Source organism: Mus caroli, unplaced genomic scaffold (assembly GCF_978045245.1).
Source record: "Mus caroli unplaced genomic scaffold, Mus_caroli_1 scaffold_7, whole genome shotgun sequence".
In the NCBI taxonomy this organism is placed as follows: Eukaryota; Metazoa; Chordata; class Mammalia; order Rodentia; family Muridae; genus Mus; species Mus caroli.
This window is the reverse complement of record NW_028227262.1, coordinates 58,916,457-58,988,545: the sequence shown is the minus strand read 5'-3', so window position 1 is coordinate 58,988,545 and position 72,089 is coordinate 58,916,457. Positions and strand designations below refer to the sequence as shown.

The 72,089-nt window shown below is 41.7% G+C and overlaps 1 protein-coding gene and 1 pseudogene across 2 annotated transcripts; one reads left to right on the top strand and one right to left on the bottom strand.

The window, feature by feature from the left end:
• The first annotated feature begins 24,696 nt into the window (after positions 1-24,696).
• LOC147003899 (igE-binding protein pseudogene) lies at positions 24,697-26,055 on the top strand (annotated as a pseudogene).
• A 25,550-nt stretch (positions 26,056-51,605) lies between these two features.
• LOC147003898 (vomeronasal type-1 receptor 43-like) lies at positions 51,606-61,083 on the bottom strand. 2 transcript variants are annotated; one of them, XM_085840339.1, is made up of 3 exons: positions 58,075-61,083; positions 52,864-57,206; positions 51,606-51,743 (listed from the first exon to the last, which is right to left on the bottom strand). In XM_085840339.1, the coding sequence occupies exon 2, from the start codon at positions 56,278-56,280 to the stop codon at positions 55,291-55,293; it is 990 nt and encodes a 329-aa protein (XP_085696465.1). In that variant the 5' UTR covers positions 56,281-57,206; positions 58,075-61,083; the 3' UTR covers positions 51,606-51,743; positions 52,864-55,290. The 2 variants fall into 2 exon arrangements, with proteins under 2 accessions (XP_085696465.1, XP_085696466.1); XM_085840340.1 differs by lacking the exon at positions 58,075-61,083 and having other exon boundaries at positions 52,864-57,282.
• Positions 61,084-72,089: the final 11,006 nt, after the last annotated feature.

Here is a 72,089-nt window from a genome sequence, read left to right as displayed (position 1 = left end):
GAGTGTTCTGACCACTGAAACTCAGGAGAGAGCTAGTCTACCATGTCTGCTGATAGAGGCTAACAGAATGATGAGAGGAATAAGCTCTAACCAGAGACAACTATAACAACTAACTCCAGATATTACCAGAGGGAGAAAGGTAAACATAAGAATCTTACTAACAGAAACCAAGACCACTCACCATCATCAGAACCCAGCACTCCCACTTGGCCCAGTCCAGGGCATGGCAACACACCTGAAAAGCTAGACCTGGATTTAAAAGCATATCTCATGATGATGGTAGAGGACATCAAGAAGGAGTTTAATAACTCACTTAAAGAAATACAAGAGAACACTGCTAAACACGTAGAAGACATTAAAGAGGAAGCACAAAAATCCCTTAAAGAATTGCATGAAAACACAACCAAACAGGTGATGGAGTTGAATAAGACCATACAAGACCTAAAAAAGGAAGTAGACACAATAAAGAAAACCCAAAGTGAGGCCATGCTGGAGATAGAAACCCTAGGAAAGAAATCTGGAACCATAGAAGCGAGCATCAGCAACAGAATACAATAGATGGAAGAGAGAATCTCAGGTGCAGAAGATTCCATAGAGAACATCGACACAACAATCAAAGCAAATGGAAAATGCAAAAAGATCCTAACTCAAAACATCCAGGAAATCCAGGACACAAAGAGAAGACCAAACCTACAGATAATAGGAGTAGATGAGAATGAAGATTTTCAACTCAAAGGACCGGCAAATATCTTCAACAAAATTATAGAAGAAAACTTCCCAAACCTAAAGAAAGAGATGCCCATGAACATAAAAGAAGCCTACAGAACTCCAAATAGACTGGAAGAGAAAAGAAATTCTTCCCGACACATAATAATCAAAACAAATCCACTAAATAAAGATAGAATATTAAAAGCAGTAAGGGGAAAATGTCAAGTAAAATGTAAAAGCAGACCTATCAGAATTTCACCAGACTTTTCACCAGAGATTATGAAAGCCAGAAGATCCTGGACAGATGTTATACAGACACTAAGAGAACACAAATGCCAGCCCAGGCTTCTATACTCAGCCAAACTTTCAACTACCATAGATGGAGAAACCAAAATATTCCATGACAAAACCAAATTCACACATTATCTTTCCATGAATCCAGCCCTTCAAAGGAAAATAAGAGAAAAAAAAATACAAGAACAGAAACCACGTCCTAGAAAAAGCAAAAAAGGAATCCTTCAACAAACCTAAAAGAAGACAGCCTCAAGAACAGAATGCCAACTCTAACAACAAAAATAATAGGAAGCAACAATCACTATTCCTTAATATCTCTTAATATCAATGGACTCAATTCCCCAATAAAAAGAGATAGACTAACAGACTGGCTACACAAACAGGACCCAACATTTTGCTGCTTACAGGAAACCCATCTCAGGGAAAAAGACAGACACTTCCTCAGAATGAAAGGCTGGAAAACTATTTTCCAAGCAAATTGTGTAAAGAAACAAGTTGGAATAGACATTCTAATATCTAATAAAAAAGACTTCCAAACTAAAGTTATCGAAAAAGACAAGGAGAGACACTACATACTCATCAAAGGTAAAATCTTCCAAGAGGAACTCTCAATTCTGCATATCTATGTTCCAAATGCAAAGGCAGCCATATTCCTTAAAGAAACTTTAGTAAAGCTCAAAGCACATATTGCACCTCACACAATTATACGGGAAGACATCAACATACCAATTTCATCAATGGACAGATCATGGAAACAGAAACTAAACAGGAACACAATGAAACTAACAGAAGTTATGAAACAAATGGATGTAACAGATATCTACAGAACATTTTATCATAAAACAAAAGGATAAAACCTTCTCAGCACCTCATGGTACCTTCTCTAAAATTGACCATATAATTGGTAACAAAACAGGTCTCAACAGATACAAAAATATTGAAATTATACCATGCATCCTATCAGGTCACCATAGACTAAGGCTGATCTTCAATAACAACATAAATAATAGAAATCCAACATTCACGTGGAAACTGAACAATACTCTACTCAATTATACCTTGGTCAAGGAAGGAGGAATAAGAAAGAAATGAAAGTTTTTTAGAGTATAATGAAAATGAAGCCACAACATATCCAAACTCATGGGACACAATGAAAGCATTTCTACGGGAAAAACTCATAGTTCTGACTGCCTCCAAGAAGAAACTAGAGTGAGCACACACTCGCAGCTTGACAAAACACCTAGAAGCTCTAGAACAAAAGGAAGCAAATTCACTCAAGAGGAGTAGACAGCAGGAAATAATCAAGCTCAGGGGCAAAATCAACCAAGTGGAAACAAGAAGAATTATTCAAAGAATCAACCAAATGAAGATCTGGTTATTTGAGAAAATCAACAAGATAGATAAACCCTTAGCCAGAGTCACTAGAGGTCACAGGGGCAGTATTCTAATTAACAAAATCAGAAAGGAAAAGGGAGACATAAGAACAGATTCTGAAGAAATCCAAAACACCATCAGCTCCTTCTACAAAAGGCTAAACTCAACAAAACTGAAAAACCTGCATGAAATGGAAAAATTTCTAGACAGGTACCACTTGCCAAAGTTAAAACAGGATCAAGTTAATGATCTAAACAGTCCTACATCTCCTAAGCAGTATATAAGAAGTCATTTATAGTCTCCCAACCAAAAAAGGCCCAGGACCACATGGGTTTAGTGCAGAGTTCTATCAGACCTTCAAAGAATATCTAATTCCAGTTCTTCATGAACTATTCCACAAATAGATGCAGAAGGTACTCTACAAAGATTCATTCTATGAAGCCGCAATTACTCTGATACCTAAACCACAGAAAGACACAACAAAGATAGAGAACTTCAGAACAATTTCCCTTGAGATTATTGATGTAAAAATACTCAATAAAATCTCGCTAAACAATTCCAAGAACACATCAAAACAATCATCCATCCTGACCAAGTAGCTTTCATTCTAAGGATGCAGGGATGGACTAATATATGGAAATCCATCAAAGAAATCTAATATATAAACAAATTCAAAGACAAAAACCTCATGATGATCTCGTCACATGGGGAGAAAGCATTTGAAAAAATCCAACACCCATTCATTATAGAAGTATTGAAAAGATCAGGAATTTGAGGCCCATGATAAAAGCAATCTACACCAAACCAGTAGCAAACATCAAAGTACGTGGTGAGAAGCTGGAAGCAATCCCACTAAAATCAGGGACTAGACAAGGCTGCCCACTTTCTCCCTACCTATTCAACATAGTACTTGAAGTCCTAGCCAGAGCAATTAGACAACAAAAGGAGATCAAGGGGATACAAATTGGAAAAGAAAAAGTCAAAATACCACTATTTGCAGATGATATGATAGTATATATAAATGACCCTAAAAATTCAACCAGAGAACTCCTAAATCTGATAAACAGCTTCAGTTAAGTATCCAGATGTAAAATTAACTCAAACAAGTCAATGGCCTTTCTCTACACAAAGGATTAAACAGGCTGAGAAAGTAATTAGGGAAACAACATTCTTCACAATAGTCACAAATAATATAAAATAACTTAATGTGACTCTAACTAAGGAAGTGAATGATCTGTATGATAAGAACTTCATGTGTCTGGAGAAAGAAATTAAAGAAGGTCTCAGAAGATGGAAACATTTCCCATGATCATAGATTGACAGGATCAATATAGTAAAAATGGCTATCTTGCAAAAAGCAATCTACAGATTCAATGCAATCCCCATCAAAATTCCAACTCAATTCTTCAACAAATTAGAAAGGGTAATCTGCAAATTCATATGGAATGAGAAAAAAACCTAAGATAGCAAAAACTCTTTTCAGGGATAAAAGAACATCTAGTGGAATCACCATGCCTGACCTAAAGCTGTACTACACAGCAATTGTGTAAAAACTATATGGTACTGGTGTAGTGACAGACAAGTAGACCAACGGAATAGAATTGAAGACCCAGAAATGAACCCATACACCTATAGTCACTTGATCTTTGACAAGGGAGCTAAAACCATCCAGTGGAAAAAAGACAGCATTTTCAACAAATTGTGCTGACACAACTGGCAGTTATCATGTAGAAGAATGCAAATTGATCCATTCCTATCTCCTTGTACTAAGCTCAAATCTAAGTGGATCAAGGAACTCCACATAAAGCCAGAGACAGTAAAATTTATAGAGTAGAAAGTGGGGAAAAGCCTTGAAGATATGGGCACAGGGGAAAAATTCCTGAAGGAACAGCAATGGCCTGTGCTGTAATATCGAGAATCAACGAATGGTACCTCATAAAATTGCAAAGTTTCTGTAAGGCAAAAGACACCATCAGTATGACAAAAAAGGCCACCAACAGATTGGGAAAGAATCTTTACCAATCCTAAATCAGATAGGGGAATAATATCCACTATATATAAAGAACCCAAGAAGGTGGACTCCAGAAAATCAAATAGCCCCATTAAAAATGGGGCTCAGACCTAAGCAAAGAATTCTCACTGAGGAATACTGAATGGCTGAGACGCACCTGAAAAAATGTTAAGTATCCTTAATCGTCAGGGAAATGCAACTCAAAACAACCCTGATATTCCACCACATACCAGTCAGAATCGCTAAGATCAAAAATTCAGGTGACAGCAGATGCTGGCAAGGATGTTGGAAAGAGCAACACTCCTCCCTTTTTGGTGGGATGGCAAGCTTGTACAACCACTCAGGAAATCAGTCTGGCGGATCCTCAGAAAATTGGACATAGTACTACCGGAGGATCCCTCAATACCTCTCCTGGGCATATATCCAGAAGATGGTTCAACTGGTAAGAAGGACACATGCTCCACTATGTTCATAGCATCCTTATTTATAAGAACCAGAAGCTGAAAAGAACCCAGATTTCCCTCAACAGAGGAATGGATACAGAAAATGTGGTACATTTACACAATGGAGTACTACTCAGCAATTAAAAATAATTAATTTATGAAATTCCTAGGCAAATGGATGGACCTGGAGAGCATCATATTGAGTGAGATAACCCAATCACAAAATAACTCACATGTTATGTACTCACTGATAAGTGGATATTAGCCCAGAAATGTAGAATACCCAAGATAGAAGATACAATTTGCAAAACACATGAAACTCAAGAAGAACAAAGACCAAAGTGTGGACACTCTGCCCCTTCTTAGAATTGGGAACAAAACACCCATGGAAGGAGTTACAGAGACAAAGTTTTGAGCTGGGATGAAAGGATTGACCATCTAGAGACTACCATACCCGGGGATCCATCCCATAATCAACCTCTAAACACTGACAACATTGCATACACTAGCAAGATTTTGCTGAAAGGACCCAGATATAGCTGTCTCTTGTGAGGTTATGCCAGGACCTAGCAAACACAAGTGGATGCTCACAGTCAGCTCTTGGATGGATCACAGGGCCCCCAATGGAGAAGGTAGAGAAAGTACCCAAGGAGCTAAAGGGGTCTGCAACCCTATAGGTGGAACAACAATATGAAATAACCAGTACCCCCAGAGCTCGTGCCTCTATCTGCATATGTATCAGAAGCTGGCCTACTCGGCCATCATTGCAAAGAGAGGCCCATTGGTCTTGCAAACTTTATATGCCTCAGTACAGGGGAATGCCAGGGCCAAGAAGTGGGAGTTTGTGAATAGGGGAGTGTGCGGGGTTATGGGGTCATTTGGGATAGCATTGGAAATGTAAATGAAGAAAATACCTAATTCAAAAATATTAAGAAAAGAACCTTCATGATCAAAGAACATACATGGTATATATTCACTGATAAGTGGATATTAGCCCAGAAACGTAGAATACCAAAGATATAAGTTATAATTTGCAAAACATTTGAAACTCAAGAAGAATGAAGACCAAAGTGTGTACACTTTACCCCTTCTTAGAATTGGGTACAAAACACCCATGGAAGGAGTTACAGAGACAAAGTTTGGAGCTGAGACAAAAGGATGGACCATCTAGACACTGCCATATCTAGGGTTCCATCCCATAATCAGCCTCCAAATGCTGACCCCATTGCATACACTAGCAAGATTTTGCTGATAGGACTCTGATATAGCTGTCTCTATTGAGACTATGCCGAGGCCTAGCTAACACATAAGTGGATGCTCACAGTCAGCTATTGGATGGAACACAGGATCCCCAATGGAGGAGCTAGAGAAAATACCCAAGGAGCTAAAGGGACCTGCAACCCTATAGGTGGAACAACATTATGAACTATCCAGTACCCCAGAGCTCTTGACTCTAGCTGCATATGTATCAAAAGATGGCCTAGTCGGACATCACTGGAAAGAGAGGCCCATTGTACTTGCAAACTTTATATGCCCCAGTACAGGAGAATGCCAGGGCCAAAAAGTGGGATTGGTTGGGTAGAAGAGTGGGGGGAGATTATGGGGGGCTATGGGGATAGCATTAGAAATGTAAATGAGGAAAATATCTAAAAATTAATAAATAGATAAATAAATAGATAAATAAATAGATAAATAAATAAATAAATAAATAAATAAATAAATAAATAAATAAATAAAAGAGCAGACATGGTATACGCTCACTGATAAGTGTATATTAGCCCAGAAGTTTGGAATACCCAAGATACAATTCACAGACCACATGAAAATCAGGAAGAAAAGAGACAATAAATGTGGATACTTCAGTCCTTCTTAGAAGGGGGAGCAAAATACCCATGATAGTAGATAGAGAGACAAAGTGTGGAGTAGAACCTGGAGGAAAGGTCATCCAGATTTTGTCCAACATGGGGATCCATTCCATATACAGTCACCAAACCTAGACACTATTGTGGATTCCAAAAAATGATTGCTAACAGGAGCCTGTTATACTTGTCTCCTGTGAGGCTCTGACAGTGCCTGACAAATATAGAGGAGGATGCTCATCCCATCCACTGAACTGAATACACGGTCCTCAATGGAGGAGCAAGAGGAAGGACCAGTGGAACTGAAGAAACAATATGAACAAAACCAGTACCCTTAGATCTCCCAGTGACAACACCAACAAGCAAAGAGTACACATGAAGGGACCCATGGCTCCAGCCACATATGTATCAGAGGAGGGTCTTGTGAGACATCAATGGGAGGAGAGGCCCTAGGACCAATGAATGCTCAATGACCAGTGTAGGGGGATGCCAGGACAGGGAAGCAGGAGTGGGTGGGTTAGTGAGGAGGGCAAGGCAGGTGGGATAGGGGGTTTTCAGAGAGGTAAAGAGGAAAGGGGATAATATTTGAAATGTAAATATAGAAAATACCTAATAAAGATGGTTGTGGTATTGCAACAGACATAGACTGGTTGTCAATGGGATCAAATTTAAGATGCAAAAATAAACCCACAGACCTGTGGACAATTGTGTTTTGATAAATAACCAAAACTATACAATGGGAAAAAATTATCTTCTAAAATGGTGCTAGTGTAACTGGATATCTACATGTAGAAGAATGAAAATAGATCCATATTTATCACCCTGAACAATACTCAAGTCCAAGTGGATCAAATACTTCATGTAAAACTAGATAAAGTAATCTAATACATCAGAATGTGGGAGATATCCTTGAACTCATCATCACCTGGCATATAGCAAGAAGATGTGCCAACCGGTAAGAAAGACACATGCTCCGCTATGTTCATAGCAGCCTTATTTATAATAGCCAGAAGCTGGAAAGCACCCAGATGTCCCTCAACAGAGGAATGGATACAGAAAATGTGGTACATTTACACAATGGAGTACTACTCAGCTATTAAAAACAATGAATTCATGAAATTCTTAGGCAAATGGTTGGATCTGGAGGATATCATCCCGAGTTAGGTAACACAATCACAAAAGAACATACATGATATACACTCACTGATAAGTGCATAACAGACCAGAAACCTAGAATACCCAAAATACAATTTGCAAAACATGGGAAACTCAAGAAGAAGGAAAACCAAAGTGTGGATATGAAGGTTCCTTCTTAGAAAGGGGAACAAAATATCCATGGAAGGAGTTACAGAGACAAAGTTCGAAGCTGAGACAGAAGGAAGAACCATCCAGAGACTGCTCCACCCTGGGGACCCTTTCCATAAACAACCACCAAACACAGACACTATTGCACATGCCTGCAAGAATTTGCTGATAGGACCATGATATAGTTATCTCTCGTGAGGCTATGCCAGTGCCTTGAAAATATAGAAGTGGATGCTCACAGTAATCTATTTGATGGAACACAGGGCACCCAATGAAGGAGATAGAGAAAGTACCCAAGTAGCTAAACGGGTATGCAACCCTATAAAAGGACAACAATATGAACTAACCAGTACCCCACAGAGCTTGTGTTTCTAGTTGCATATGTAGCGAAGATAGCCTAGCCGGCCATTAATGGGAGAAGAGACCCTTGGTCTTGTGAAGATTATCTGCCGCAGTACAGGGGAATGCCAAAGCCAGGAAGTGGGAGTGGGTGGATTGGGGAGCAGGAAGGGGGAGGTTATAGGGGACTTTCAGAGAGGAAACTAGGAAAGTGGATAGCATTTGCAATGTAAATGAAGAAAATATCTAATAATAAAAAAGAAGGGGTAGTGTCATCTACCAAACCCCTCTAGTTGATGATCTATGGGTCATCATTGTCAATGATTTGGGTAACTCTGGAATGACACAAAGTACCAAGTCAGGGATTCCTTGATTCAGGTTCTACAGGGTATTTTAATTTTTTTTCTTGCACTGAGCAGCCACAGCCTTCACAATCAACATTAATTGAAGACTTCACAAGTTCATCCTTGTCATTTCTTGTACCATACATGATTCCTTTCCTCTTTTTATTGGATATTTTATTCATTCACATTTCAAAAATTATCCCCTTTCCTGGTTTCCCTTCTAGAAACACCCTATCACAACCCCTTTCCTCTGCTTATATGAAGGAGCTCCCCCAACCCACCCACATGCTCCTGCCACACTGCCCTGACATTCACCTACACTGGGGCATTGAGCCTTCACAATACCAAGGGCATCTTCTCCCAATGATGCTCAAAAAGTCATGCTCTACTACAAATGAGGTTGAAGCCATGGGTTGCTTCCTGTGTACTCTTTGGTTGATAGTTAAGTCCCTGGGAGCTTGGGGGGGGGGCTTCTTGGTTGATATTGTTTTTCCAAGAGGTTGCACCACTTCAGCTGCTTCTGGTTATTATAAATAAGGCTGCTATGAACATAATGGAGCATGTGTCCTTATAACATGTTGGAGCATTAGGTGGGTATACTCCCAGGAGTGGTATAGCTGGGTCCTCAAGTAGTAGTATGTCCAGTTTTCTGAAGAACCACCAGACAGATTTTCAGAGTGGTTGTACCAGCTTGCAATCCTACCAAAAATGGAGGAGTTTTCTCTTTCTCCACATCATAGACAGCATCTGCTGTCACCTGAGTTTTTTTTTTTTTTTTTTTTTTTTTTTGGTTTTTTCGAGACAGGGTTTCTCTGTATAGCCCTGGCTGTCCTGGAACTCACTTTGTAGACCAGGCTGGCCTCGAACTCAGAAATCCACCTGCCTCTGCCTCCCAAGTGCTGGGATTAAAGGCGTGCGCCACCACGCCCGGCTCTGAGTTTTTGATCTTAGTAATTCTGACTGGTAGGAGGTAGAATCTCAGGGTTGTTTTGATTTTCATTTTCCTGATGACTAAGGATGTTGGACCTTTTTTAGGTGCTTCTCAGCCCTTTGAGTTTCCTCATTTGAGAATTCTTTGTTTAGTTGTATATCCCATTTTTAATATTATTATCTGATTCTCTGGAATCATTGTAGAGATTGTTTTCTTTCTGTTATTTTCTCCCTCATACTTAAAATACACTCTTTTTCAGATAGGATACACCCTGGTTACAGCTTATCCCCACTACATTCCTCCCAGTTCCTCCAAATTTCCTATCCTATCAAGATCCACTACACTTCTTTCTCTCATTGGAAAAAAACAGCATTCTATGAAGGAATAACAAATGTAACAAAACAATATATGATAAGACAAAACAAAAAAATCATCCTTCCAGTCTGAGCCTGTATCCTGAGCAGACCTTGGGTGCTGGCTCCACACCAAGTCCCACATACCCAGAGAAAACTCAACTCCCAGGTGCCCTAACATGCCCAGGATCACAGAAGAGGCCACACCATCTGCCTCAACACCTGGATTAACTGGGTCCCACAGGATCCAGGGATACAGGACAGCTCTGCAGCCAGTGGCATGGATTCCTTCGAGTCTGAAAGTGTACCTGGTGCAGACCTGGAGTACTGGCTCTGCACCAACTAGTAAAATACCCAGAGGGAGTCTGACTCCAAGATACTCTGAAAGACAAGGATCAAAGGATCACAGGATCACAGTAACACAGGATCACAGAGGAATCTCAGCTCCCAGGAGATCAAACACACCCAGCAGCTCTGGACCTCTGACACATAGCTGAGCTCATAACATCATTTCCAGCACTCAGTGTAACTGGGAGCCCCACAGGAACCAGGGAAACACAAACCCCTGCCCAACCATAGGCAAGGGTTGCTTCCAGCTTTCACCTGTGCCTGGGGCAAACCCAGGACTCTACCTCCCTATACATGCATGCAGCATGCAGAATTCCCAGAAGCTCTGACCCAACAGGATCTCAAGAGTTTTCTCACATCAGGAACACGGGATCCCAGAGGCAGTTTGACTCCCAGGAGCTCTGACATACCCAGGATCTGAGGATCCCAGAATCCAGAATCACAGGATCACAGAGAGACCTAGACTCTGAGGAGATATGACATGACCAGGATCACAGGAGGGACAGGCTCCAGTCTGAGTCTGCAAGGGCAGGGATTATGCAGTTTTTATCAAAATTGCTCTGTAGTACACCTTTAGGTCAGGCATGGTGATTTCACCAGAGGTTTCCTTATTGTTGAGAATAGTTTTTGCTGTCCTAGGTTTTTCGTTATTCCTGATGAATTTGAAAATTAACCTTTCTAACTTGGTGAAGAATTGAGTTGGAATTTTGATGAAGATTGCATTGAATTTGTAGATTGCTTTTGGTAGGATAGTCATTTTTACTGTATTAATGCTTCCAACCCATGAGCATGGTTCCATCTTCTGAGATTTCATTCGATTGTTTTCTTCAGAGACTTGAACTTCTGATCATACAGACCTTTCACTTCCTTAGTTAGAGTCACGCCAAGGTATTTTACATTATTTGTGACTATTGTGAAGGGTGTTGTTTCCCTAATTTCTTTCTCAGCCTGTTTATCCTTTGTGTAGAGAAAGGCCAATGATATGTTTGAGTTAATTTTTTTTAACCAGATACTTCATTGAAGCTGTTTATCAGGTTTAGTTCTCTGGTGGAATTTTAAGGGTCACTTATATATACTATCATATCATCTGCAAATAGTGATACCTTGACTTCTTCCTTTCCAATTTGTATCCCCTTGATCTCCTTTTGTTGTGGAATTGCTATGGCTAGGCCTTCAAATACTATATTGAGTAGATAGGGAGAAAGTGGTCAGCCTTGTCTAGCTGCTGATTTTAGTGGGACTACTTCCAGCTTCTCTCCATTCAGTTTGATGCTGGCTACTGCTTTGATGTATATTGCTTTTATTATGTTTAGGTATGGGCCTTGAATTCCTGATCTTTCCAAGACTTTTATCATGAATGGGTGTTGGATTTTGTGGAATGCTTTCTCAGCATCTAGTGAGATGATCATGTGGGTTTTGTCTTTCAGTTTGTTTATAGAGTAAATTACATTGATGGATTTCTGTATATTAAACCATCCCTGCATCCTAGGGATGAAGCCTACTTGATAATATTGGATGATCGTTTTGATGTTTTCTTGGATTCAGTTACGAGAATTTTACTGAGTATTTTTACATCAATATTCCTAAGAGAAATTGGTCTGAAGTACTCTTTCTTTATTGGGTCTTTATGAGGTTTAGGTGTCAGAGTAATTGTGGATTCATAGGGTGAATTGGGTAGAGTACCTTCTGCTTCTATTTTGTGGAATAGCTTGTGAAGAACTGGAATTAGATCTTCTTTGAAGGTCTGATAGAACTCTGCACTAAACCCATCTGGTTCTGGGCTTTTTTTTTGGTTGGGAGACTATTAATGACTGCTTCTATTCCTTTAGGGGATATAGGACTGTTTAGATCATTAATCTGATCCTAATCTAACTTTGGTATATGGCATCTATCTAGAAATTTGTTCATTTCATCCAGGTTTTCCAGTTTTGTTGAGAATAGCATTTTGTATGAGGGTCTGATGGTGTTTTGGATTTCTTCAGGATCTGTTGTTATGTCTCCCTTTTCCTTTCTGATTTTGTTAATTAGGATGCTGTCCTTGTGCTCTCTTGTGAGTCTGGCTAAGGGTTTATCTCTCTTGTTGATTTTCTCAAAGAACCAGCTTCTCTTTGGTTGATTATTTGAATAGTTCTTCTTGTTTCCACTGTTTGATTTCACCCCTGAGTTTGATTATTTCCTGCTGTCTACTCCTCTTGGGTGAATTTGCTTCCTTTTGTTCTAGAGCTTTTAGGTGTGTTGTCAAGCTGCTAGTGTGTGCTCTCTCTAGTTTCTTTTTGGAGGCACTCAGAACTATGAGTTTTCCTCTTAGAAATGCTTTCATTGTGTCCCATAAGTTTGGGTATGTTGTGTCTTCATTTTCATTAAACTCTAAAATATCTTTTATTTCTTTCTTTATTCCTTCTTTGACCAAGGTATAATTGAGCAGAGTGTTGTTCAGTTTCCATGTGAATCTTGGTTTTCTATTATTTATGTTGTTACTGAAGATCAGACTTAGTCCATGGTTATCTGATAGGATGCATGGGACAATTTCAATATTTTTGTGTCTGTTGAGGCCTGTTTTCTGACCAATTATATGGTCATTTTGGAGAAGGTACCATGAGGTGCTGAGATGAAGGTATGTTAAATCCATTTGTTTCATAACCACTGTTTCTTTCACTGTGTTTCTGTTTAGTTTCTGTTTCCATGATCTGTCCACTGATGAAAGAGGTGTGGTGAAATATCCCATGATTGTTGTGTGAGGTACACTGTGTGCTTTGAGCTTTACTAAAGTTTCTTTTTTTTTTTTAAGTTCTCTTTCTTATTGACTCAGAAGTCAGTGGACACCAGTTGAATTGATGTCTTGGCTATTATGCATAGTGACACATTAAACATGACATGCAGGCATCTATTCAACATATTTTTATTAGGTATTTTCCTCATTTACATGTCCAATGCTGTCCCAAAATTCCTCCATACCCTTGCCCCCACTCTCCTACCCACCCACTCCCACTTTTTGGCCCTGGCGTTCCCCGGTACTGGGGCATATAAAGTTTGCAAGTCCAATGGGCCTTTCTTTCCAGTGATGGCCGACTAGGCCAAATTTGATACATATGCAGCTAGAGTCAAGAACTCCTGAGTACTGGTTAGTTCATAATGTTGTTCCACCTATAGTGTTGCAGATACCCTTAGCTCCTTACTCTAGTTCCTTCATTGGGGGCCCTGTGATCCATTCAATAGCTGACTGTGAGCATCCACTTCTGTGTTTGTTAGGCCCGAGCATAGTCTCAAAAGAGAGAGCTATATTAGGGTCCTTTGGGTAAAATCTTGCTAGTGTATGCAATGAGGTCAGCTTTTGGAGGCTGATTATGGGATGGATCCCTGGATATGGCAATCTCTAGATGGTTCATCCTTTTGTCTCAGCTACAAACTTTGTCTCTGTAACTCCTTCCATGGGTGTTTTGTTCACAATTCTAAGAAGGGGCAAAGTGTCCACACTTTGGTCTTCCTACTTCTTGAGTTTCATGTGTTTTGCAAATTGTAACTTATATGTTGGGTATTCTAAGTTTCTGGGCTAATATCCACTTATCAGTGAATACATATCATTTGAGTTATTTTGTGATTGGGTTACCTCACTCAGGATAAGGCACTCCTGATCCAACCATTTGCCTAGGAATTTCATAAATTCATTCTTTTTAATAGCTGTGTAGAACGCCATTGTGTAAATGTACCATATTTTTTGTATCCATTCATCTGTTGAGGGGCATCTGTGTTCTTTCCAGCTTCTGGCTATTATAAAAAAAGCCTGCTATGAACATAGTGGAGCATGTTTCTTTCTTACTATTTGGAACATCTTCTGGATATATGCCCAGGAGAGGTATTGCAGGATCCTCCAGTAGTACCATGTCCAATTTTCTGAGGAACTGCCAGACTGATTTCCAGAGTGGTTGTACAAGCTTGTAATCCCACCAACAATGGACAGGTGTTCCTCTTTCTCCACATCCTCACCAGCATTTGCTGTCACATGTATTTTTGATTTTAGCCATTCTGACTGATGTGAGATAGAATCTCAGGGTTGTTTTGATTTGCATTTCCCTGATGATTAAGGATGCTGAACATTTTTTCAGGTGTTTCTCAGGCATTTGGTATTCCTCAGGTAAGAATTCTTTCTTTAGCTCTGAGCCCCATTTTTTAATGGGGTTATTTGATTTTCTAGAGTCCACCTTCTTGAGTTCTTTATATATATTGAATATTAGTCCTCTTTCTGATTTAGGATAGGTAAAGATCCTTTCCCAATCTGTTGGTGGCCTTTTTGTCTTTTTGACAGGGTTTTTTGCCTTACAGAAGCTTTGCAATTTCATGCAATCCCATTTGTAAATTCTCAATCTTACAGCACAAGCCATTGCTCTTCTATTCAGGAATTTTTCTCCTGTTCCCATATCTTCGAGACTTTTTCCAACTTTCTCCTCTATAATTTTCAGTGTCTCTGGTTTTATGTGGAGTTCCTTGATCCACTTAGATTTGACCTTAGTACAAGGTCAAATTACAAGTAATGATGGAAAATGCTCTCTAACTGACTTAAGTGCCAATTGCACATACTGTTGACACATGGTGGGGCTATTTGCCATCCCCTGAGGTAGGACTTTCCATTGGTATCTTTGATCAGGCTCTAAATGATTAATGGCTGGGATAGTAAATGCAAATCTTTGCCTATCTTGAGGGCATAAAGGTATAGAGAAAAAACAATCTTTAATATCTATAATTATAATTTCCCAATTTTTGGGTAAGGCAGAAAGCAATGGTAGCCCTCGTTGACCTGGTCCAAACAGGCACATTTGTGCATTGCTTGCTCTAAGATCATGTAATAAGCGCCATTTGCCATATTTTTTCTTAATTATGAAAATTGGTGTATTCCAGGGTGAGGTAGAGGGCTCTAAATGACCCAAGCGTAGCTCTTTAGAAATCAGTTTTGTGGCTGCTTCTATCTTTTCAGAGGAGAGAGGCCATTGAAGAACCCATACAGCTTCCTCTGTAAGCCATGGTATGGGCATGGAGCCCTCAATGGCCCCTAGGAAAAACTCAAACCTTGTCTCCCATTATTACCTTCTTGAGGGATAGGTTCAAGTCTACCCTGCTCTCCTTTCCCTAATCCCCTTCCTTCTTTATAGCCCATTTTCTTCATCATTTGAAAAGCATGTGGTGAGTGTTCATTATTTAAGGTCATTCCCAGTGCCTGTAAAATGTCCCTCCCCCAGAGATTTACTGTGAGTGGTAAAACATCGGGAGTGAATCTTCCCATTTGACCTTCAGGCACTTGCCAGCTCAAAGAATGGGAGCTAATAGTGGGGCAGGACTGATAGCCTAGCCCCCGAAAAGAATGTGATGACTGAGTAACGGGCCAGGCTTTTGGCCACCAGTGAGAAGAGAGGTTACTTTTATCTGCTCCTGTGTCTAAAATCCCTTTAAATTGTTTCCCTCCCATAACTAATTCTAAGGATGGCCTGGAGTCAAGAGGCATTATTAAGTAAGCAGAATCATTTCCAGTAGAACCAATCCCTCTGGCAGCTCGAGGGACACCAGAGGAAGGAAAACAGCCATGTAGGCTTGACAAAATTATTAACTGAGCTATTCTATCCCCTTGTGAAATAGAAAAGACACCCTGAGGACAGAAACAGAGAACTTGAAGTTCCCCTTCATAATCTTGATTTACGACTCCAGGGTGAACAATAAGGCCTTGTAAGGTAAGAGAGGCCTGGCCCAGTATTAGGCCAACATTTCCAGATGGCAGAGGTCCTTTGTAGTCAGTAGGATCAGGCTGCACCCCCATTTGGGGCATCAGCATTAATCAGGTTGTGGCACGGAGGTTCAATCCAGCTGATCCCTCTGTTGCCCTGAGGACTGTGGGGTCCACTTTTTGCCTGCCGGGATCCCATATGTTTTGGGGCCCTGAGACCTGGGGCCCTGATACCCGTTTTTTGAAATCTATTCATTCTCTACTGCTTGAGGAAATTCTGGCTGCAGGGGCCTGCCTCGAATATCCTTGACTGAGTGACAATCTCTGGCCCAATGATACCCTTCTCCACACTTAGTACACAGTCCTGGCGCTTTCCTTTTGACAAGGGCTCTACAGTCCTTTTTTAAGTGTCCTGGTTTGCCACAATTATAGCAGAGTTTGAGCTCAGCCATGTCAGGGCACTTCTGCCCTTGTAGAATGGCATCTGCCAAACCGGCATTAGTGAGTGGCCCTCTAAGCTCATGGCAAACCTTCAACCAGTCCTGCAATCCCTTGCTCTTTCTGGGTGTAATAGCTGCCCTGCATTCCTGCGTAGCCTGTACATAGACCAACTGTTCAATTAAAGGCATAGCTGCCTCTGGGTCTCCAAAAATTCTCCCTGCCGCTTCTGTCATTCTAGCCACAAAATCTGAGAATGACTCCTGGGTGCCCTGAGTAATCTTTGTCAAATGTCCACTTGCCTCTCCCTTCCTAAAGAGTGCCTTCCATGCCTTAATGGCGGCATCTGAGATCTGGGCATATGCTCCCCAATGGTATATTGTCTGGTTAGTTGTGTGTTGTCCCTGACCTGTAAGCAACTCAAAAGTCCATGTTCTTTGGTCCCCTTCAACGGTGGCATTGGCCCTTGCCTGTGCTTGGCAGGAGTCTTGCCACAAAGCTTTCCATTCTAGATACATTCCCATGTTAGGAGCTGCAGCTTTCACTACAGTCATCCAATCCCCGGGAGTCATTGCTAGAGTAGCAAGCCTTTCGACTTGTGCTATAGTAAAATTGGCGTTGACTCCATAGTTACGGACTGACTCCGCAAGTTCTTTAATCTGTATATACTCCACCGGAGCGTGAATGCATCTGCCATAGGTGCCTTCAAAGACCGGAAATGCTTGCTGCACTTTTCTCTGTTCCTCTTCTGGAATGAATGAATCTGAATGATATCTCTGCACATAGGGCGGAGGTGCACTAGGATCCAGAGGTTGAGGGCCTGGAGACCACGCAGGGAGCTGACATTTGTCTCTAGCTGCTTTTGTCTTATTCTGTGACTGATTTGCTCGTCTTTCATCTGGCTGGTATCTTTCTCCCTCATAGCGAGCCACTTCTTCCTCTAAGTCTGTTTCCTCAGAGGGGCTAAGTTCCTCATCCGATTCTGAGTTACTAACAGCTAGTGCCTTGAATTCGTCTAATGGCAGATAGAGGCTCCTTCCCTTATGTGCCTCCCCAGCTCGATCTCTCTTCGTCTCTCCCTTTCCATCACTTTTTCTAAACTCTCCCAGTGCATTCTTTCCCTTATTTCTCTTTGCCTCGGGGCTCAAGGCCCATGGAAAGGCTTTTATTCTTAGGTGCACCTTGTTTCCACTGAACTCTTAATCTCTCTCCCTGCTCTGTCTCTGATAGACTGTCTTGGACCTCCTCCAGGACCCTCTGCCCCGCCTCAACCATTTGCTGACAATCCTTGTCTTTTAAGCATGATCTTACCAGCTTCCACAACAACAGGTTCCCTGCTTTAATTTTGCCGTTCTGCTGTTCCCTAACTAGATTTCCTTTCAGTTTCTCCCAAGAGGCGATAGTTAATGACCCTGAGCACGCATACCATGGCGCTATGCGATCTATCTCTTTAATAAAGCCATCTATTGTCTTAGTGGCGATGTTTAGGCCACACTGCCTTAAGACTGACCGTAAGGTGGTCACCACGGAGTGGGAGGTTCCCATACTGCTCGCTGCCCTTTTATCTAACCGTGCCTGACCGCAACTGAGAACCAGTCAGCAGTTCCAGCAGTGGAAGCAGTACATAATCAAAATAAAAAGAACGAGCCCCGTGAAAACATACAAAAGGGCCTCTAACACTTAGAAATTTCAAGACCGAATGTACCTTACAGAGCCTTACATGTCCCGCAGTTCTGAACCCGCCCTGCAAACGGAGGGTCTCCCTTGCGCCAGTGATGGTATGAAGTTCCTGGGTTCTTGGTGCCACTTGTCCCGAGCTATTGTTCTTGCCGGCAAGAACACACTTGGGTGACCGGATTCTTCTGCAGCAAAAGCTTTATTGCTTCTTCAGGAGGGAAGACCTAGAACCCAGAAAATGGTGCTGCTTATATATCCTTCAGCGTGGCGTGTCAGCACCTGATTTGTTGCTCGCCCATCACCTCATTACTACGCCCCGATATGGGCAGTGACTTGGAGTGAATTCACTCTCGCACCTGCACACAAGGCTTGTTTACGAGTTGGGCACAGCAGAAGCCAGCGCCATCTTGTAATAGCAATTGCTCACGGCATGGCTCTCCACAGTCTTCCTTCAGGATGTGAAGTCTAGATGAAATAGAATTACAATTAAAACAGTTTGGGTTATCCCTTATTACAGAATAATGTAAAATAGTACAACTGAGTCTTGAAAGACAGGCTCTATAGGAGTCTACACACCCTATTTCAATTAACGATGTTTGATACTTCTCTAGATTCCTGACATGCCAAGTACAATTTTATATTTTTCAATGTGTTGTATATGCTGTAGGATTGCTACAGTTTCTTGATTAGACATTTACTTAGTAAATCACCATGATCAGTCCTGTTTGGTAGGAAAGCCTTTATTGCATGTTACTGCTAATAATACATTATCCAGGGTAGTTGGGGGAAGAACTTAAGGCAGAGGCCTATAGGTAGGAGCTGATGCATAATCATGGAGGTGTGCTATTACAGGCTTTTGGCTTCATGGCTTTCCTTGTCTGAATTCTTAACTATCTACCAGTCAGGGCCTATTCTCACACTGAAGTTGGACTTCTCAAAAGATCACAAATCAAGGAAATTCATCACAAATATGCCCCCATTTCAATCTGCTGGGGGAATTATCTGAACCGGTATTACCTTTTCCCACTCTAAATTATTTACCTTGAGTCAAAACAAACAAAGAAACAAACAAACCAAAATTGCTGGCACAAAACAAACCCTTCTCAGGTTGGCATAAAAACCATCAATGTTAGACTGTTAATGTTGTCTCTTTTTTGTTTCCAATATATCATACTAATATCAACATTTTAATATAAAAATTCGATATACTTTAAATGTTCTGTATGCCTCCCTTAATTTTCAAATCATGTTCAACATGCAAAGCCTCTTCAAAATTTTCAGGCTATAAAATTATCAAGTTCTCTTACATTTTCATAATTTCTATAAAATACATTTAGACTGTGTAAAACTCCAAAGTCTCCACAAAACTCCAAAATCCATCCATTTAAAAGGTCAAAGTCTCTTAATTCTAGGCCACTGTAATGTAACTCATACCTTAAATATTTTCTTGTTCCCTAAAAGAAGAACCAGGGCACAGTCACAATCAAATTCAACAAAGTCCAAAAGTGTAAAACTGTGTCAAGTCCTTGGGATTCAGTAACAATTTTCTCGGCTCCTCCATAGTGCTGGGAACACTTTACATAGCTCTACCAGACAGATTGTCTGGTAGACTTGAAAAAAATTGGCCTAACCCCACATCAGCTACTGCTCTTCTTAATCTATGTCTCTTGATGTTGAAATCTCAGATTAATTGAATCTGTATTTCAAGTGGGCTGAAGATTCACCCACAATCTCTTCTTGACTCTCTGTAGGTACTCGAACCCAGCCAGAGGTGACAAGATGCAATGTCACTCCCTGCTTCGTCCCTGCTTTCAGAACCAGTACAACTTGAGAGATTCTTAAGCTACCAACTTCAATGCGAGCACGAGATGCAACCTCAACCATATCTGAACCAGTGTGTCTCTGTGCTGATCCCAAGAAAACACTTTTCATAAGGTTTTTAATTGTTCCAGCAAGGGAAAAAATTCACTTTATTGGTTCTTAACTTAAAATACAAATTTTCCTCATAGAATCCTTAAGGGACTCTCAAACTTCCCTCTTGATCTTCCTATGGCAAGTCTTCATAATCTGCACTGGTCTCAGCATTATTCTGAGACCACACAGAATATTCCACTAAGATATCAGCATTCTATGTATCCTACAACTTAAAGTTTCCTAATCCTTCCTCAATTTCCAAATATCACATGGTCATGTCTGTCACAGTAAACCCCATATCCTATTACCAATTTCTGTCTTGGTTATGCCTTCTGTTGCTGTGATAAAATAGCATGATCAAAAGCAACTCAGGGAAAAGGATTATTTCACCAAACAGCTTGTAATTTTTCATTCAGGGAAGCTGATTAAAAACACAAAATAAAAGCTTGGAGGCAGGAACTGATGGAGATGCTATTGAGTATTGTTGTTGACTGAACTGCTCTTTATACCTTGCTCAGTCTACATTCTCAAGGAACCTAGGACCATCATCCCAGGTGTGGAAATGTCCACAGTGAGCTGGGCCCTCCCATATCAAATCAATCATCAATAAAGAATATATAAAAGGTGTTTGCCCATGGGCCAGTCTAGTGGTTGCATTTTCCCAGTTGAGGCTCCCTCTTCTAAAATAACCCTAGCCTGTGTCAAGTTAAAATGAAACTATATAGCACAGACACCAAGCATATGGGGCATGTATCTTTATAAACAAGTTTCTATTATAGTGTAAAAATTTACCACTGAAAGTCAAGATTGTGGGTGAAATTGTTCTATACTTATTTAGAGCATGGAATTTTGTAATGGAAGAAATTAAGGAGGGGTAAAATTGATAAAAATTCACAAGTACAGGGTATTGGTTAAGGTATTAGACCAGAAGCAGGTAGTTGGTGAAAACATTTAGCAGAGCAGTCTTCCTAAAAATAAAAATATGTAGCTACTTTAGAAAAGGATAATCCTTTATAAAATTATGGATCATGTATTCTAGATATGTCATATATAGAGAGCGAATGGTGCTTAATTAGTGTCATTTTATTGTGAAGTTCTTTTTAAAACGTATGCATTTGTTTTTTAAATCCTAGTCACAAGCTTCAGAACATAGTAGGGTGTAGAAAGATATACTTCTATTTCGCAATGACCAAGGAAACTGGCAATTGATTTTTGGGACAAATGCCACATGGAGCTCACACTCTGGATGTCACTTTGTGATCGATTTTCACTGAGTGGCAGGTAAATGCTTTAAACACCTGTGGAGTTTAAAGTAGTAGCTAGCATCAGGTTCTAATTGACACCAGCTAAATAAGAGGTATGAGAATTCTAAAATGATTTCTCTCACATTCTTTCTGGAAATGTGCATTTTTATATAACTACACCGAGCAACACAGAAAATGAAAGAGTATTCAACGACTAGAACACATAAATGATTAATGAACACAAATATCATGTCTATTAGGACCATACTCACTATTTACTAACAATCCATGTCCTGTAACCTCATCACCACAGTGGCTCAGGTGACCAATCATACCAGACAGAATGAGGATAGTGGATGACATAATTTATGAAGTTAAACTTGAAATGTAATGGGTCTTAAGAAAATTCTAGGCTATACAGTTCAGCATGGGGTACTATGTTAGGTGAGGTTGGAACATACCACCCATTTCTTTTTCAAAGGCTTTTAGAACTTCTAAGTATTCATTCTATAGAAGGCAGTATATCAACACCATTACCTTTATGGTACATAATTAAGAGAAGCAAAATTATTTCCTTAAATTTGAAATCAAAACATCAGTACATTTCAAGACACATACAAAAACATCACTTCTAAAATCCTCTGAAAATTATACCATATACGTTATGTGTGATTAAGTAAATTTAGTAATTAGCTCAGGAAATTAAATTGAAATTAAAATTAACAGACATCCTCTAAAAATTAGGTTTGTTTAGGACCATAAAAAATGAATACTCCAGGATGAATATGCACTTGGTGCAGCATACAGTACCCTGTGCTGAGGGCCTTCAGACTCAGCATCCCCATGGCAGAGGCTGAAAATACCCCTGCAGCTCCAGAGCTCCTTCTCCCACAGCCTGCCTGGGTCCCAGCCACCTTCTGATTCTGTGCTTACTCAGGGCTTTTACTCAGATGGAAGGGGTGGGGAAGGTGGAGTCTGAGCCTGAGGAGATCCAGCACAGGCTTAGGTACAGGGAGTCTTTAAAGCATCTCTGCAGTTTGTAATTTTAGTGACTGTCAGTGACAAGGACCCACTGTAGAGCAGGGACATGTGGGATCCCACTGGAACATGTTACCTGTTGAGTCTACTCTGTTGGGTAACATTTTTCTTGTGTGAGCTGGGCTCAAACTTTTCACTGAGCTCCCTTGGCACACCTCTAAGTTAGCACAGGACACAATGTAGTTAATACAAACTTGCTAATTTTCTTCTCAGGCAAAATGAATACAAACTTAACTTCTGCACAATTCATCTACTAACAGTGAGACTCCTGGTGCCTTCCTTGAGCTTCCATGTTTCTGATTAAATCTACACAGTGAGTGACAGGCTGCTTCTTCCAGGGTCCTTCAACATAGGGAGAACCTGTTTCTAAGAAAATTTTGTTCAGTGTGCTATGACTTCCAGATTCCCTTCTCTTAGTAAAAATTAAAAATGATCTTAAATTAGATGTAGAAATGAAGGGTAACATTGGGGCTTAGGGCTATGCAATCATAGGCAGCTTGATCATAACTGTTCCTGGGGCCAACCCAGGTTTCTTCTCCTCGGGGAGCTTGAATGGCCAGCTTTCTCCTTACAGATGGAGTCATTAAGTCTTAATATCTTTATGGATAGAAATGACATGCAGTTTTTATTTTGCCCCCTAGGCATTTCAAATACAGTAATATAAAGATCCTGACAAATGTACGTATGAACCATTCCACCCCTTTCCTTGCCTCCATGAGGGTGGTCCCCCACTCGCTTACTCCTCCTTCCCCACCACCATAGAATTCTGCCCTAGCACAGGTGCATCAAGTCTTCACAGGACCAAGGGCCTCACCACCCTTTGATGCCAGACAACACCATCATGCTACATATGCGGCTGAGGTCATGGGTTCCTCCAGGTGTATGCTTTGGTAGGTTGGTCAGATGAATGTTGGGTGGTAGCATCCCTCAATCATGCACCATGCCTAACCTCTGGATATGATCTCTACAGGTTATCTTTCTCTCCTTTGTTGGTTATTTCAGCTAATGTCATCCCTGTTAGGTCCTAGGAGACTCTTGCTTTTCTGGAGTCTGGGACGTTCTGGTGGTACCCCCAGTTCCCCATCTTTCATTACTACACACCTCTTTTCAATTTCCTGAGCCCCTCTACATCTCCCTAGTCTCCTCCCACACCTATCCTGACCCCCATTTACCTCCTCCTCCTCTTCCTCCCAAGTCCTGCCCATTGTCCATCTCCCATGACTCTTTAGTCCCCCTTTCTAAGTAGGACTGAAGTATCCACACTTTGGTCCTCCTTCATATGATCTGTAAGGTGTATCATATGTATTCATAGTTTTTTGTTTTTTGTTTTTTTTTTGTAATATCCACTTCATGATGTACAGTCATCACTCACCTTCTCCAGGTTGTAAGGAATTGCTCAGATGAGAGCATGTACCTTCCACAATGCCTTTGACCAGCCAAAGGTACCACACTGTTTGAAAGAAAACTTAGACACCCCAAATGCTCTCTGGAGTGTACCTGGTATCCTGGTGCTTGACAAATGAGATTGATTCAGTTCCACCCTCCCTGCCCCACACGTACCATGCAGTTTTTATCACAATTGTTTTGTAGTACAGCTTGAGGTCAGGCATCTTGATTCCACCAGAGGTTCTTTTATTGTTGAGAATATTTTTTTTTTTTGCTATCGTAGGTTTTTTGTTATCCCAGATGAATTTGCAAATTGCCCTTTCTAACTCAGTGAAGAATTGTGTAAGGAGCCGCCCTCACATTGGCCATTACAAGATGGCGCTGATGGCACTGGCACCTGTGTTCTAATTAGTAAACAAGCAAGCTGCGCATGTGTCGGGGTAGCTTCCCACCCCATGTGCTCTGCCTTCCCCGTGACGACAACTCCGGCCAATGGGCTGCAGCCAATCAGGGAGCGACACATCTGAGGCGGAGGACAGTCCTCCATAAAAGGGACGGGTTTCCGCCATTCTCTCTCTCTCTCTCTCTCTCTCTCTCTCTCTCTCTCTCTCTCTCTCTCTCTCTGGCTCTCTTCTCCACTGGCTCCTGAAGGGGTAAGCAATAAAGCTTGTGCCGCAGAAGATTCCGGTTGCCCTGAGCGTGTTCTTACAAGGGGGAACAAAAGCGCGGGCAATAAATGGCGCCGAAACCCGGGAGCTACTACATCACGGGGAAGGAGCAGTTAATGAAGTGTTCCCACAAAACAGACTGTTGAGAAGGATCCGGCGTGGGTTCAGAACTCTTCATCTGGGGAACTGTGGTAATGAAGTGTTCCCGCAAAACAGACTGTTGAGAAGGATCCGGTGTGGATTCAGAACTCTTCAGCTGGGGGATGGAGCAGAACCAGAGCTGCAGCGAGACGCGTTACAGCTTTACAAGGTATGTCTGGTCTTGAACTTTCTCTAGTGTTAAAAGCCTTTTTGTTCCTTTTCATATGTCAACAAGTGGTTAAGGTGGGGTGGAGAATTCTGGACAAAATTCAAGACAGTCTATCAGAAGTAAAGCGGGGAGAGAGAGCAGGAAAAAAGAGGAAACATGGTGCACCAAATAAGTATACAGGCCTTTCCACGGGTCTTGAACCCGAGGAAAAGTTAATGTCAGGGAAAAATACCTGGGGAAAGATTAGAAGGAAAGAGGAGAAAAGAGATGAGTTTAAAGAGCCAGTTCTTAGTAGCTGTGAATCAGATGAAGAAATTAGCCCTTCTGAGAAAACAGACTTGGAGGAGGGAGCAGCTCGTTATGAGAGAGAAATGCGAGCTTATAGGTCAAGAAAAAAGCCAAAAGTGGCTGGCGAATGCCAGCTTGCTGCTCGACCTCCGGGCAGTCGGCTTCAAAGTCATAGTGCACCTCTGCCCTATGCGGAGCCCCCGCCCTATGCGGAGCCCCCGCCCTATGTGGAGCCCCCGCCCTGCGTAGTGCGTCAGCCCTGTGCAGAGAGGCAGTGCGCAGACTCGTTCATTTCAAGAGAGGCACAAAGGAAGATACAACAGGCATTTCCGGTCTTTGAAGGAGCCGAGGGTGGGCATGTTCACGCTCCAGTAGATTATACACAGATTAAAGAACTTGCTGAATCGGTCCGTAAATATGGAGCCAATGCTAATTTTACCTTGGTGCAGTTAGACAGGCTTGCTGGCGAGGCATTAACTCCTGCCGACTGGCAAATGATTGCAAAAGCTGCTCTCCCCAGTGCGGGCAAATATATGGAATGGAGAGCACTATGGCAAGAGGCTGCACAAACGCAGGCCCGAGCAAATGCTGCCGCTTTGACTCCAGAGCAGAGAGATTGGACCTTTGACCTGTTAACGGGTCAGGGAGCTTATACCGCTGATCAAACAAATTATCACTGGGGAGCTTATGCCCAAATTTCCTCCGCGGCTATTAAGGCCTGGAAGGCGCTCTCCCGAACAGGTGAAGCCACTGGACAATTAAAAAAGATCATCCAGGGACCCCAGGAGTCCTTCTCAGATTTTGTGGCCAGAATGACAGAGGCAGCAGAGCGTATTTTTGGAGATTCAGAGCAAGCCGCACCTCTGGTAGAACAGCTCATTTATGAGCAAGCCACACAGGAGTGTCGAGCGGCCATAGCCCCAAGAAAGAATAAAGGCTTACAGGATTGGCTCAGGGTTTGTTGAGAGCTCGGGGGACCTCTCACCAATGCAGGCTTAGCGGCCGCCATCCTCCAATCCCAAAAACACTCTGTATTATTGAGCGGGCACACCGCACCCTCAAATCCTATCTAATAAAACAGAAAGGGGAATCGAGGAGGCTCTACCCCGAGTACCAAGAATGTCTGTGTCTATGGCACTCTTTACACTCAATTTTTTAAATCTTGATGCTCATGGCCATACAGCGGCTGAACGTCATTGTTCAGAGCCAGATAGGCCCAAAGAAATGGTTAAATGGAAAGATGTTTTAAGTAACAAATGGAAAGGACCGGATCCTATTTTGATAAGATCCAGGGGAGCTGTTTGTGTTTTTCCACAGAATGAAGACAACCCATTTTGGATACCAGAAAGACTCACGCGAAAAATCCAGACTGACCAAGGGAATCCTGATGTCCCTCATCGTGGTGATGCCCAGGGCGACAACAACAAAGGGAGAGCAGCATTGGGAGATACAGAATTGGACGGCTAAATTTGAACAGACCCTTCAAAAATTGAGACTTGCCCCACGCACCTGGACCTGTCCCTGACCTAAGGACTATCTTCTCAACATTTTCCTTCTTTAAAGAATGGGTGGGGGTGGGATTATTTGGAGCTGTTCTTTGCTGTGGATTAGTGTTGCTTCTCTGGTTGGTCTGTAAGCTTAAGGCCCAAACTAGGAGAGACAAGGTGGTTATTTCCCAGGTGCTTGCAGCACTAGAACATGGTGCTTCCCCTGATATATGGTTATCTATGCTTAAGCAATAGGTCGCTGGCCACTCAGCTCTTGCACCCCACGAGGCTAGTCTCATTGCACGGGATAGAGGGAGTGTGCTTCAGCAGCCCGAGAGAGTTGCACGGCTAAGCACTGCAGTAGAAGGGCTCTGCGGCATATATGAGCCTATTCTAGGGAGACATGTCATCTTTCAAGAAGGTTGAGTGTCCAAGTGCCCTTCCCCCAGGAAAAACGACACGGGAGCGGACCAAGACCCCTTCAGGTGATGAGCCTGGGAGGAGGTTTTGTGTAAAGCCCCTATTTTGCACACTGGGGATTTGACCTCTATCTCCACTCTCATTAAAATGGGTGGCCTATTGCTCTTAAATAAAAGAAAAGGGGGAGATGTAAGGAGCCACCCTCACATTGGCCATTACAAGATGGCGCTGATGGCACTGGCACCTGTGTTCTAAGTAGTAAACAAGCAAGCTGCGCATGTGCCGGGGTAGCTTCCCACCCCATGTGCTCTGCCTTCCCCATGACGACAACTCCGGCCGATGGGCTGCAGCCAATCAGGGAGCGACACGTCTGAGGCGGAGGACAGTCCTCCATAAAAGGGACGGGTTTCTGCCATTCTATATCTCTCTATCTCTCTCTCTCTCTCTGGCTCTCTTCTCCACTGGCTCCTGAAGGGGTAAGCAATAAAGCTTGTGCCACAGAAGATTCCGGTTGCCCTGAGCGTGTTCTTACCAGGGGGAACAAAAGTGCGGGCAATAGAATTGAGTTGGAATTTTGATGGGGATTGCATTGAATCTGTAGATTGCTTTTGGCAGGATAGCCATTTTTACTATATTAATCCTGCCAATCCATGAGCATGGGACATCTTTCCACTTTCTGAGATATTCTTCAGTTTCTTCTTCAGTGACTTGAAGTTCTTATACAGATCTTTCACTTCCTTAGTTAGAGTCACAACCAGGTATTATTTTATTATTTGTGACTATTGTGAGGGGTGCTATTTCCCTAATTTCTATCTCAGCCTGTTTATCTTTTGTTTAGAGAAAGGCCATTGATTTGTTTGAATTAATTTTATATCCAACTACTGCACTTAAGATGTTTATCAGGTTTAGGAGTTCTCTAGTGGAATTTTTAGGGACATTTATATATATACTATCATATCATCTGCATATAGTGATATTTTGACTTCTTCCTTTCCAATCTGTATCCCCTTGACCTCCTTTTGTTGTCAAATTGCTCTGGCTAGGATTTTAAGTAGTATATTTAATGGGTAGGGAGAAAGTAGGTAGCCTTGTCTAGTCCCTGATTAAAGTGGGATTGCTTCGAGTTTCTCTCCATTTACTTTAATGTTGGCTATTGATTTGCTGTATATTGCTTTTATTATGTTTAGGTATGGGCCTTGTATTCCTGATCTTTCCATGACTTTTATGAAGGGGCATTGGATTTTGTCAAATGCTTTCTCAGAATCTAATGAGATAATCATATGTTTTTTTGTCTTTGAGTTTGTTTATATAGTGTATTTCATTGATGGATTTTCATATATTAAACCATCCCTGGGATGAAACCTACTTGGTCATGATGTATGATCGTTTTGATGTGTTATTGGATTCGGTTGGCAAGGATTTTTTTCTAATTGTTTATTATGTATTTACTTCATTTACATTTAAAATGATATCCTGTAAGTTCCCTATACCATCCCCCCACACTCCACTTCCCACCCACTCCCACTTCTTGGCCCCGGTGTTTCCTCTGTACTGGGGCATATAAATTTTGTAAGACCAAGGGGCCTCTCTTCCCAATGATGGCCGACTCTGCCATCTTATGCTACTTTTGCAGCTAGAGAAATGAGCTGTGTGGTACTGTTTATTTCATATTGTTGTTCCACCTATAGGGTTGCAGACCCCTTCAGCACCTTGGGTACTTTCTCTAGCTCCTCCATTGGGGAACCTGTGTTCCATCTACTAGCTGACCGCAAGCATCCAGTTCTGTGTTTGCCAGGCACTGGCATAGCCTCAAAAGAGACAACTATATCAGGGTTCTTTCAGAAAAATCTTGCTGGTGTGTGCAGTAGTGTCTGCATTTGGTGGCTGATTATGGGATGGACCCCTGGGTATGGCAGTCTCTAGATGGTCCATCATTTCATCTCAGCTCCAAACTTTGTCTCTGTAACTCCTTCCATGGGTGTTTTGTGCCCAATTCAAGAAGGGGAGAAGTGTCCACATTTTGGTCTTCGTTATTCTTGAGTTTATTGGGTTTTGCAAATTGTATCTTGGTATTCTAAGTTTCTGATCTAATATCCACTATCAATGAGTACATATCATGTGAGTTCTTTTGTTATTGGGTTACCTCACTCAGGATGATACCCTCCAGATCCATCCATTTGCCTAGGTATTTCATAAATTCATTGTTTTTAATAGCTGAGTAGTACCCCATTGTGTAAATTACCACATTTTCTGTATCCATTCTTCTGTCGAGGGACATCTGGGTTCTTTCCAGCTTCTGGTCATTATAAATAAGGCATGTGCCCTTATTACAAGTTAGAACATCTTCTTTATATATGCCCAGGAGAGGTATTGCTGGATCCCCTGCTGGTACCATTTCCAATTTCCTGAGAAACCACCAGACTGATTTCTAGAATGGTTGGACAAGCTTGCAATCCCAGGAAAAACGGAGGAGTGTTCCTCTTTCTCCTCATCCTCGACAACATCTGCTATTACCTGAATATTTTATCTTAGTCATTCTGACTAGTTTGAGGTGGAATCTCAGGGTTGGTTTGATCCGCATTTCCCTGATGATTAACGATGTTGAACATTTTTTCAGGTTCTTCTCAGCCATTTGATATTCCTCAGTTGAGAATTCTTTGTTTATCTCTGTGCCCCATTTTTTAATGGGGTTATTTGGTTTTCTGGAGTCCATTTCATTGAGTTCCTTATACATATTGGATATCAGTACACTATCTGATTTAGGATTGGTAACGATCCTTTCTCAATCTGTTTTTCTTATTGAGGGTGTCTTTTGCCTTACAGAAGCTTTGCAATTTTATGCAGTCCAATTTGTCAATTCTCAATCTTACAGCACAAGCCATTTCTGTTCCAATTAGGAATTCTCCCCCTGTGCCTATATCTTCGAGGCTTTTCCCCACTTTCTCCTCTATAAGTTTCAGTGTCTCTGGTTTTATGTGGAGTTCTTTGATCCACTTAGACTTGACCTTAGTAAATGAAAATAAGAATGGATCAATTTGCATTCTTTTATATGATAATTGCCAGTAGTGCCAAAAATTGTTTAAAATGTTGTCTTTTTTCCACTGGATGGTTTTAGCTACCTTGTCAAAGATCAAGTGACCATAAATGTTTGGGTTCATTTCTAGGTCTTCAATTCTATTCCATTGGTCTAAATGTCTGTTGCTATACCAGTATCATGCAACGTTTATCACAATTGTTCTGTAGTACAGCTGTAGGTGAGGCATGGTGATTCCACAAGAGGTTCTTTTATCCTTGAGAAGAGTTATTGCTACCCTAGGTTTTTTTTTTTTTTTAACTCTAGATGAATTTGCACGTTACCCTTTCTAATGAATTTGCACATTGCCCTTTCTAATTCGTTGAAGAATTGAGTTGGAATTTTGATGGGGATTGCATTGAATCTGTAGATTGCTTTTGGCATACAACCATTTTCACTATATTAATCCTGCCCATCCATGAGCATGGTAGATCTTTCCATCTTCTGAGATCTTCTCTGATTTCTTTCTGCAGAGACTTGAAGTTCTTATCATACAGATCTTTCACTTCTTTAGTTTGAGTCACACCAAAGTATTTTATATTATTTGTGACTATTTTGAAGGGTGTTGTTTCCCTAATTTCTTTCTCAGCCTGTTTATCCTTTGTGTAGAGAAAGGCCATTGATTTGTTTGAATTAATTTTATATCCAGATACTGCACTGAAGCTGTTTATCAGGTTTAGGAGTTCTCTGGTGGAATTTTTAGGGACATTTATATTTACTATCATATAATCTTCATTAAATGATATTTTGACTTTTCGTTCCCAATTTGTATCCCCTTGATCCCCATTTGTTGTCAAATTGCTCTGGCTAGGACTTCAAATACAATGTTGAATAGGTAGGGAGAAAGTAGGCAGCCTTGTCTAGTCCCTGATTTTAGTGGGATTGTTTCCACCTTCTTACCATTTACTTTGATGTTGGCTACTGGTTTGCTGTAGATTGCTTTTATCATGTTTAGATATGGGCCTTGAATTCCTGATCGTTCCATGACTTTTATCATGAAGGGCTGTTTGATTTTGTCAAATGATTTCTCAGCATCTAAGGAGATGATCATATGGTTTTTGTCTTTGAGTTTGTTTATATAGTGGATTATGTTGATGGATTTCCACATATTAAACCATCCCTGCATCCCTGGAATGAAACCTACTTGTACAGAATGGATGATCATTTTGATGTGTTCTTAGATTCAGTTTGTGAGAATTTTATTGAGTATTTTTGCATTGATATTCATAAGGGAAATTAGTTTGAAGTACTCTATCTTTGTGGGGCCATTATGTGGTTTAGGTATCAGAGTAATTGTGGCTTTGTAGAATGAATTGGGTAGAGTACCTTCTGTTTCTATTTTGTGGAATAGTTTGAGAAGAATTGGAATTAGGTCTTCTTTGAAGGTCTGATAAAACTCTGCACTAAACCCATCTGGTCCTGGGCTTTTTTTTTTTTTTTTTTTTTTTTTTTTTTTGATGGGAAACTATTAATGACTGCTTCCATTTCTTTAGGGGATATAGGACTATTTAGGTCATTAATCTGATCTTGATTTAACTTTGGTACCTGGTCTCTGTCTAGAAATTTGTCCATTTCATCCAGGTTTTCCAGTTTTGTTGAGTATAGTCTTTTGTAGAAGGATCTGATGGTGTTTTGGATTTCCTCAGGATCTGTTGTTATGTCTCTCTTTTCATTTCTGATTTTGTTAATTTGGATGCTATTCCTGTCCTCTCTAGTGAGTCTGGCTAATGGTTTATTTATCTTGTTGTGTTTCTCAAATAACCAGCTCCTGGTTTGGTTGATTCTTTGAATAGTTCTTTTTGTTTCTGCTTTGTTGATTATGCCCCTGATTTTAATTATTTCCTGCTATCTACTCCTCTTGGGTGAATTGGCTTCCTTTTGTTCTAGAGCTTTTAGGTGTTTTGTCAAGCTGCTAGTGTATGCTGTCTCTAGTTTCTTTTTTGAGCCACTCAGAACTATGAGCTTTCCTCTCAGGAATGCTTTCATTGTGTCCCATACATTTGAGTATGTTGTGGCTTCATTTTCATTAAACTCTAGCAAGCCTTTAATTTCTTTCTTTATTCCTTCCTTAACCAAGTAATCATTGAGTAGAGTGGTATTCAGTTTCCACATGAATGTTGGCTTTGTATTATTTATGTTTTTATTGTAGATCAGCCTTAGTCCATTGTGATCTGATAGGATGCATCAGACAGTTTCAATATTTTTGTATCTTTTGAGACCTCTTTTGTGACCAATTATATGGTAAATGTTGGAGAAGGTATCATGAGGTGATGAGAAGAAGGCATATCCTTTCGTTTTAGGATAAAATGTTCCGTCGATAACTGTTAAATCCATTTGTATCATGACTTCTGTTAGTTTCACTGTGTCTTTGTTTATTTTCTGTTTCCAGGATCTGTCCATTGGTGAGAGTAGGGTGTTGAAGTCTCCCACTATTATTGTGTGAGGTGCAATCTGTGCTTTGAGATTTACTAAAGTTTCTTTAATGAATGTGGATGCCCTTCCATTTGGAACATACATGTCCAGAATTGGGAATTCATCTTGGTACATTTTAACTTTGATGAGTATGAAGTTCCCCTCCTTGTCTTTTTTGATAACTTTGGGTTGAAAATCAATTTTATTCGATATTAGAATTGCTACTCCAGCTTGTTTCTACATACCGTTTGCTTGGAAAATTGTTTTCCAAACTTTCACTCTGAGGTAGTGTCTGTCTTTTTACTTGAGATGGGTTTCCTGTAAGAAGCTAAATTTTGAGTCCTGTTTGTGTAACCAGTATTTTAATCTATGTCTATGTCCAGTGATATTAGGAGATATTAAGGAAAAGTCATTAATGCCTCCTGTTATTTTTGTTGTTAGAGTTGGGATTCTGTTCTTGTGGCTGTGTTCTCTTAGGTTTGTTGAAGTATTACTTTCTTGCTTTTTCTAGGGCATAGTTTCTGTCCTTGTATTGGTGTTTTCCCGTTATTATCCTTTGAATGGCTGGATTCATGGAAAGATATTGTGTGAATTTGGTTTTGTCATAAAATAGTTTGGTTTCTCCATCTATGTTAATTGAGAGTTTTGCTGGGTATAGTAGGCTGGGCTGTCATTTATGTCCTTTAGTGTCTGTATAACATCTGTCCAGGATCTTCTTGCTTTCATAGTCTCTGGTGAGAAGTCTGGAGTAATTCTAACAGACATGCCTTTATATGTTTCTTGACCTTTTTCCCTTACTGTACGAAGCCGTGATAATACGTGCCATCACTAGATGGCGCTAATCTCCATTGTGCGCATGTGCTGGAGCAAATGCCTGCCAAGTCACTAGTCCATCCCCCGGGACATTTGAGACTGTGGGTGGAACCGCCAGTGGTATTAACACGTCACACCTGTGGGTATATATAGCATCACGTTTCTATCCTTCTTTGTTCTACCTCACGATTATGAATAAAGTGTAACCACAAAAGGTCTTGACTTGTGTTTGGTGTGCGTTCCTGCGGGACGGGAATAGCTCAGGACATATTGGTGCCGAAATCCCGGGAAAAGACGCCTGACCAACGCGCTGCGGCCAGAGGAGAACCCCTCCCACAATATCGGAGGAAGACCAGAATGTGGTGGAAGGTAAGCTCCAAAAGACATACTGGCTTTGATCTCTCTAATCCCTCCCTGTAACTGGAAGCTTTTGTTCTCTTGTTGGCGGTGTTAACCCTATACCTCCCGGTTCTTTCCTACACTCACCAGAGGTGGTACTGAATTTTGACTGCTGCTAAGCACGCTCAGATGGACGTACATAAGCCGCAGTGCTTGTCCTGTACTTAAGCTCTCCTGTATATAAAGGAGCAGTATGGGAACTTCACATTCTGTGATTACAGCTTTGCAGTCTGTCTCAAAACAACGTGACATAAAAGTATCTACAAAAGCACTACAAACATTCATTAAGGAAATTGACCGTATCTCAACTTGGTATGCGTGTTCAGGATCATTAACACCTACCTCTTGGGAGAAATTAAGGGAAGACTTAATTAAGGAACAACAGAATGGGAAATTAAAGATAGGGACCATGGCATTATGAAAACTAGTGAAAACATGCCTGGAAGATGAGAAGTGTCTTTTAACAGTTAGGACAGGACAAGGGACTTTGGAAGAATTACAAGACAGTATGCCAGAATTGGAGTGGGACCATATGTTAAGAGCTCAAAAAAGGAAACGTGCACGTGAAAAGCAGAGCCCTTCCACAGACCTTGGATCTGAGGAAGTGAAAGGTTTGGGAATAAATACCCAAGGAGAGAATAAAGAAGAGGAGAAAGTTCAGGAAAAGAAAAGCCTTTATCCAGTAAAGGAACTGGAGGCTTTAAAGCTTGATAGATTAAAAACAGAAGAGCTTAGCTCCTCTGAGGAAGAAGAGTTAGAATATGAGACAGCTCACTATAAAAAAGAAAGATATCCAGAAAAAAGGCAAGTAAAGAAATCAGAGAAAAAATTAAAAGTTACTGGGGACACAGAGCAGGCCACCTCTAGGCCTTGTGGTCTCAATACTCCTCCACCTTATGTGGAGAATTTTTCTGATTCTTTCCTCTCCAGGGAGGAAAAGGAAAAACTTTATCAGGCATTCCGTGTCTATGAAGTTGCTGATGGAGGGTGAGTACATGCACCTGTGGAGTATATCCAGATAAAAGAACTTGCTGAGTCTGTACGTAATTACGGAGTTAGTGCCAATTTTACCATATCTCAAGTTGAAAGGCTTATGACCTTGGCCATGACTCCAGGAGACTGGCCGACAACAGTGAAAGCTGTACTCCCTAATATGGGGCAGTACAACGAATGGAAGGCACTGTGGCATGACGCTTCTCAGACGCAGGCAAAAGTTAATGCCACTGCTGAAGGCGATCAGAGAAATTGGACATTTGAATTATTAACAAAACAAGGGCAGTATGTTAATAATCAGAAGAATTATGATTGGGGATCCTACAATCAAATCTCTGCTGCTGCCATTAAGGCGTGGAAAGCACTTTCCAGAAAGGGAGAAGCTGGAGGATACTTGACAAAAATCATACAAAATCCCCAGGAGTCATTCTCAGACTTTGTAGCTAGGATGACAGAGGCAACAGGCAGAATCTTTGGAGACCCTGAACAGGCAATGCCTTTAGTGGAACAGTTGATTTATGAGCAAGCCACACAGGAATGTAGAGCAGCGATTACACCCAGAAAGAGTAAAGGACTGCAGGACTGGTTAAGGGTATGTCGTGAGCTTGGAGGCCCCTTAACTAATGCAGGGCTAGAAGCTGCCATCCTGCAGAGCCAAAGGCATTCAGATACAAGTAATTACAAGATCTGCTACAACTGTGGCAAACCAGGTCATATAAGAAGAGACTGCCAGGCCCCTGTAAAAAAGAAAGTGCTAGGACTGTGTACTAGGTGTGGAAAAGGTTATCATCAAGCCAGTGAGTGTCGCTCAATTAGAGACATTAAAGGCAGACTTATTCAGTCTGGACCTCCTCAGGCAGAAAGAAGTGAAGACAATTCAAAAAACGAGTTTCTGGGCCCCAGGTCTCAGGGCCTCAAAACATATGGGATCCCAGCTCACAACAGACGGACACTACAGTCCACAGAGCTGCAGAAATCTCACCAGGAGTGGATCTCTGTTCCACCACCCGATTCATGCTGACACCCCAATTGGGGGTGCAGCCCATTCCCACTGACTACAAAGGGCCTCTGCCATCTGGAAGTGTCGGCCTGATACTGGGCCGGGCATCCCTTACTTTACAAGGCCTCACTGTTCACCCTGGAGTCGTAAATCAAGACTATGAAGGGGAACTTCAAGTTCTTTGTTCTTGTCCTCAAGGTGTTTTTTTTCTATATCACAAGGAGATAGAATAGCTCAGCTAATAATCTTGCCAAGCCTACGTGGCTACTCCCCCTCCTCTGGTGTCCTTCAAGCTGCTAGAGAAATTGGCTCTACTGGCAATGATTCTGCTTACTTAATAATGCCTCTTGATTCCAGGCCATCCTTAGAGTTAGTTATAGAAGGGAAACAGTTCAAAGGGATTTTAGATACAGGAGCAGATAAAAGTATCATCTCCTCCCACTGGTGGCCAAAAGCTTGGCCCGTTACTCAGTCATCACATTCACTACAAGGGTTAGGATATCAGTCCTGCCCCACTATCAGCTCTCGCTCCTTGAGCTGGCAAGCACCTGAAGGTCAAACGGGACGATTCACTCCCTATGTCTTACCACTCCCAGTTAATCTTTGGGGGAGAGACATCTTACAGGCAATGGGAATAACCTTGACTAATGAATACTCACCACAAGCTGTTCAAATGATGAAGAAAATGGGCTATAAAGAGGGAAAAGGTCTAGGGAAAGGAGAGCAGGGTAGACTTGAACCTATTCCTCAAAAAGGTAATAATGGAAGACAAGGCTTGGGTTTTTTCTAGGATCAGCTGTTGAGGGTTCCATGCCCATACCATGGCTTACAGAGGAAGTTGAATGGGTTCCTCAATGGCATCTATCCTCTGAAAAATTAGAAGCAGCCACAAAACTGGTCTCTGAACAGCTACGCTTAGGTCATTTGGAGCCCTCTACCTCACTTTGGAATACACCTATTTTCGTAATTAAGAAAAAATCTGGCAAATGGCGTTTATTACATGATCTTAGAGCAATTAATGCACAAATGCACCTGTTTGGGCCAGTTCAATGAGGGCTTCCATTGTTCTTTGCACTACCTAAAAATTGGGAAATTATAATTATAGATAATAAAGATTGTTTTTTCTTTATACCTTTATGTCCTCAAGATAGGCAAAGATTTGCATTTACCATCCCAGCAATTAATCATTTAGAGCCTGATCATAGATACCAATGGAAGGTCCTACCTCAGGGGATGGCAAATAGTCCTACCATGTGTCAACTGTAGGTGCAAATGGCACTTAAATCAGTTAGAAATCATTTTCCATCTCTACTCATAGCAATTTATATTGACGACATACTCCTTTGCCATAAAAATTTACAGTTATTGCAAGAAGCATACCCTATATTAATAAAAACGTTAGGGCAATGGGGATTGCAGATGGCCACTGAAAAGGTGCAAGTTGCTCAAATAGGAGCCTTTTTAGGAACACTCATTTATCCTGACAAAATTGTTCCTCAAAAATTAGAGATTCGCAGAGATCATTTGCACACCTTAAATGATTTCCAAAAATTATTGGGAGATAGTAATTGGCTCAGACCATTTTTGAAGATTCCCTCTGCTGAGTTAAAACCTTTATTTGATATTTTGAAAGGGGATTCTCATATCTCTTCCCCTAGAGCCCTTACTCCTGCTGCCAATCAGGCATTGCAGACAGTAGAAAAAGCTTTACAAAAGGCTCAATTACAACGCATTGATGAGTCACAAACTTTTGATTTGTGTGTTTTTAAGACAGCAAAGTTGCCAATATTTTTCAACAAATACAATTTGTCTTATTAAATAGAATATTCCCTGTTTATATTACTCATGTCAGGGCACATTCAGGCTTCCCTGGCCCTATGTCTCTGGGAAATGATTTGGCAGATAAAGCCACTAAGGTTATAGCTGTTGCTCTGTCTTCCCAGGCAAAAGCAGCAAAAGAATTTCATAAGCGCTTTCATGTGACAGCTGAGACTTTATGTCGCCGCTTTGCATTAACTAGAAAAGAAGCTAGAGAAATTGTTACTCAATGTCAGAATTGCTGTGAATTTTTACCTGTCCCTCATGTGGGAATAAACCCTCGTGGCGTCAGGCCATTACAGGTCTGGCAAATGGATGTCAAGCATATTTCCTCCTTTGGAAGAAATCAATATTTACATGTTTCTATTGACACCTGCTCTGGTGTAATATTTGCCACACCTTTAACAGGTGAAAAAGCCTCTCATGTTATACAACATTGCCTCGAGGCATGGAGTGCTTGGGGAAAACCCAAACTCCTTAAGACAGACAATGGAACAGCTTATACCTCTCAAAAATTTCAACAGTTCTGTCGCCAGAGGAAGTGACTCATCTGACTGGTCTTCCATATAATCCTCAAGGGCAAGGCATTGTGGAACGCGCCCATCATAGTCTCAAGTCCTACTTAATTAAACTAAAGGGGGGAGTCGAGGAGGCTCTACCCCCAGTACCAAGAATAGCTGTTTCTGTGGCACTCTTCACTCTTAATTTTTTAAATCTCGATGCCCAAGGCCACACTGCGGCTGAACGTCATTGTTCAGAGCCTGACAGGCCAAAAGAGATGGTAAAATGGAAAGATGTTTTAATTGGTCTCTGGAAAGGCCCAGATCCTATATTAATAAGATCCAGGGGAGCTGTTTGTGTTTTCCCACAGGAAGAAGACAACCCATTCTGGCTGCCAGAACGACTGACACGAAGAATCCTGACACCTGAAGATGACTCCCGGATGGATCCCTTGGAAACTACCTCTAGCCCTCGTGTTGCCTCTGTGGATTTGGGTTCCTAGTAAATATGTTATGAAAAAGGGACTTTTTATACAAGACTTTAAAATGCATCCTTTTCATAAATGGGTACTTTGTGGGATTAATGGTAGCTGTACAGATCTTAATCCCTTGGTTTTCCTCCAAGGAGGAGCTGCTGGAAAAGCAATTTTTACTGGTATTTCAAAATTTGCTCAGTTTCATCAATTTCTGTTACCTGATAGAACCATTTATCAAAATTCTACTACTGAAATCACTGGACTTAATAAGACCCTGGTAAAACAAATTAATTATCCATCTACTCCAGTTTGTGTGTACACCCCTTTCTTGTTTATTCTTTCTAACGGATCCTTTGAATCCTGTACTATGAAACCTGTTGTATGTCACAATGCTGGAAACTTAAGTGGGCCAGCTGTGCAATGCTTGCCAAGATTCCACGATGGATTCCTGTCCCCATGGAGACTCCTTCCACTGTATCTTTGCTCAGGCAAAAGCGAGACTTTGGCATCACTGCAGCTGTTGTGGTGGCAATAGCTGCCAGTGCGGTGGCAGCTACGGCTGCTGGAATTGCTATGACAACATCAGTCCAGTCAAGCACAACTATCGAGCAGTTGTCCTCCTCTGTGGCAGAGGCGATTGATCAACATTCAGTGCTCAGTGCCCAATTAAAAGGTGGGCTAATGATAGTGAACCAGCGCATTGATCTGGTGGAGGAAAGGCTGGAAATTCTGCTCCAAATGGCACGCTTGTCTGTGATAAGAAATCAGGAGCCTTATGTATTACTAGTGTCCAATATAAAAGTTGGACGCGTGCAGCTAATCTATCTAAAGAATTGTCTTTGTTTCTTACAGGAAACTGGTCTGAAGGATTTGATGAAAAGCTTGAGGCGCTACGTGTAGCAGTGATGGAGATTAATTTCAGGTGCGTGGACCCGTCATTGGTTGATGAAATCAAAGGACTTACTTCCTGGATGTCTTCTGCATTCTCATATTTTAAGGAATGGGTGGGAGTAGGCCTGTTTGGAGCAGCCCTGTGTTGTGGATTAGTGTTTTTACTATGGCTGGTTTGCAAACTCAGATCTCAACAGAGACGTGACAAGGTGGTAATTGCTCAAGCACTTGCTGCCATAGAGCAAGGCACCTCTTCTGATATTTGGCTATCCATGCTCAGAACTTGATTGGCATCTGAGTTCTCTGCTATTACATTCCAAGGATCTGTGGATCCATTGCACTGGAATGAGAGAGACTCATTGATCTTTGATCAGCCTTTTACATCGCTGAGGTTTCCTCATTGCACGCGATGGGATGAGCATGATTTCCCCACTAATTCATTTTTTGGCTGGCCTCTTTTGTAAAGTTCGCCCTAGGTCATTTAGCAGTTACTGTCACACAGTACTGCGGTATCCAAAGACGGGCAACTTTCCTCATGCACAGACCAACCTAAGGCACGGGGCCCGGTGGCGATAGGGTTTTCCAATGACAGGTAAGGCTGTGACATTAGAGGAACGACCTAAAAAAGGAGCCACAGTAGATGGACATAACTGCATTGCCTAGACCAGCCTTGCTGTATTATAACTAAAAAGGGGGAGATGTAGGAAGCCGTGATAATACGTGCCATCACTAGATGGCGCTAAGCTCCATTGTGCACATGTGCCGGAACAAATGCCCGCCAAGTCACTAGTCCGTCCCCCGGGACATTTGAGACTGTGGGTGGAACTGCCAGTAGTATTAACACTTCACACCTGTGGGTTTATATAGCAACACGTTTCTATCCTTCTTTGTTCTACCTCATGATTATGAATAAAGTGTAACCACCACGAAAGGTCTTGACTTGCGTTCTGTGTGTGTTCCTGCGGGACGAGAATAGCTCAGGACACCTTACTGCTTTTAATATTCTGTGTTTATTTAGTGCATTTGTTGTTCTGATTATTATGTGTCAGGAGGAATTTCTTTTCTGGTCTAGTCTATTTAAAATTCTGTATGGCTCTTGTATGTTCATGGACATCTTTTTCTTTAGGTTAGGGAAGTTTTCTTCTCTAATTTTGTTGAAGATATTTGCTGGCCATTTAAGTTGAAAATCTTCATTCGCATCTACTTCTATTATCCGTAGGTTTGGTCTTCTCATTGTGTCCTGGATTTCTTGGACGTTTTGAGTTAGGATCTTTTAGCATTTTGCATTTTCTTTGATTGTTGTGTCCATGTTCCCTATAGAATCTTCTGCACCTGAGATCCTCTCTTCCATCTCTTGTATTTTATAGCTCATTCTCACATTTATGGTTCTTGATTTCTTTCCTAAGATTTCTATCTCCAGAGTCATCTCCCTTTTTGTTTTCTTTATTGTTTCTACTTCCATTTTTAGATACTGAATGGTTTTGTTCAATTCCATCACCTATTTGTTAGTGTTTTCCTGTAACTCTCTAATGGATTTTTGTGCTTCCTCTTTAAAGCCTTCTGGCTGTTTTCCTGTATTTCCTTCTTAAAGTCCTCCATCATTATCATGAGAAGTGACTTTAGATCCATGTCTTGCTTTTCTTTTGTGATGATGTATCCAGGACTTACTATGGGTGGGAGAGTTTGGTTGTGATGATGCCAAGTAACCTTGGTTTCTGTTGTTTCTGTTCTTATACTTGCCTCCTGACATCTGATTATCTCAAATGCTTGATGCCCTCAAAATATCTGATTGGAGCATGTCCTTCCTATAATCCCAGTTGATTCAGGAGTCCTTAGAGTCCAGCTTTCTCTGTGATCCTTTGATTGTGGGCTCCTGTGAACCTGAGATTATGGGTGTGTCAGAGTTTTTGGCAGTCAAGCTTCCTCTGAGACCCTGAAATACTGGTGTGACCCAGCTCCTGTTATCCTGGGATCCAGTTGTCCTAAGATTCTAGGCGTGTTACAGTGCCTGGAAGTTGTGTCTTCTTTGAGGACTGTGGAGCTGTCTGGTCTGTTTGAAACCAAGTTAAGCCAGAACTGATCAAATGGAACCCGAGCCTCTGGTTAGGAAGGGTTCTGGTGTCCTTGTTTCTGTTGTCACAGGCATGTCACAATTGAATTGGAACAGATGTTGTGTTCCACTCACCAGTGATCCTAAGATTGCATGGAGAGTCCTCTAGGGACAGTGGGGGTGTCCACCAACTCTGCACCCTAGGTGCTGGTGCTGACTGGAAGGGCATGAGGATTTTATTGAGTATTTTTGCATCAATATTCATAAGGGAAATTGGTCTGAAGTTCTCTTTCTTTGTTGGTTCTTTATTTGGTTTAGGTATCAGAGTAATTGTGGCTTCATAGAATGAATTCGGTAGAGTACCTTCTGTTTCTATTTTGTGGTATAGTTTGAGGAGAGTTGGAATTAGGTCTTCTTTGAAGGTCTGATAGAACTCTGCACTGAACACTTCTGGTCCTGGACTTTTTTTTGGCTGGTGGATTACTGATGATTGCTTCTATTTCTTTAGGGGAAATGGGACTGTTTAGATCATTATTCTGATCCTGGTTTAACATTGGTACCTGGTATCTGTCTAGGAAGTTGTTCATTTCATCCAGGTTTTCCAGTTTTGTTGAGTATAGCCTTCTGTAGTAGGATCTGATGATGTTTTGGATTTCCTCAGGTTCCGTTGCTAAGTCTCCTTTTTCATTTCTGATTTTGTTAATTAGAATATTGTCCCTGTGCCCTCTAGCTAATCTGGCTGAGGGTTTATCTATCTTGTTGATTTTCTCAAAGCACCAGCTCCTGGTTTGGTTGATTCTTTGAATAGTTATTTTTGTTTCCACTTGGTTGATTTCAGCCCTGAGTTTGATTATTTCCTGCAGTCTACTACTCTTGGGTGAATTAGCTTCCTTTATTTCTAGAGCTTCTAGTTGTGCTATCAGGCTGCTAGTGTATGGTCTCTCTAGTTTCTATTTCTAGGTACTCAGAGCTATGAGCTTTCTTCTCAGGAATGCTTTCATTGTGTCCCATAAGTTTGGGTATATTATGACTTCATTTTCATCAAATTCTAATAAGTCTTTATTTCATTCTTGACCAAGGTATCATTAAGTGTTGTTCGGTTTCCACGTGAATGTTGGCTATTACTTATGCTGTTATTGAAGATCAGCTTTAGTCCATGGTGATCTGACAGGATGCATGGGATAATTTCAATATTTTTGTATCTGTTGAGGCCTGTTTTGTGACTGATTATATGGTCAATTTTTGGAGGAGGTACAATGTGGTGCTGAGAAGAAGGTATATCCTTTTGTTTTAGGATAAAATGTTTTGTAGATATCTATTAAGTGCATGTGTTTCATAACTTCTGTTAGTGTTCATGTGTCTCTGTTTAGTTTCTGTTTCCAGGATTTGTCCATTGATGAGAGAGGGGTGTTGAAGTCTCCCACTATTATTGTATGAGTTGCAATGTGTGCTTTGAGCTTTACTAAAGTTTCTTTAATGAATGTCGCTGCCCTTGCATTTGGAGCATACATATTCAGATTTGAGAGTTCATCTTCATAGATTTTAACTTTGATGAGTATGAAGTGCCCCTCCTTGTCTTTTTTGATAACTTCGGGTTGGAAGTCAATTTTATTCGATATTAGAATGGCTATTCCAGCTTGTTTGTTTGGATCATTTGCTTGAAAATTGTTTTTCAGCCTTTCACTCTGAGGACGTGTCTGTCTTTTTCCCTGAGGTGGGTTTTCTGTAAGCAGCAAAATTTGGGTCCTGATTATGTACCCAGTTTGTTAGTCTACGTCTTTTTATTGGGGTATTGAGTCCATTGATATTGTGATATATTAAAGAAAGAAAAGTAATTGTTCCTTCTTGGGTTTTTTTTTTCTTTTTTCTTTTTCATTTTCTTTTTCTTTTTTCTTTTTTTTATTAGAGTTGGGATTCTGTTCTTGCAGCTGTCTTCTTTTAGGTTTGTTGAAGAATTACTTTCTTGCTTTTTCTAGGGTATAGTTTCCCAACTGTGTGTTCATGTTTTCCCTTCATTATCCTTTGAAGGGCTGGATTCATGGAAAGATATTGTGTGAATTTGGTTTTGCCATGGAATACCTTGTTTTCTCGATTTATGGTAATTGATAGTTTTGTTCGTTATATTAGCCTGGGCTGGCATTCATGTTCTCTTAGAGTCTGTATAACATTTTTCCAGGATCGTCTGGCTTTCATAGTCTCTGGTGAGAAGTCTTGTGTAATTCAAATAGGCCTGCCTTTATATGTTACTTGATCTTTTCCCTTACTGCTTTTAATATTCTATCTTTATTTAGTGCATTTGTTGTTTGATTATTATGTGTTGGGAGGAATTTCTTTTCTGGTCCAGTCTATTTTGAGTTCTTTAGGTTTCTTGTATGTTCATGGGCATCTCTTTCTTTAGGTTTGGAGTTTTCTTCTATAATCTTATTCAAGATATTTCCTGGCCATTTAAGTTGAAAATCTTCATTCTCATCTACTCCTATTATCCTTAGGTTTGGTCTTCTCAGTGTGTCTTGGATTTCCTGGATGTTTTGTGTTAGGATCTTTTAGCATTTTGTATTTTCTTTGATTGTTGTGTCCATGTTTTCTATGGCATATTCTGCAGCTGAGATTCTCTCTTCCATCTCTTGTATTCTGTTGCTGATGCTCGCACGTATATTTCCTGATTTCTTTAAGGATTTCTATCTCCAGAGTTGTCTCCCTTTGGGTTTTCTTTATTATTTCTACTTCCGTTTTTAGATCTTGGATGGTTTTGTTCAATTCCATCACCTGTTTGGTTATGTTTTCTTTTAATTTTTTAAAAGGGATTATTGAATTTCCTCTCTAAGGACTTCTACCTGTTTAGCAGTGCTTTCCTGTAATTAGTTAAGGACTTCTACCTGTGTAGCACTGTTCTCCTGTATTTTTAAAAGTGAGTTATTAATGCCCTCCTTAAAATCATCTACCAACGTCGTGGTATATGACTTTTAAATCTGAGACTTTTTTTTTTTTTTGAGGTATCCAGGACTTGCTGTGTTGGGTGTACTGATGATTCCAAGTGTCTTTGGTTCCTGTTAGTAGTATTCTTACATTTGTCTTTTGCCATCTGGTAATCTCTGGTGGTAGATTTTTCTAGCTGTCTCTTGTTGGAGCTTGTCCCTCCTGTGATTCTGTTAGCCTCTGTCATCACTCTTGGCAGTCCAACTCTCTCCTGAAACCTAGTGGTAAGATCTCTCTTAGCAGGCAAGCTCTCATCTTGCAGGGAAGGTGCCCAGAAGTCTGGAACTCGGATCTACCTCCTGAATCCCTGTGTCAGAGCCCTCTCGAGGCTGTGTCTCCTCTTGTGGGGAAGGTCCCCAGGGGTCCGTGTGTGTGTGTGTGTGTGTGTGTCTGTGTCTGTGTGCGTGCGTGCATGTGTGTTCATGTCTGTGAATACAGGCACCTATGCATCTTACTATGCATGAAGAGGCCAGATTTCAACCTATTACACTGGTCCTGACTTTCCACTTTGTTTCTGTTGGCTCTCTTGTTATTCTCTACTATGTGTGCCAGGCTAAGTAACACAGAGTTTCTGGGAATTCACTACCCATTTGCCCATAAGAACTCTAGGGGTGAAAGATTCCTGCTACTCTTTGTGATATGTGGATGCTGTGAATATGGGCTCGGGTTTTTATTGTGCAGTGAATACTTTATCCACTGACCCTCAGCGTCACTAGAGACAATGCTGTGATATCTGTATGAGGATAATATGTCTTTATTATTAGGAAGTACCAAAAACATACAAAAATGCTATTTGAAATCTCTAGTTACTCAATAAGTGCTAGTGAGTGTGTATACATCAAATGTTCCACAAATACACAGATTTATGACACTTGTTTCCCTGCTGAATTAAAAGTCTACCCATAAAGCAAAAACAAAAAAAAATGTCACTTTTTTCTTGAACCTAAAAATGGCATTGCATTTTGTGTGTCTCTGTCCAACTGTATTGCCACCCTATATCTGTCTAGCCACATAAAACTTACTTTTCTCTCATTGAGTTATCTTAACTTTGTACCGCAAATTCATGGTTTATCTATATTTCACAGTTGCTGAAATCAACCAATAGTGAGACAAGCAAGATGATTTTAAAGACCCTCACTCAAGTCTAGGGATATCTTGATGCCCAAGATCTCGCAAGAGACAGATCTTGATGCAATCAGCAAGAGGTTTATTCAGGAACCAATGCCCTGGGGACAACTCATGTACCACACAAGGACAGAGGAGTTTGACCACAAGCTCAAGGGGTAAGAGGTTTATAAAGGCAAAAACTGTAAACACCTGACAATAACTGACAGCAATGGGCAAGATAGCCAGTTTGCATAATGGGTTCAAGGAAAGATCAAGGCATTCTTTTTGTACAAACATTTCCTGGAACAAAGAGTGGTTGGGTAGAGGAATGTCACCATCTGTTTTGTGGTTAGCATATCCTAGAACATTGGGTCACAAAGTTTACCTTCTCAGGTTCCTGTCTAGGGTCCTTAATTTTTCCACTCTCTATCACAATCTTTCATTCCCCACTTCTTGTAAGTAGTTCTAATCTTAGAATTAGACATCATCTTTTTTCTGATGCTTCTGATCTTTTAAGTTATGATACTGTTGTCTCAAGTCTAAAAGCTGCACTGCACTAACTCTTTCTCCAATAAAGGCGACTAACCTTTTAAAATGCAGGGATTTATCATAAGAAGCAATAATAGGATCAATAGTGGTCCCATCAAAGTGGTCATCCATGGAGTTTTATTAAACCAACTTTTAAACCATCCTTGACTGGCGTCTCTTTCTTTCTGCCTTTTATCTAGTCTTTCTCTTAACTCATCCATGGAATCTCTAATTTGTACCTGAGTGATCTACATTAAACGATATTCTTCTTTTAAGGCAGCACATAATCCTCCTTCCTTTAATATCAGCAGGTCTAAACCTCTCCTATTCTGTAACACAACTTCAGACAATGAGGCGACCGACTCCTCTAGCTCTGACAAAGATTGTTCCAAAGCCCTCAAATCTTGATTTATAGCAGAACTAAGCTCATTAAAATAACGGGGCATCTGGATCAAAGCAGTGGTACCCGTACCCACCCATGTGGCCACTCCTAGTCCTAAGATGACCGCTAGAGTCAAGGATACTGGTTCTCTGTGAAGCCTGGTAACATGCTTGTCATAGATATTTTTTAGGGTGCTGGCTAGGTGATAGAGTACTCTAGGAACTAACTGAACAAGCACACAAAAATCTTTGGAATTATCAAAGATAGCAGTAGATACACAGGGAGTTAATCCAGTATTGCAAGCCCACCACTTGTCTAACCCAGGAAAAAAGTATCTGGTATCTGATGTCTTATAGCTCTTTAGAGTTTCATTGCAGAGATGTTGATGATTTGGGGGCAGGGTTCCAATGCAAGTCCCAGAGCTAGAAACCTGGGTTAGGGTGATTTTATGATGTTGTCCCCACATGCAGGCCCATTGGGTCGTAGTATTATTAAATCCTCCTAAAACAGCAGTTCCCTCATAATAAGGAGGTCCCGAGGCCAGGCATAGCCAGCAGGACTTGATCAGGTCCGGGCTAGTCTTATTAATCACACTCAAGGTCCAATGGACTAAATTTAACAACCTCTGTCTATTCTGCGGAAAGGCGGTGACTGTAGGGGCCTCTAGAGGGGCAAAACTAACCTTGGAGGCAGTAGTAAAAGTAGGAGGCAGAGGTGTTCTTCTTGGAGGTAGAGGGGCTGGAGGACCTTGTTCAGTCAACACCTTATTAGGACCCACAGGATGGGCTAGGAGGCCCTCGACCTTAAGTTGAATCTTTAAAGTGACTCCAAGATCTCGTTTGGTCAACCTGTCTGGGAAACACCATTTGAGACCCCAAGTTCTCCCTCGCAGACATGTAGAGGGGGCCTTGGTTCTCCCTCAGGTAGTGATAGTGTTATTTAGGGGTATACAAGTTGGGGTTGTGCCAGATTCCAGGATTGTTCCCAGAGCACTTTTGGGGAGAGATGTAATTTTTGTAAACTATGATCCAATCCCAGGAGGAATTGGGCTTCTAATACGCCTCTCCTGTAGTCTCACAACCCCATGCTGAACAGAACAAGCTTTCTAGGCCCTCACATCGCCAGATTGCAGCCTTATCCCAGCCATCGTGAAGGTAAACATAGAAGCTTTGTCTTCCAAGTTGACATCTGTGCCCGGGATCTCCACACCCAAATGTACCTCCAGGGGAGAATCTCTTTCCTGCCTGGAGAGGTAGATCCTGTGCATCAGCATCAGGGATATCCCAAGAATCTAAGCCAGCTACCAGTTGGCAAATTCAGGAGTGAGCATAGGCCACCACATATATAGGGGTTGGAGGGGGCAACTTTGAAAGTGGACCAGATCACTTTCCCAGTTTGTGACAGGACCTGCCATGTCAGTTTTTGGGAAGCGTGGGGATTACAGTTGGTCTTGTCCATCAGTGTTGTCCTGCCTGTGACAGAGGCGCAGTTTAAGAGCTTAAGACCTTAAGAGGTTTCTTTTAGGATTCTATTCATCCTCTCTACCTATCTTGAACTCTGGGGTCTATATGCACAATGTAATTTCCAATTTATCCCCAGTTGACTGGCCAATCCCTGACTTACCTTGGCAATGAAGGCAGGCCCATTATCGGACTTGATTACCTTAGGGATGCCAAATCTTGGGAAGATTTTCTCTAAGATCTTTTTAACCACGATGTTTGTTGTCTCTGTTTTAGTAGGAAGGGCTTCAACCCATCCTGACAAGGTATCTATAAAAACTAACAGATACTTATTACCATATCTGGCTGGTTTCACTTCAGTGAAGTCTACCTCCCAGTAGGCTCCTGGCCTGTCTCCCCGAAGTCTTTTTCCTGGAGCATATGGGGAGAATCCTGCATTAGTCAGGGCACAGGCCCTGAATTCTTTAGTAAACTTCACTTGCCAAGTCAGACGATCCAATAATATAATAATTTGAAGTATTTACCAAGTCTCTTAAATTTTTTGCACATAAATGGATCAGGTGGTAGAAGTTAATCAGGTACTCATGAGCCTCTTTGCTTGGAAGTATCATTTTTCCTTCTTTAGTTTGGAATACCCCATAAGGAGTATGTTGATTCAGTCCTAACTGGTCCATGACATCAAGATCTTTTTGAGAATAATGGAAACTATTTTTTTCTAAGGCCATAATAATCTACTTGCATTTTGAGAGCCAGTATCATATTTCCTTGAGTTGTCCATTTAGCAGTCAAGTCAGCCATTTGCCTTCCTTTGGCCACTGCATCTCATCCCTTCTGATGTCCTGGACAGTGTATGATGGCCACCTTAGCAGGCAGATGCATAGCTTTGAGCAGGCTAAGGATTTCTTCTTTATTTTTAATTGCTTCTCCTGCAGAAGTCAGTAACGCCTGGTGTCTATAAATTGCCCCATGGATATGGGCATTGGCAAAAGCATACCGGCTGTCTGTGTAAATGTTGATATTTTTTCCTTGAGCTAGGCTGAGGACCTGGATAAGGACTATTAATTCAGCTTTTGGGGCTGAAGTTCCTTCAGGTAGGCTGCTGGCCCAAATCACCCATTTCCCATTCACCACTGCGGTCCTGGGTTTCTGCTTATCCTTGACCACAAAGGTGCTACCATTGGTGTACCAGTTGGAGCTTCCAGCCCATGAATGATCCTGCAAATCTCAATGAGTGTCAACTTCTTCAGCTAGGATATTGGCACAATGATGTGTGGGACACGATTGTTCAACTTGGGTACCAGGGTGGTGGGGTTAAGAACAGCAGGGGGAGCAAAAACTACTCGTTCACTCAGCAACAGGCTTTGGTAGTGAGTCATGAGGGCGTTAGTCATCCATCTGTCTGGCAGCTGTCTGATGATACTTTCCAGGGCATGGGGTGCCAGTATAATTATCTGCTGTCCCAAAGATAGCTTAACTGCATCTTTGACCAACAGGGCCACTGCAGCAATAACTTTTAAACAAATGGCCAGCTGCTGGCCACTGGGTCCAATTATTTTGATAGGTAGGCAACTGGCCTCTTACAGGACTCTAGGCTTGGGGTAAGGACTCCTCGGGCCACCCCAGCCCGTTCATCTACATATAGTGTAAATAGTTTAGTTAAATCAGGCAAGGCCAAGGCTAAAGCTGACAATAAGGCTTGTTTAATTTTGTTAAATGCCTCTTGATGTTCAGCCATAGAATATAATTTTCCTCCCTCTTTGGTCAGGAGGTGGAAAGAAGTTGCAAGCATAGTGAATCCTGGTATTCAGAGTCTGCAAAACTCAGCTGCTCCCAGGAACTCTCTTACCTGGCAAGGGGTGGTTGCAGTAGGAATTTGGGTCACTGTCTGTTTTCTAGACTCCATCAGCCATCTTTTTCCATCACGGAGTGTGTAGCCCAAGTAGGTGATCTCAGTCCCAAAATAGTTGTTCCTTTTTATCAGAGGCACGATACCCCAACTCACCCAATTCGGTCAGGAGTTTTTCAGTTCCTTGTTGACATTCTGTTTGGGTAGTTGCGGCCAGGAGCCAATCATCTACATATTGAAGGAACGTTGCCTGTGGATTTCAGCTCTGAAGGAGGCAAGGACTCGATGTAGTGCCTCATCGAAGAGAGTAAGAGTGTTCTTGAATCCTTGAGGCAATCTAGTCCAAGGGAGTTGACCCATCATGCCAGAGTCTGGGTCTCTCCACTTAAAAACAAAAATTAGTTGGCTGGATTGGTGAAGCTTAGAAAGCATCTTTAAGGTCCAAAGCAGTGTGCCATTTCCTTTCTGGTGGGAGCGAGCTGAGTAAGTTGTAAGGATTGGAAATGGTTGGATGTATGTCCTGGACTCTTTTATTAACCTCCTGGAGGTCTTGTACTGGTCTGTAGTTGTTGATCCCTGGCTTTTTACCTGGCAGGAAGTGAGGGGGGGAGTGTTTCATGGGGATTAGCAGAGTACCAAACTGTCTTGTTGTAAGAGTCTCTGGATATGGGGTCTGATCCCTTCTCTTGCTTCTCAGCTCATGGGGTACTGGCAGACCCCTATGGACACAACATCAGTTTTGAGTCCCAACACTACTCAGGGGACCATGATTGCCATTCCCATCCCTCCTGTTTCAGCCCAAGCTTTTGGAAAAGCTGTCAGCCAGTCCTGAACATCTGAGTAGATTGACCAGTCTGGAAGTTCATGCAAATGGTATTCTTTAAGCCCCAGGACCAGCACCACTGAGGTGGGAGGTTCCCAAGTTACCCTAGGCCCATCAGAAGTGAACCTAATCTGAGCTTTTAATTTTGTAAGAAGTTCTCACCCCAATAGGGGTGCCGGACATTCAGGGATAACCAAAAAAGAGTGGGTAACTTGTCTCTTTCCGAGGTCTATGGTTCAGGAAGTTCTCCAAGGGTAACACCATTGTCCAGTTGCTCCAATCACAATAGTCTTATCTTTTAATTTTCCTAATTGATGTTTTAATACTGAATGTTAAGCTCCTGTATCCACCAGAAAATCCATAGATGTCTCCTCCACTGTTAGGGTTACCCTGGGCTTGGGGAGTGGGTCTGAGTCCCGTTCCCTCTAGTCATCCTCCAGGAGCAACACCCTGCCTTTCTTTTTTGGTCATCCTTTAGCCCAATGTCCCTTTTCTTTGCAATATGCACATTGGTCTTTATCTAACGGTCTCCTTCATTCATTGTCTCTAACTCCCAGTGGGGGACTCCTGTTGCCTAGGTTCCGTGGTTGTCTAGGTCCTGCGCTCTCTCTCTCTCTCTCTCTCTCTCTCTCTCTCTCTCTCTCTCTCTCTCTCTCTCTCTCTCTCTCTCTCTCTCTCCATTTCACTACCACTGTTGCCAAAATCCTGGTCAAGTTTCATTCTTGTCTATGGTCCCTCCCATATTCTCTCTCTTCTGCTTCCTGTTTCTCTCTCTCCTTTTTCTCTTCCTCTGTTTCTCATTTATGGAACACTTTCTCTGCCTCCTTAACTAGATCCGGTAAAGCATAGCTTTGCAAACCCTCCAGTCTCCAAAGTTTCTTTTTAATGTCAGAATCTGACTGTCCTATAAAGGCCATGGCCACCACTGGCTATTGTCCCTTCAAAGTTGGGTCAAATGGAGTATAGCATTCATAGGCCTACAGCAGGTGCATGATAAACAGAGAGAGTGGCTCTACTGAGCCTTGAAGAACCTCTCTTACCTTAGCCAAATTGGTGGGGCATCAAGCAGCCCCTCTGAGACCTGCCACGAGAGCCCAGCAATAGACTGTCAGTCTCTCCCTACATTCAGGAGTGTTGAAGTCCCAGTCAGGTCGGTTGAGAGGAAACCCCGCATCTATCTCATTAGGCAAGTTAGTGGGCACACCAATAGCACCAGGAACATTTTTACCGGCTTCTAGGAGAATCCTCTCTTTCTCTTCCATGGTGAATAAAATCTGTAGAAGCTGTTGACAATCATCCCAGGTGGGCTGGTGGGAGAACATGAGTGACTCAACCAGTCCCGTTAGACTAGCAGGGTTTTCAGAAAAAGAAGGGTGATTAGTTTTCAAATTATATAAAACAGCCAATGAAAACTGAAAGTACTGGAGTGGCTGAAGATTTTGGGAGGTTTACCAGGGGTCCGTAGATCCTCAAGAGCAGACTCATGGTCCAGACTTACCCTCTCAGACTTCTGGCTCGATGTCTCTGAGTTCCAGCAGCAGGTCTGATACCTTCATTTCCTTGATCAGCATCAGGAGGAGGTTGAGGAAGGCGAGGTAGAGCTGATTGGCATTGGGATTATGGGGGAGGAAGGGGAAGGGGCCATTCAGGGGGCCCCTCGATTTTGGGATAAATTTTAGAAGAGGGAGCAGAAGGTTTAGGCGGCTCTGTTTTGGGAGCAGCCTTTAATTTCAGTTGGTTTCCCATTGATTCTTTGAGAGCCAGGGTTCAGTAGCCTAGCTTGCAACCCTGTACCGATGGTTTGACCCAGAGTGGGGGGGGGGGGGATCCTGGACCAGGTCTTGCCAAACAGTTATGTATGGCTTTTGATCGGTATGTGACCCTGGTCCTTCCTGAAAAACTATTGCCTTAATCTCAAAAATGATGGTCAAATCAAAAGTGCCCTCCAGGGGCCAACCAACACCAAAAATTGGCCATTCTGAGGCACAAAAGGTCTGCCATGGTCTTTTCTTGACTTCAACAGAAAGATTATAAGCCCTAGCCCTATGTTCAGTCCAATGGTCCAGAGTCAAACTAAGGGGAGTCATCACAGTCTGTCCCATCGTCCAAGTCACAAGAAACATAAACAATACACAAAAAAGGATAAGATACAGGCTGACAAGCATCCACTTCCATGTGGATGACCAGATTCAGAGAAAAGATCCAGATGGTCATGAGGGTGGGTGGTCTCTCCTTAGTAGGAGGGTCACCACTTCACTCGTTGCTCTAGACAGGACATTGGCCCCTCCATGGGTGGGGTGTCCCCCCAAAACAGAAACCGTGCAATGGAAAATACCAAAGCAAGAACCGAAAGTAAATCTGAGTGGTGCTGCACCAAGACATGATTTAGACACATAAACAGACAGACAAATATAGACAGAATCTTACCTCAAAGGGAGTCCACAGAGCTCGAGGGAGGTCTCAGATCCTGGTCGAGCCCCCAAATCAAAGATCCTTCCCCTCACAGTGGGGAGACTCTCACTCAAGTCTCAGGATATCATGATGCCCAAGAACTTGCAAGAGACCGATCTTGATGCAATCAGCAAGAGGTTAATTCGGGAACCAGTGCTCTCGGGTCGACTTGTGTACCATGCAGGGACAGAGGAGTTTGACCTCGAGCTCAAGAGGTAAAAGGTTTATAAATGCAAACACCACAAACACCTGACAATAACCAACAGCAAGCTAACAAGTTTGCATAACAGGTTCAAGGAATGGTCAAGGAGTTCTTTTTGTACAAACATTTCCTGGAACAAAGTAGTGGTTGGGTGGAGGAATGCCACGATCTCTTTTGTGGTTAGCATATATCCTGGAACATTGAGTCACAGAGTTCACCTTCTCAGGCTCGGGTCTAGGGGCTTAAATTTTTCTACTATTTGTCACAATCTTTCAAAGCAAGAAATCCAGTAATTGTAGAGAAACAATAAGCCCAGAGTGCTACATCTACTCCAGTATTGACTCACATTACATATTTAGAAACCTGGAAGTAGTCCTGAGGCAAAGAGTTTCATGGAAACTTAGCCTCCTGGAACCTTGGCATTCCAGTAGCACATATACTCATAACCTGTCCCCTTGATAATCTGGTGTATTGATCCGTGTGCTCTCTTTCAGTATTTATTTTATTATACATATCTTTGAGGATTGATTTTGGCATATAGCTAAGCCTCCACCAGAGTTCCAATGGTTCCTACAAAATCCTTGTAACCAACCATGAGTTTGTAATTCATCATTAATGTTACCTATTCAGTAACACTCACATTTACTTCTAGTAGAGTCACTGAAAATAATCAGGCATTACAATTTACTTGAATAAAGGTAGAAAGCTCAGGGCTAGTTTACATAGATAGTAATTACTTAGGACAATAGCCGAGTCACACCCAAACACAGGAATACACAATGGCCTATGAAATAGCTGGGTTGTAGTATTATTCATAAAAGGGTTAGTCAATGGAATTCCCCTGTTGCATGTTTTTTTTCAATAGGCCCAGAGGAATAGCACAATCAAGTATGTACTAAAGGACCCCTGGTGGTGGATTTAACAATAGACTAGCATAGTATCAGAGCATTCACCTGGATCCTGTGTTTAGCTGATCTTAGTTAGGCTTGTTCCTATTCTCAGTTATAAATGCGGCTTGGCTCCTGTCATCTTTATATGTATATATTTTCTTTGTTTTGTGTTAAGAACCAGTGTACCTTGACAGATGTATTCACCTAGCCTTCTTGTTTTTCTTCTGTATTAAAAAGCCTGGTGTTTGTTTGGAGAAAATTACATCCAGATACAGCACTCCCTTGTGTCGTGTCCATTTGTCACCCTTTTCTCACCAACTGCATGCCCACCTTCCAGAACTCCTAATTTCCAAGGATTGAGGGGTGAGGGCAGCTGAGTCTGGTCCATGGAACCAGAGGAAACCAGTTCAAAAATTAACTTCCAAGTTAATTTTTCGAAAGATTTTCATGTACCCTTTTTCTCCTTGCTTTAGCAATCTAGAGTGACTTATGTTTGATTGACTTATTAAACTTCTTAGTAAAGTTTACTCAATTGCCTAATGGTTCCACAAGCTTCAGATTTTACCAGAATCTAAATAAAGTGCAGACTGAAGAAGGAGCTACAGGGTTTAAGGATAGGTGTGGGGTAGAGTCTTGAACCTCTAGGAGGCTGACCAGTGTGATGTGGATATTTCCTGTTTTTGAGGGTTCCATACACAGCACCCTGTGCTGGAATTGCCTTGCAGTTGGAATTGATTGAACAATATACCACACCATGCAAAGGGTGTGTTTTGATCATATGTTCTATTAATTCTAGACTTTTGTTTTCATTTTATATCCTTAGATTTTTAAATCCTGTAATTAGTATTGCTGTACAACTCACTATGTGACTTCTCCACATAATTCTGTTTTGAAAGTTATGTGTAAAATTACTTCTGTTTCTGGATCATAGCACTACTTTTAGTAAGAAATGTTTTCCTAATTTGTCAAAATTCATAACAGAAAATTGAAATATCAAAACATATGTGAAGTGGTCACATACTTACAGACAGTGTGGTAAATCTAAAACCTTGATAGGCAAGAACTACCTCATAGAGCATCCTTCATTGAGAAATAATATAAAAAATAACATAAAAATTAAAATGCCCTTGTCATATCTCAAAGTGTATTTTGTTAAATCTTCTGTTACATGTTTACTCTCATGTTGGTTAAAATATATCATTTTAACAGACAAACAACTTCATATTTAACATTTGTCAAAGCACATAGACAGCATGCCATGACTGACAATTCTGATGGCAGCACATTGGCTCTACTTAAGGATCTTGTTCATCAGTGAAGATTCAAATTTATCATCCTCTTACCAATGGACTTCAAAAAGGTAACTATATGTGTTTCATTGCTCATAAGCACAAAAGGGCTGACAGTGGCATAGAGGTGAATCATAAAGTGTTCGATAGAGTAAGATATTGGATCATTCAGGAACATAGTTCTTAAGCAGGAGACAATGTTGTCATAGATGGTCATCAGCACAAAGAAGCTCATGTGCATCAGGATGGTCTGGATAGCACTTTGCTCTGGGGATTTTTTTAGGGAAAGTCTGGTTTCCTGAAGATGCTGGGTATGTTTCCTGTGCATGCATAAGAGGGCCACCATGTACCAAGTTGAGAGGACCATGGGACTAATAAGAAAGAATTCCCTGATGGCTAGCAGCATAGAATTTATTCTCTTCAAGAGGTAACTCAAGGGTAGAATAGAGCAGGACTGAGTAACATAAAGAAAGTTATTCGTTGTCAAATTGGGGGTGGCAATGATTGATACCAAGAGTTGACTGCTAATTAACATATAGAGGACACTCAGGAAAAGAATAGCACATAAGATGTGATGGGGAGATATATGCTTGAACTTTGCTAAACAGGAGCTTCTGGGACTAAGAATGATGGCCTGGAGGACACTCAACATGCTGGTGGTACAAAGGGAGACACCCCTCAAAACTCTGTACAGGTACACAAGGAATTTACATATGATGTCATCCCAGCCCCTCCAAGAAATAAAAATGTCTGTGGCTATGAATGCTGCAACCAGAAGCATCAGTAGGTGGATAAGGGACAAGAGACCAATGGGCAGGTCAGTGAGTCTGGGCCTGTTCCCACGAATGAACTTTAGGATGTGGAAGAGAAGAAGGAAGCTGTTTCCTGTGATGCCAATGCCAATTTCAGAGAAAAATGTGTTCCCAATGTTAGAATTAGTATGTACTCTGCTGTTCTTATTCATTGTATGTGAGAACAGTGACCAAGGAGAAAAGAACAGAATATTACTCATCTCTCCTTGGAAACTCTGTTCCCCTCACCATAATCCAATAAAGACCTCAGCTGCACCTCACACCCCCAGATCATCTCACCTGTCCTCAGCTGAGCCATGGCTGGATCCTGTGTCCTATGGTGGCTGCATCAGTGTATGAGCTCCCTCAATATTAAATATTGCACACATCATAGATTAAGTATTCTCTTACTTAGCATGTGTGGGTTTTCCTGTAGCAGGAACAGCATCTTACTTGGTTTTCATCCACAACACCCTCACTGCCAGCAACATTACAGAGTTTTACTATTTTGTGTGAGTTTGAATGAGGAGAATTTCGTGAAATAAATCAGTCCTTCCCAATGAAAGAGTTCATGTGGACTAAAAATACACTCTAAAACCAATTTTCTAAGATATTTATATATCAAATTTTAGGAATTGTGATCTGTGAATCCAGACGTTTCTTCTTCAACCCACAGTCTGCCATTTTAACCAAGTATGACCTAGAATACTCTGAGGCTGAGCTCAAGCCACCTACTCATGAACATATACACAGCCATATGCCCGTGTCAGGTTGGCAGTAGGTATATAAGAGCATTCTGTTTGCACACCAATCATGGCAGTGTTCCAGCACAAGATGGTCTCTGTAGATATTTCATCTGCTCGTTTTCTCATGCAGTGCCTTAAGTTGGTGGTCAAGGAGAGATAGTAACTTCTTAACTCCATCCCTTCTTGAAACAGAATATGAAATATAAATAAATTACAAACAGCAGAACATTGCAGTGGAGTTCTTTCCAGAAAACTCAGGTTGACAGATTAGTCTTTGATTGATACTCTGTTTCTTCATTTTGCATGTTTCTAATATTAATCTAGAATATCTTCTAAGAGAAGAGCAATTTGGGCAAATGTTTGCAGGAGCTTACTCCATGTCTTCCTTCAGGATGTAAAGTCTAGATGAAATAGAATTACAATTAAAAGAGTTTGGGTTATCCCTTATTATAAAATAATGCAAAATAGTACAACTGAGTCTTGAAAGACAGGCTCTATAGGAGTCTACACACCCTGTTTCCATAAATGATGTTTGGTACTTCTCTAGATTTCTGACATGCCAACTACAATTTTATATTTATCAATGTGTTGTATATGCTGTAGAATTGTTACAGTTTCTTGATTAAACATTGACTTAGTAAATTGCCAGGATCAAACCTATTTGGTAGTAAAGCCTTTACCTCATTTTACTGCTAATAATGCATTATCTAGGTTAGTTGGGGGAAGACTTTAAGGAAGAGGTCTATAGGCAGGAATTGATGCACAGTCATGGAGAGGTGCCATTCACTGGCTTTTGGCTTCATGGTTTTCCTCGTCTGTATTCTTAAGTATCTACCAGCCAGGGCCTATAGTTATATTGATTTTGGTCTTCTCACAAAGATAACCTATTAAGAAAATTCACCACAAATATGCCCACATCTCAATCTTGTGGGGTAATTATCTGAACTGACATTACCTTCTCCCACTCTAAATGATTTACACTGTGTTAAAACAAACAAACAATGAAACCAAAATAGCTGGCCTAGGTGAACCTTTGTCAGGTTGACATAAAAGATATCACTGTTTTTTTTTCCAATTTTTATTAGGTATTTTCTGCATTTACATTTCAAATGCTATCCCGAAAGTCCCCTATACCCACCCCACACCCTTTCCCCTATCCACCAATTCCCACTTCTTGACCCTGATGTTTTCCCTGTGGAGAGCCGTGCAGCGAGCAATCGCCATTATAAGATGCCACTGGCCTTTGCTGTGCCTAACTATTAAACAAACCTTGTGCACAAGTGCGAGAGTGAACTCACGCATAGTCACTGCCCATCTCGGAGTGTAGTAATGGGGTGATGGGCGATCAACGAATCAGGAGCTGACAGGCCACATCAGGTGCTGAAACACCATGGCTGAGGGCTATATAAGCAATGCCATTTTCTGGGGTCTGGGTCTTCCCTCCTGAAGATTCAATAAAGCTTTTTGCTGCAGAAGATTCCAGTTGTCCGATTGTGTTCTTGCCTGCGAGAAAGATAGCTCGGGACAAGTGGAGCGGAGGAACCTGGGAACTTTACACCATCACACTGGCACAAGTGAGTTCCCCCGTTCTCAGGGCAGAATCAGAACTGCAGGACATTAAGGCTCTGTAAGGTACATACAGTCTTGAAATTTCTCCAGAGTTAGATGCCCTTTTGATTGTTTTCATGGCGATTATTCCTTCCCTTTTGGTTTCATTTTGCTTCCACCGCTGGAACTGCTGACTGGTTCTCAGTTGCGGTCAGGCCTGGACAGCGACCAGTATGGGAATCTCCCACTCTTTAGTAACGGCCTTATGGTCGGTCTTGAAGCAGTGTGGCCTGAAAATCGCCACTAAGACTATAGAGGGATTTGTCAGGGAGATAGACCGTGTGGCACCATGGTATGCTTGCTCAGGGTCATTAAGTGTCGCCTCATGGGACAAACCGAAAGGAGATCTAGTTAGGGAACAGCAGAACGGCAAACTTAAAGCAGGGATCATGCCATTCTGGAAACTGGTGAGATCGTGCTTAATAGACGAGGATTGTCAACAAATAGTTGAAGCGGGGCAGAAAGTTTTGGACGAAATTCATGACAGTCTATCAGAGACAGAGTGGGGAGAGAGAGTAAGAGCTGAGAGGAAACAAGGTGCACTGAAGAATAAAGGACTTTCCACAGGCCTTGAGCCCAAGTAAAAGAGAAAAAAGTGACAGAATGCCCTGGGAGAGCTTAGAAAAAGGATTGGAAAGGAAGAGAAAAAGAAAGATTGAGCTGGGGAGGCACATAAGGAAAGGAGCCTCTATCCACCATTAGATGATTTCAAGGCACTAGCTGTCAGTAGCTCAGAATCGGATAAGGTACTTAGCTCCTCTGAGGAAACAGACTTAGAGGAAAAAGCGGCAGGCTATGACGGAGAAAGATACCAGCCAGATGAAAGACGAGCTAATCAGTTACAGAATAACATGAAAGCAGCTAGAGACAAATGTCAAATCTCTGTGCGGTCTTTGGGCCCTCGACATCTGGGACCTAGTGCACCTCCGCCCTATGTGCAGAGGTATCATTCAGACTCATTCATTTCAAAAGAGGAACAGAGAAAAGTGCAGCAAGCATTCCCAGTCTTTGAAGGGGCCTATGGCGGATGCGTTCACGCCCCGGTGGAGTATATACAGATTAAAGAACTTGCGGAGTCAGTCCGTAACTATGGAGTCAATGCCAACTTTACTGTAGCCCAAGTGAAAAGGCTTGCAACTCTGGCAATGACCCCTGGGGATTGGATGACTGTTGTAAAAGCAGCATCTCCTAACATGGGAATGTATTTAGAATGAAAAGCTTTGTGGCAAGACTCCTGCCAAGCACAGGCAAGGGCCAATGCCAATGTTGAAGGGGACCAAGGAACATGGACTTTTGAGTTGCTTACAGGTCAGGGACAACACGCTAATAACCAGACAAATTACCATTGAGGAGTGTATGCCCAGACCTCAGCAGCTGCCATTAAGGCATGGAAGGCACTCTCTATGAAGGCAGAGGCAAGAGGGCATTTGACAAAGGTTACTCAGGGCACCCAGGAGTCGTTCTCAGATTTTGTGGCTAGAATGACAGAAGCGGCAGGGAGAATTTTTGGGGACCCAGAGATAGCTATGCCTTTAATTGAACAGTTGATCTATGAACAGGCTATGTAGGAATGCAGGGCGGCTATTATACCTAGAAAGAGCAAGAGATTGCAGGACTGGTTGAAGGTTTGCCGTGAGCTTGGAGGGCCACTCACTAATTCCGGTTTAGCAGCTGCCATTCTACAAGGGCAAAAACGCCCTCACACGGCTGAGCTCAAACTCTGCTATAATTGTGGCAAACCAGGACACTTAAAAAAGGACTGTAGAGCCCTTGTCAAAAGGAGAGAGCCAGGACTGTGTACTAAATGTGGGAAAGGATATCATTGGGCTAGATATTGTTGTTCAGTCAAGGACATTCAAGGCAGGCACCTGCAGCCAGGATTCCCTCCAGCAGTAGATAATGAGGCCATTACAAAAAAAAACAGTACAGGGCCCCCAGGTCTCAGCACCCGAAAACATATGGGACCCCGACAGGCAAAAGGTGGACCCCACAGTTCACAGGGCAACAGAAGGATCAACTGGGTTGGACCTCTGTACCACCACCCGATTCATGCTGATGTCCCAAATGGGGGTGCAGCCTATTCCTACTGACTATAAAGGTCCTCTGCCATCCAGGAGTGTCGGCCTCATACTGGGCCGGGCCTCCATTACCTTACAAGGTCTTATTGTTCACCCTGGAGTCGTAGATCAAGATTATGAAGGGGAACTTCAAGTTCTCTGTTCCTGTCCTCAAGGTGTCTTTTCTATTTCACAAGGTGATAGAATAGCTCAGTTAATAATTTTGCCAAGCCTACATGACTGTTTTCCTTTATCTGGTATCCCTCGAGTTACCAGAGGGATTGGTTCTACTGGAAATGATTCTGCTTACTTAGTAATGCCTCTTGACTCCAGGCCATTCTTAAAATTAGTTATAGAAGGGAAACAATTTAAAGGGATTTTAGACACAGGAGCACATAAAAGTATCCTCTCTTCCCAATGGTGGCCAAAAGCCTGGCTCGATACTCATTCATCACGTTCTTTGCAAGGGTTAGGTTATCAGTCCTGCCCCACTATTAGATCCCGTTATTTGAGCTGGATAGTGCCAGAAGGTCAAATAGGACGATTCACTCCCTATGTTTTACCATTCCCAGTAAATCTCTGGGGGAGAGACATTTTACAGGCACTAGGAATGACCTTGACTAATGAATACTCACCACAAGCTGTTCAAATGATGAAGAAAATGGGCTATAAAGAAGGAAAGGGATTAGTGAAAGGAGAGCAGGGTAGACTTGAACCTATCCCTCAAGAAGGTAATAATGGGAGACAAGGTTTGGGTTTTTCCTAGGGGCCGTTGAGGGCTCCATGCCCATACCATGGCTTACAGGGAAAGTTGTATTGGTTCCTCAATGGCCTCTCTCCTCTGAAAAGTTAGAAGCAGCCACAAAACTGATTCCTGAACAGTTATGCTTGGGTCATTTAGAGCCCTCTACCTCACCCTGGAATACACCTATTTTTGTAATTAAGACAAAATATGGCAAATGGCGCTTATTACATGATCTTAGAGCAATCAATGCACATATGCGCCTGTTTGGTCCAGTTCAACGAGGGCTACCATTGCTTTCTGCCTTACCCAAAAATTGGGAAATTATAATTATAGATATTAAAGATTGTTTTTTCTCTATACCTTTATGTCCTCAAGATAGGCAAAGATTTGCATTTACCATCCCAGCCATTAATAATTTAGAGCCTGATCAAAGATACCAATGGAAGTTCCTACGTCAGGGGATGGCAAATAGCCCCACCATGTTTCAACTGTATGTGCAATTGGCACTTAAGTCAGTTAGAGAGCACTTTCCATCATTACTTGTAATAATTTTTATGGATGACATTTTGATTTGCCATAAAAATTCATAGTTATTGCAAGATGCATACCCTATATTAATAAAAACATTAAAGCAATGGGAATTGCAGGTGGCCACTGAAAAGGTGAAAGTTGCTCGAATGGGAGCCGTCTTAGGGTCACTCATTTATCCTGACAAGATTGTTCCTCAAAAATTAGAGATTCGCAAAGATCAACTACATACCTTGAATGATTTCCAAAAATTGCTAGGAGATATTAATTGGCTAAGACGATTTTTGAAAATTCCATCAGCAGAATTAAAGCACTTATTTGACATATTAGAGGGAGATACCCACATCTCCTCCCACAGAGTACTTAACCCAGCTGCATGTCAAGCTTTACAAACGATAGAAAAGGTCTTACAAGATGCTCAATTACAAAGCATTGACGAGTCAGAGTCATTTGAATTGTGCATATTAAAAACTGCACAGTTACCAACAGCAGTCTTGTGGCAAAATGGAACCTTATTGTGGGTCCATCCTAATGCTTCCCCTGCAAAAATCATTGAGTGTTATCCTAATACAGTTGCTCAACTTGCACTTTGGGGGATAAAAGCAGCCATTACTCATTTTGGAAAAGAACCTCATATGCTAATTGTGCCTTATACCTCTGCTCAAGTTCAAACCCTGGCAGCATCAACTAATGATTGGGCAGTCTTGGTTGCCTCCTATTCAGGACAAATTGATAATCATTATACAAAACATCCAATTTTACAGTTTGCCTTAAGCCAAGCCATAGTGTTTCCAGTAGTAACAGCCAAACACCCACTTCCAAATGGGGTAATAGTGTATACAGATGGATCCAAATCTGGTATAAGTGCATATGTAGTAAATGGCCAAGTAACATCTAAACAATATAATGAGACATCACCCCAAGTTGTAGAGTGTTTGGTAGTTCTAGAGGTTCTTGAAACTTTTCCGGGACCGCTCAATATTTTATCTGATTCCTTATATGTGGTTAATGCAGTTAATATGCTTGAAGTTGCTGGCTTAATTAGACCCTCTAGCAAGCTTGCTCACATTTTTCAGCAAATTCAGTCAGCCCTGTTACATAGAAGACATCTTGTGTATATTACTCATGTCAGGGCTCATTCTGACCTTCCTGGCCCCATGTCTCATGGAAATGACTTGGCAGACAAAGCCATTAGAATCAAGGCTGTTGCACTGTCCTCACAGGCAGATTCTGCAAGGGAGTTTCATGAATGCTTCCACGTGAAGGCTGAAACATTACGCCGCCATTTCACTTTAACCAGGAAAGAAGCTCATGACATTGTCACCCAATGTCAGAACTGTTGTCAATTTCTGCCTACTCCTCATGTAGGGGTAAACCCCCGAGGCATCAGGCCATTACAGGTCTGGCAAATGGATGTCACTCATATTTCCTCCTTTGGAAGAAATCAATATTTACATGTTTCCATTGACACCTGCTCCGGTGTTATGTTCGCTACACCTTTAACAGGTGAGAAAGCCTCTCATGTTATACAGCACTGTATAGAAGCATGGAGTGCTTGGGGCAAGCCCACAATTCTTAAAACTGATAATGGGCCAGCATATACCTCTACTAAATTTCAGCAATTTTGTCATCAAATGGATGTCACTCACATGACTGGCCTTCCTAATAATCCTCAAGGACAAAGCTTTGTGGAAAGTGCCCATCATACACTCAAGTCTTATTTTATAAAACAAAAGGGGGGAGTTGATGAGACTCTGCCCTCAGTGCCAAGAGTAGCTGTATCCATGGCACTCTTTACACTTGATTTTTTGAATCTTGACGAGCAAGGTCGCTCTGCAGCCGATCAACATAGCTCAGACACTGATAGACCAAAAGAAATGGTGAAATGGAAGGATGTCTTATCTGGTCTGTGGAAAGGCCAAGGGGCCTCTTTTTCCAATGATGGCTGACTAGGCTCTCTTCTGCCACATATGCAGCTAACCTTGCCTCTATTTTTGTTCCTGATATATCATTCCAATATCAACATTTTAATATAAAATTCCATATACTTTAAAATGTCAATTTGACCACTTAAATCTTCAAATCTCATCCAACATGCAAATTCTCCAAAATTTTTAGTCTCTAAAATACCCAATTCTCTTAAATTTTCAAAGTTTCTATAAAATACAAATAGACTCTGTAAAACTCCAATGTGTCTGTAAAACTCCAAAATCCATCCATTTAAAAGATCAAAGTCTCTTAATTCTAGGCCCCTGTAACATAAATCATACCTTAAATATTTTCTTGTTCTCAAAAGGAAGAACCAGGTCAGAGTCAAAATCAAATTCAACAAAATCCAACAGTGTAAAACTGTGTCAAGTTTGGGGGATTCAGTAACAATCTTCTGGGCTCCTCCACAATGCTGGGAAAACTCTCCATATCACACACAGCTTGTCTGGTAGACTCAAAAAAATGTCCTATCCCCACAGCAGCTACTGCTCTCTTTAATTGATGTCTTGTGATGCTGAAATCTCAGATTTCTTGAGTCTGTATTTCAAGTGGTCTGAAGTTTCTTCAATAGTCTCTTCTTGGCTCTCTTTAGGTACTCTAACCCAGCCATAGGTGAGAAGACACAGTGTCACTCCCTGATTCATCCCTGCTTTCCGAAGCAGTACAACCCTGGAGACTCTTAAGCTACCAACTTCAATGTGAGCTGATTAAAAACTCAAAATAAGGGCCTGGAGGCAGAAAGTGCTGGAGATGCTATTGAGTAGTGTTTTTTACTGCACTTCTCTTTATACTATGCTCAATTTACATTTTAAATGAACATAGGATGACCAGCCCAGGTTTGGAAATGTCCACAGTGAGTTGGGCCCTCCCATATCAAATCAATCATCAATCAAGTTTTTGCATTTTCCCAGTTGAGGCTCCTTCTTCAAAAATAACTCTAGCTTGTATCAAGTTAACATGAAAATATATAGCACAGACACCAAGCATATGGGGCATGTAACTTTTTAAACAAGTTTCTATTATAGAGTAAAAATTTACCACTGAAAGTCAAGATTATGGGTGAAATTGTTCTATACTTATTTAGAGTATGGAATACTGTAATGGAAGATATTAAGGAGGAGTAAAATTGATAAAATTCACAAGTACAGGGTATTGGTTAAGGCATTAGACCTGAGGCAGGTAGTTGGTGAAAACACTTAACAGAGCAATCATCCTGAAAATAAAAATATGTAGCTACTTTAGAAAAGGATAATCCTTTATAAAATTATGGATTATGTATTCTAGATTTGTATATATATATGGATTTTGCTTAATTACTCCCATTTTATTGTGAAGTTCTTTTGAAAACTTATGGGATTGCTTTCTAAATCCCAGTCATAAGAATCAAAATATAGTAGGGTGTATAAAGATATACTTCTGTTTCCCAATGATCAAGGAAACTGGCAGTTGCTTTATGAGACAAATTCCACAGGGAACACACACTCTGGATGTCATTCTGTGATCTATGTGTACTGAGTGTCAGCTGAGTGTTTTAAACACACCTGTGGAGTTTAAAGTAGTAGCTGGCACTGTGTTCACATTGGCACTAGCTGAAAAAGGGGTATGAGAATTCTAAAATGATTTCTCTCACATGGTTTCTGGAAATGTGCATTTTCATATAGCTACACTGAGATAAACAGAAAATAAAAGAGTAAAGGAAAGAAGAAGCAGTTATGAACAAAATAGAACAGAAATGAATAGGAACTTGATCTTTATGAACAATCATAGGTCATCATGTCACGGGTTCCAGGCAGTGTGCTGTCAGCACTGCAGAGCAGGTACAGGCTTTGCTAATGTCAGGGTCACTTCAGAAACCTCAGCCCTACAAAACTGAAGCTCTTAGGAAAGTCAGGAAGGTACAAAGTCTGTGACTCCTCAGTGATATTTTCAATATCATGGTTTCACGGATTCTGGCTTTGAAAGCACTGGAAACCCTTATCTTTCTGGAGGTGAAATTCCACAGGAGCAAAGAGAAAACTTAAAGTGATCCAATTGTTTGCCATCAGGAATACCTGTGTACTAGTACCAATACAGATAACATTTTCCTAGTCATCCTGATACCTGCAAATTTCACTGATCATACACTTCTATATAATTTTATATCATAAAAATCAGTGCCATGCAGTGATAGCAGATACCTTAATTCTAGCACTTCAAAGACCGATGTTTGTGGATGTTCAAGTTCAAGGCCTAACTGGTCTACAGAGTGAGTTCTAAGGCACCCATGGCTACACAGAGAATCCATGATTTTAAAAAACAAACAACCAAAAGAATCAGTGAGGCTGCAAATTCTAGACAGGTGCATTATTTCTACAGAAAAGCCTCTGGTGAGTATGAAGCCTTCTCAGATACAAGCGACAAGGAAATCTCTACCTTGTCCCCTCTCAGTTGAGACTCAGCAGCTCATACCTTCTGGCTGAGCATGTGTTAGGAGACTGGAAGGGAGAATCCATACTCTCTGATCTTCAGAATTAAAGGACACTCATCTATCAGAGAGGGCAGGAGAGAGTAAGCTGTGAGAAGCCTGGGATAATCTATTGCACCATGCACTGTGATTACTTTTTGCATAATGTATCAAAACAGGCTTCTATCAAGAGACATGAAATTCTATACATAGTGTATGCATCATTAGGAAAGGTCACTGATTTCTGAAACAGGTCCCATTAAAAGAGGCTACACTGGAAAGAAAGGAAAGGAAAGAAGGCATTTTGGCAGATTACAAAAGGAATCATGTATGGAACAAGAAATTACAAAGAGGAACCTGAGCACTTTTCAGTTAAAGTTAAAGTTTCAGTTAAAGACAAGAAAATCGCCCAGCAAATGCCAGCACTGTTTCCAGATGTCACAAATGAGTGAACTTTGCACATATGATGGACAAACCATGAAGAGCCCATAGGCTGAGGGAGGGCAGCTTTTTATAAAAGACTGTAACAATTGTGTTTGAAATCTTAAATATTTGTAGCTGTGTTTTTTCCTTAGACTGTCTGTGAGAATGTTACCTGGTGTTTGTAAATAAACCTGCAGAAACAGAAGGAAAGGATACCCAAGCAAGGCAGTGTGGCACAGACGCCAGCCATCAACATGGACCTTGCACAGTCTTGCAGCACACCCTGCTCTGTCATCATCCAGTGATACCAACTGAGATGTTCGGCTTTGCTTCTAATCAGCTCTGCCCTCCCTCCCAGTGCATTTGTATTATCACAAAAATATAAACCATATTTATTAACGAGTAGAACACAGAAATGATTAATGAACACAAATGTCCATTAGGACCATAATCACTATTTACTAACAATCCATGTCCTGTAAACTCATCACGACTGTGGCTCAGGTGACTACTCATACCAGACAGAATGAGCATAGTGGATGACATAATTTATGAAGTTACACGGGGAATGTAAAGGGTCTTTAGAAAATTCCAGGCTATACAGTTCAGCATGGAGCACTCTGTTAGGTGAGGTTTGAACATACCACCCACTTACTTTTCAAAGCTTTTTGAACTTGTACGTACTCCCACTAAGGAAGGCAGTATATCAACACGATTCCTTTTATGGTACATGATTAAGAGAAGCAAAATTATTTGCTTAAATTTGAAATTAAAACATCAGTACATTTCAAGATGCATTCAAAACATCACTTCTGAAATCCTGTGGAACTTACACCATACAAATTATGGATTATGAAGTAAATTTGGTAATTTTTTCACAAAAATATATTGAAATTGAAATTAACAGACATGTTATAAAAATTAGATAAGTTTAGGACTTTAAGGAAATGAGTACCCCAGGAAGAAAATGTACATGGTGAAGCATATAGTACCTTTTGCTGAGGGTCTTCAGACTCAGCTTCCCCATGGCAGAGGCTGAAACTCCCCATGCAGCTTCAGAGATTCTTCCCTCACAGCCTGCCTGGGTCCCAGACACCTTCTGATTCTGTGCTTACTCAGGGCACTTACTGAGATGGAAGGGGTGGGGCAGGTGGAGTCTGAGCCTGAGGAGATCCTGCACAGACTTAGGTACAGGGAGTCTTTAAAGCATCTCTGCAGCCTGCAATTTTAGTGACTGTCAGTGACAAGTTCCCACTGGAGAGCAGGGACATGTGGAATCCCACTGGAACCTTTTACCTGTTGAGTTGACTATACTCTGTTGGATAACATCTGTCCTGGGTGAACTGGGCCCAGACTTTTCACTGAGCTTCCTTGTCATACCTGAAAGTTAGATCATGACACAATGAAGTCAATACAAACTTCCTAATTTTCTCCTCAGGCAAAAGGAATACAAACCAAACTTCTACTGCATAATTTCTCTGCTTAACTGTGAGAATCCTGGTGCCTGCCTTGAGCTTCCATATTTCTAATTTTAGCTACACAGTGAGTGATAGGCTGTATCTTCCAGGGCCCTTCAACACATGGAGATCCTGTTTTCAAGAAATTTTTATTCTGTGTGCTATGACTTCCAGATTTCCTTCTCTCAGTAAAAACTAAAAATGATCTTAAATTAAATGTAGAAATGAAGGGTAATGTTGAAATTTGGGGCTGTGTAATCACAGGCAGCTTGAACATAAGTGTTCCTGGGACCAGCCCAGGATTCTTCTTCCCAGGGAGCTTGAATGGCCAGCTTTCTCCTCACAGATGGAGTCAGGAAGTCTTAATATCTATATGGACAGAAATTACTGGCAGTTATTCTTTTGTCCCCTAGGTATTTTACACACAGGAATATAAGGATCCTGACAAATGGAGCTATGGGCCATACTCCCCATCCTACCCACTTTACCTGCCTCCATGAGGGTGTTCCCTCACCCACTTACTCATCCTGCCCCACCTCCCTAGCATTTCCCAACACAGGTGCATCAAACCTACACAGGACCAAGTTCCTCTCCACCCATTTGATGCCAGACAAACCCAAGCATTGCTACATATGCAATTGGAGTCATGGGTTCCTCCATGTGTATGCTATTGTAGGTTGTTTAGTCCTTGAGACCTCTGGGGGCTCTGGTTGTTTGTTATTATTGTTCTTCCTGTGGTGTTGCAAACCCCTTCAGGTCCTTTAGTCTTGCATAAGTCCTCCATCGGGGTACCCTTCTCTGTCTGATGGTTGGCTGCAAGCATTTCTAACTGTATTAATAGGACTTTGGATAAACCAATCAGCAGACATTCATATCAGGCTCCTGTCAGCAAGCACTTCTTGGCATCACCAATAGTGACTTGGTTTTGTGGCTGCATATGGAATGGATCCCCAGGTTGGGAAGTTTCTGGATGACCTTTCCTTCAGTCTCTGCTCCACTCTTTGTCCCTGTATTTCCTTTAGATAGGAACAGTTCTGTGTTAAAATGTTGAGAAGGTTGGGTGGCAACATCCCTCAATCATGGGCCATGCCTAACCTCTGGATATGGTCTCTACAGGCTCTTGCTCTCCTTTGTTGGGTGTTTCAGCTAATGTCATCCCTGTCAGGTCCTAGGAGCCTTTTGCTTTCCTGGAGTCTGGGACTTTCTGGTGGCTATCCTGAGTTTTCCATCCTCCATTGATACACACCTCTTTTCAATTTCCTTACCCCCTCTATATCTCCCCAGTCTCCTGCCACAGGTATCCTGACCCCCATTTTTCCTCCTCCTTCTCTACCTCCCAATCCTTCCCGCTGTCTATCTTCCATGACTCTTTAGTCCCCCTTTCTAAGTACGACTGAAGCATCCACACTTTTGTGCTTCTTGAACTTCATATGGTATGTAAGTTGTATCATGGTTATTCAGAGTTTTATTTTTATTTTTATTTTTTTAATATCTACTTCATGATGTACTGGCTTCACTCACCTACTCCAGGCTCTAAGGAATTTCTCAGATGAGAGCATGCACCTCCCACAATCCACCAGACTGTTTGGAAGAGCACTTAGACATTCCAAATGCTCCCTTTAGCATACCTGGTGTCCTGGTGCCTGACAAATGAGAGTGACTCATTTTCCCCCACACCAATGCACAACATGAGACCCAACGCACTCAAGTACATAAAGTCATTGTACATAAACTCTTCTTGTACTAAGAAGAGTTTAGTCACCAACATATTTTCTGTGAACACCAAATTGTTTTTCACTGGAGGAATCTGTGTACACACATTCCATAGCTTACTAAAAATTGTGGCTTGTCCCTGTGGGAAAGCACAGGGGATTTGCCTTAAGTTTGCCTCAGGTTTGGAAAGTGGATGCAAGCCAGAAGAGGAGAGGAATCCCTCAGATGAGGCATCCAAATATCCTTTACACCACCTCTGGCTTTAGCATTGATTCTGTGTCTATGGGACCTCATCAGATCTTGCCCACATCTCAGGAACAGGATTGGACCCTAGAGAACAGGAACAATAAGAATGTTGCAGGCAAATGGATGGAACTACAAAACATCATCCTGAGTGAGGTAACTCAGATCTGAAATTACATGAATGGTATATACTCACTAGTAAGTGTGTATTCACCAAAAATTAGAACATACCCAGGATACAGAGCTCAAGAAGGTTAATATGATGAAGGCTCCAAGTGAGGACACCTCAATCTCTCTTTTGAGGAAAAGAAAGTAATCACAGGAGTGGAGGAGGGAGGGAGGCACCTGGGTGGTACAGGAGACTGGGATGAGAAGAGTGAAACATGATAAGGTATTGCGTAGGGAAAAAGGACTGGAGCCCTGAGTGGCAGCAAGAAAAAATGGAAACATGTAACCTCTGGAGGTAGGAGGTGGTTTGAACCCTCTTGAATGTACCAGAGGCCTGGAAGGCGATAGACTCTCAGGATTCCAAGGGAGGGACCTTAGAGGAAATGCCCTACAGTTTGAGGAGAGAACTTGTAGAGTCCACCTACAGTAGAAAGATAGGCTATCAAGTGGGGGAAAGGGGTTGCCATCCCACAGTCAAAAGATCTGAACCAGAATTTTTCCTGTCTGATGGAACTGCAGGAAAAAAAATGGAGAGGAGCATGATAGAAAGGAGGTCCAGTGACAGGCCCAAATTGGGATCCAGCTCAAGGGGAGAATAGGGTCCCTGAGACTTACTGATGCTGTGATGTGCTTGCAGACAGAAGCCTAACATGGATGTTTTCTGAGATGCCTACCAAGCAGCTGAAAGTGTCAGATACAGATAATTACACCAGATCATTGGACACAAGTTGGCAACCTCTGTGGTTGAATTAGAGAGAACCTAGAAGAAGCTGTGGAGGAGAGTGACCCCATGGAAAGACAAGCAGTATCAACTATCCTGGACCCCTGAGACCACTTGGACATTGAGCCACCAACCAGAGAGCATAAACCAGCTGAGATTAGGCCCCCAACACATACACAGCATGGGCCTGCTCGGTCTTGACACAGTTAGGGAAAATGTACCTCAGCCTTAGAAGACATGAGACCTCCCTGATGCCTCGTGGTTTGAGGATGGGGGTGGGGACATTCTCTTGGATATAGGGGAAGGAGGTATGGGGTGTGCAACAGTTGGAGGGTGGTCTAGGAGGGGGAATATTCTTGGCAGTAAAACTAGATTAAAGAAAAAAAAGAAAAACAGAAGAAGAAAAAGACAATTCTTCTACACTGCTGTGTCTAGTCAGCTGCAATCTCAGATGACTTAGTTTCTTTCCGTTTCCTTAATACTTAAACACAATTTCAAGCAAGTCTTTAGACTAACTTTTTCAGTCCTCCCATGCCCATGACAGTTTCCTCCTCCTTCAGTGTTTCTGAAACACCTCAGATGCAGGCTGTGACACTGTGCCAGCACAGTAATAGATGTCAGTGTGCCCTAATGTCAATCTGCTGAGTTACTCAGCTTGTCTGTATCCAATGTGCTTCTGTCCCCAAATCTCTGTCTCTGTCTATGTGTCTCTGTCTCTCTCTCTGTGTCTCTTTCTCTGTCTTTCTTGTCTCTCTCTGTCTATCTGTCTCTCTCTCTGTCTCTCTCTGTCTCTCTCTCTGTCTCTCTCTTTGTCTCTCTCTCTGTCTCTCTGTCTCTCTCTCTGTCTCTGTCTCTCTCTCTGTCTCTCTCTCTCTGTCTCTCTGTCTCTCTGTCTCTCTGTCTCTCTCTGTCTCTCTCTCTGTCTCTCTGTCTCTGTCTCTGTCTCTGTCTCTGTCTCTGTCTCTGTCTCTGTCTCTCTCTCTCTCTCTCTCTCTCTCTCTCTCTCTCTCTCTCTCTCTCTCCTGGATGTCCCATCTCCTATTCCCTACCTCATCACATTGGACATAGGCTTCATTATTGCCAGGTGATACTTAGAAGAGATTCTCATTACAAAAAAGAAATTTAGATGATCAAAATGTAGACAAAAATGTGCAATAGGCCAAGGTCCTCAGAGAACTCTCCACACAGC

Bases quoted from the DNA above. Each gene is read 5' to 3' on its own strand.
- LOC147003898 (XM_085840339.1), bottom strand. From the start codon at position 56,280: ATGAGTAATATTCTGTTCTTTTCTCCTTGGTCACTGTTCTCACATACA.